Below are 72,089 nucleotides of genomic sequence, written 5' to 3' on the forward strand. Positions count from 1 at the left end.
TGAATGGCCTGATGGAGCTGAAACTATAATATCTGCTGCTGTGAATGCTGCACTTATAAAACTGTAATACCCAACATAGCCTTCTAATTAAAATTCAAAGCTGAATCCAAAACATTTTTGCACAAAGGCCTGTAACAGATGCTGACTGGTGAATCTACTGTAATATCGTCTACAATGTATGGCTCTCAAATATATCATTTCTACAATGATATGATTATACAGAAAGAATGTATCAGATCGGACTGGCCCCTCAGTACCTCACAGACCTCATCCAAATTTACATTCAAGCGCGCTCTGAGGTCTGAGGTCCAGCTCCAGCTCATGGTTCCTAAAGACAAATCACAGATTTGAATTTGTGATCTGTTTGTGATCATCTGATCTGTTTGTGATCATCTGATCTGTTTGTGATCATCTGATATGTTTGTGATCATCTGATATGTTTGTGATCATCTGATTCGTTTGTGATCATCTGATATGTTTGTGATCATCTGATCTGTTTGTGATCATCTGATCTGTTTGTGATCATCTGATCTGTTTGTGATCATCTGATATGTTTGTGATCATCTGATCTGTTTGTGATCATCTGATCTGTTTGTGATCATCTGATCTGTTTGTGATCATCTGATCTGTTTGTGATCATCAGATCTGTTTGTGATCATCAGATCTGTTTGTGATCATCTGATCTGTTTGTGATCATCTGATATGTTTGTGATCAACAGATTTGAATTTGTGATCTGTGTCATTTTATAAACAAGCTTGTTTGTAAAATGTGCTATATAAATAAAGTGAGGAGGTTTGGGATTTCAATTAGTGAACATCTTCAACCTGAACCTGTAGCTGAGCATTTATTGAGCATACATGAAATGATTAGTGGTAGTGTGTGTAGTTTGTCTGGGTGGAACAGTAGACTCAGTCACCAGCAAGGCACATGTGGAAATCCAATCCGAATATGTCACAGTTCCTCCCTTTAGACCTTAACCACACATCCTACGAGCAGTAGTACCTGCAGGGGGCGCTCTGCGGGTGAGGATGTTCCTGTGAGCTCCTCTGTTCTGCAGTCCGTAGGAAAACTGAGGAGGGTCGTTCCAGCCGCGCTCCTGGTTACCTGAAAAGGTTCACCACATCTTTTATTTGAAATTTGTTTGGTTTTACGTTTGACAGAAGTGTTCCAAACAGTCAACTACATTATTGTATTTAATTCAAACACATCTGTTTCCTAAACAAAGCACAGACCTGTTCCTTATGGCATTGAATAAATACTGTATAAGAAGGGCTGTTTAACGATACCAGTGTGGCATCGGAAAAAAGGTTTCTACTGGTACTGAAAAAATACAAGTATCGAAAGCATGTACCAAAAAAATCTGATATCTTTAGATCCATGGTTTGAGGCGGTTGGTCAAACACGAAAGGAAGTGGCTCGGTTGTTTCAGCTCAAATAAATAATACAAGGTTAAAAAAAGAGTATTTTAGGGAACAAGTTAACATCATTGTTTTGTTACGGTGGGGCAAAAAAGTATTTAGTCAGCCACCAATTGTGCAAGTGCACTTAAAATAATGACAGAGGTCTGTAATTTTCATCATAGGTTCACTTCAACTGTGAGAGACAGAATGTGAAAAAGAAATCCAGGAATTCACATTGTAGGATTTTTAAAGAATTTATTTGTAAATTATGGTGGAAAAAAAGTATTTGGTCACTTCAAACAAGGAAGATCTCTGGCTCTCACAGACCTGTAAATTCTTCTTTTTATTTTTTATTGTTATGGTTGAGGGCCACTAGAGGGCGCTGTGACGCTACAGTCAGCTTTAGTCTGCAGAGTAGAGGTGCAATGCTTTAAGATAAGGCCATAAGAAGCTTGGGCGTGTGTCTCAGAAAAAAGGGCAAGTTTAAAAGGTTATCTAAGTGAACTGCAAATTCAAAGCCCTCCCAGGTTTTCTGTTCATAAAGTGACAGCTACTTCAAGTTTATAAGTTGAGAGGTACACAAGTCAAGAACCAGTATATATATTTTAAGTGAATGCTGTATTTTATGAAGCAAAGTTAAAGGCTCCACAAGAAGAAGAGTATGCAGTACTGCAAAGAACTCTTGATGAGAAGAAAAGAAAAGTACAGCACCAGGAAAAGGTTAAAGATCTCAAGGCAGTACAAGCAAGGATGCAAGTGTATGAGTGTTACAGGGCAGCACCAAGTTGATCAATACAGAAGTTAAAGACAACAAGCATGTACGCTTCCCTTCTCTGCTAGAACCAGCTGTAACCCAAGCTACAAGTGATGGTACATCAGATCTTATGAAAGTGCTAGCAAGTACACCAAGTGCAAGCTGCATCCCGGTTCCTGAACCTGCTGTGTTTAGTGGGAATAACACTGATTGACCAAAAGAACATCTCAGAAAAGGAGAAAATATTCTACCTTCGGAGATATGTGAGCGGACAAGCTCCTTGATGGATACTTCCTGCTTGGAACAGAATCTGCATACTTTGCCGCGTGGAAGATTCTCGATGAAAGGTACGGAAACCCATTCACAATCGCAAAAGCTTACAGAGACAAACTACAAGTGTGGCCCAAAATGACTTCTAACGACAGTTTTGAGTTAAAGGAGCTAAATCATGCAAAATCGACTTTTAGCCATGTTGTTTTGCCATTTCCTTATCAGAAACACCCCAGAGTGGTTTTTGGCTTCATTCACGCAGTTCTCAGTAATCCTCCTGAATCCTGCTCTCTGAGGCTCCGCCCTCTGCTGGAAAACCACTGAGTTGTGACACTCTGACGTTTTTTACATCATAGTGTCAAACAGGAAGAGCCCGACGTCTGTAATGTAAAACCTTAGGCCTGATTTTAATTTGTAAAACAGCCTTTTCTTTATTTCTATCGAAAGAAAGAGAGAGAGAGAGAAAAAGGGACTTCCAGCTGCCCCTGCGGAGGTAACAAACGCACCCTCTGAGCAGATGTCATGATCTGCACTGCAAGCTGTGAAGAAGGAGCTCTTTCTAACCTACTCTGGACATGCCTGTGTTTTTTTCTTACTTAACAATAATGTCACGGAGAAAAAAAAACTACGAGGACTTTATTCAACCTTCCTCGCCAGAAGTAGTTTTTTCTCTCCGGGATTCGCCGACTATCAGCAAAATAGTGTTTTTCTGTGACTGTCTCTTGATGGATGTTTGGTGAACCTTCGCCAGAATTAACTGGATTAACTTTTATAACCAACGCGAGTCCCATAAGGTAAACACCCGATGAAGCGTCCAGGACAGAGCGGTGAGTCACTGCAATGAGAACAGAAAGATTCTTTCCAAGTTACCAGACTGACTCACTGCTAGCTGTAACCGCAAGGTCATTGAAATCGAAGAACAAACAATCCAGTTTCCTATCTTCAGTTTGTTGCATTTTTAACAAGAGAAGCCAAGATTGCTTGTAACCCTGTTACGTCACTAACCTGGCTAACTCCAGGCTGCTGTTTGCGCTCGAATTATTTCGAACTGCACAACAGCCTGGGGACCATGGCCAAATCTCCGGTGGATTTGGGAACCAATCACAGAGCGAGGAGGGACGGCAAGACGATGACGCGCTATTCGATATATGGAAGCTTGTAGTTTATTTACGGATAATTAAAAAAAAAGTTTATTTACGGATCCAACATGACAGCAGCAGACACGATGGTATTTTTTGATCAAGCTTTAGACCTTGTTCTAAATAATTTAGCTCAAAAGTTTACAGCGGGTACGTCATACGTCATCTCATACGATGATATGATTGGCTGGGGCTACGTGCAGACGCATGAGACTTCTTTTTTTTTTTTTTTCGTATCGCCCAATAAACGACTATGGACGCTCGTAAACCACACCTCTCCTACGAGAAAATGAATTGGTGGTCCCCAGACTAAATATCACTTGTGATTTTAGTCTGGTGTTAGCCAGGCTATTACGTCACTGCAGTCGCTGATGCAAGGTGATCCTGACAAATCAGAACCCTTCCCTCAAGACATAGATTCAGATCTATTGCCCCATCCTAAGATACCCGTTAGCACAAATAAAACTAATTAAAGAGATACAAGTCTACAAAAGAATGGCCACAAATTCTTTGCACTGACGAGCGACAATGTTTTAAATGAAAAGAAAGAGATGGAAAGCAAGAAAGTTGGAAAGGAGGAAGCAAAGAGAAGACGACAGGAAGAAAGGGAGGCCAAGAAGGAAAACAAAAAATTGGAGAAGAAAAGGTGAATGCATTGCTAAATTGTGCCTAAAATTAAAATCTTAATTTTAATTTTTCCAGTTCCAGAGGAAAATCAATAGCCAGAAAGGGGCTTCAAATACCAGGGCCTTAAAAAATACCCGACCCAAACTGCTACTATATCTGTGGACTGAGATACAAGCCAGAAGACCTAGACAAAGACCCTGGATCATCAGTGGTGCGTTCCTCATTCTCACCCATACCATCCTGAAGATCCATTCTATTGCCCAACTTCCCTATAATGTTTACGAGATGGCCGGCAACTCAAAAATACCAATTTAAAATGTGATGAATTACTATTGTTCCTGTTTGTTTAGTCTTTTCATGTTGATGAATTTCAGATTTCTGTTTTCATTAGGCTAATGAATTTGTAATCAAAAAAATGTCTAGTTCTATTGTATTTCTTTTTTTATTTTAATTTATTGAAGATTTCTATTTAACATGTAAAATGTTACACTCTAATGTTATCAAGTGAAATGGTTTGGTAATGTAAAGGTTTATAGCAGTAACATACACCGGTTTATGTATGGGGAGGCATTATTAGATTTTGCCTCACTGAGAATGGCCCGGGCGTGGTTTCGGTTGTGTTTACAGGTGACAATAAATAACGACAAAATACCCTCAAGGTGTCTTTATCCGACCACTAACCTACACTTGTTTATGTTTGATCGTTTTCACGGTGTGTTTATTAAGATGGAGTCAATACATTCATCAGCAGAGAAAGTCACTTGTGTCTGTTTGTACCTGGAGGAATTATATTAATTCATTAACCAATGAGTGGAGCCAATTGTACGTCTTATCATTTCAGAATAACCTCTTTAAGTTTGGTCAGAAATCGAAAGTAACCCAACTGTTAAATATTGAGCCATGACTCCGTTTGACAGTATTGTTATGACTACACATATTTCCACACTCAAACTTGTTGTTGTGTCGAAGTCGTGTCAGCTCAAACTCACCTGGTTTTATGAACAGATCCTCCTCCGCGTTGGAGCCCATTATTCTGCCCAAAGGTTAACGCTCACAGCCGAGGCTACAAAGGCACTTTACATCCAAATCTAATGTGTGGCTGCTTTTAGGGTGAAAGTAAAAAGCATGAAGACCAGACCGCTGTTTTGGAGAAAGCCACTGTGTTAACCAGGGTTGTCAAAAAAAAGCACAGTTCCGGCTATGTTTCTACAATAAAACCCCGCATAGGTCTGTGTTTTTAATAATTACTTTTCTTTTTTATTTCACTTTGAACTAAAATACGCTAAAACCTGACAGAATGGCCACAGCTGCACTAAACTACACAAGCTAACCGTGTCAGTAAAGGGAAAGCATCGAAATAGCATTATTTACCGTAACGTGGGTTATATTTTGAAAGTGTACTGGCTTCACTTCCGTTTACCGGTCTCATTCAACGCTTCCGGGACACGTGGAGTAGCGTCAGTGCCATAGAAATAAAAAGGAGGAATGTCCGTTCCATTGTCGCAATAGGGACGGCACGCCGCCATCTTGGTCCGGCCCCCACTGGGGGACTTTACACCAGGGTTGGCAGGTCTGGGCAGCAAACCTATAAAACATCTGCACAATGACAATTTTCAACATATATATATATATATATACACGCGCACACTCACACACACACACGCACGCACACGCACCCACACACGCACACACACACACACACATATACAGTACACACACACACACACACACACATATTTAATGTGTATATATATATATATATATATATATATATGTATATGTGTATGTGTATGTGTATGTGTGTATATATATATATATATATATATATATATATATATACATATATATATACATATGTATACATATATAGCAGCTGGCTAGCTCAAGCGGCTGGCTAGCTCAAGTGGTAAGTCACCCGACTTGCACACAGTAAACCCTGGTTCAAATCCCCGTTGGGGCAATGGACCGCCAGTGTCCTTAGGCAAGACCCTTCACACTACTGCCTACTTCATACAATGATGAGAGACAATGAAATGAATGACATGCCGGCTCAGACAAGGTCTGTGTCAGGTGCTGGGGAACCAGAGCACCTCGATGTAAAATGGGCTACTGGGCTACTTGGGCTACTTACAAGGTGGAAATGGGAGAGATGCGAGAACAGGGCTCTGATGGAATGCTACTACTCCAGTAACCCTAGTCAGAGGGGCTACAAGCAGAGGATGTGGGAGAAATGGTTACTTCGAAACCCACAGTCCAAACTCACGGCGAAACAACTAGTAGCTCAGTGTTCCAACATCCACAAACGGCAACTGCTATCACAACTTGAGATTGACGAGGTACAACACCAATGCTCCGGCTATGGGGAGCCAGGACACCAGGTCAGAGGGGAGTTAACACCAGCCCCCCCCCCCCAATGGAGATTGGGTACGAAGCCCCAATAAGCGCAATCACGCTGAACGAGGCAGCGACTGACCTGAAAAATAAGATCATGGTAAAAATGTCCAGCAGGCAACCCCGAAGCCAATTACAGAGGCTAAGAGAAGTACTGTCAGAAAGTCTCCTAGAAGATGTGAATGCAGCTCTGAGAGCAAATCCCACATCAACCATCACTGAAACCAAGCAAGTACACAAAAGGTACAGCCAGACGCCCATACTATTTGAAACTGCCAAACAAAGGCTCTCTTTAAAGAGGTACACGAGAGACAACTAAGCCAGACGAGTAAATCGTCTGTTCGCAACTCAACCAGCGAAAGTGTACGCTCAGTGGCAGGGTAACAATAACAGAGCAGACCCACCAAGGCTGGAAACTGAACAGTACTGGAAAGGCATATGGGAGAAGGAGGCAGCACACAACAGTGATGCACAGTGGCTGGTGGCTCTGAGAGAGGACCACAGCAACCTCCCTGAACAGAATCCAATTACCATCACAGTGGCAGACGTCCAAGAAAGAGCTTCAGGTATGAAAAACTGGACAGCACCAGGCCCTGACATGATACACGCCTACTGGATTAAGAAACTCACGGCTCTCCATGAGCGCTTGGCAGCGCAAATGAACCAGCTGCTGAGGGATGGGAATCACCCTGAATGGTTAACCGGCCAATAACCTGCCTCTCCAAAACGTGGAAGCTCATGTCCGGCACCATAGCGGCTAAGATAAGCAAGCACATGGATCAATACATGAGCACAGCTCAGAAGGGAATCGGTAAAGATACCAGAGGTGCCAAACACCAGCTCCTGGTAGACAGAACAGTCGCTCGAGACTGCAGAACCCCACACACTAACCTGAGCACTGCCTGGATTGATTACAAGAAAGCCTACGACTCAATGCCACATACTTGGATCATTGAATGCCTGGAGCTCTACAACATCAACAGGACTCTAAGAGCCTTCATTGCAAACTCCATGAGGTTGTGGAAAACCACCCTTGAAGCCAATGGCAAGCCACTTGTACAAGTCTCCATCAAATGTGGCATATTCCAAGGAGACGCCCTGTCCCCACTGCTGTTCTGCATAGGTCTGAACCCCCTCAGCCAAATAATCAACAAGACTGGCTATGGATACCGACTCAGGAACGGGGCCACCATCAGTCACCTCCTCTACATGGATGACATCAAGCTGTATGCTAAGAATGAGCGAGACATCGACTCACTGATCCATACCACCCGGATATACAGTGCAGACATTGGGATGTCATTCGGACTAGAGAAGTGTGGTCGGATGGTGACTAAGAGAGGGAAGGTAGTCCACACAGAAGGTCTCACTCCCAGAAGGAACAATAGCAGACATTGAGGACAGTTACAAGTACCTCGGAATCCCACAAGCAAATGGCAACCTCGAAGAGGTGACAAGGAAAGCGGCTACGGCCAAATACCTCCAACGAGTAAGGCAGGTCCTAAGAAGCAGCTCAATGGCAAGAACAAGTCCCGGGCAATAAACAGCTACGCCCTACCAGTAATCAGACACCCTGCAGGAATAATAAGCTGGCCAAAGGATGAGATACAGACCACAGATGTTAAGACGCGAAAGCTCCTAACCATGCACGGAGGGTTCCACCCCAAATCCAGCACTCTGAGACTGTGCAAAGAGGCCAATGAGACAATCCAGCTTTACATAACTGCGGGGTGTAAGATGCTGGCAGGGAAAGCTTACATGGAGCTCCATAACCAAGTGGCTGGTATAGTGTACAGGAACATCTGTGCAGAGTATGGGCTGGAAACCCCAAGGTCAAAGTGGGAAACACCTCCAAAGGTGGTAGAGAATGACCGAGCCAAGATCCTGTGGGACTTCCAGATACAGACGGACAAAATGGTAATGGCGAACCAACCGGACATTGTGGTGGTGGACAAAGAGCAGAGGAAAGCCACTGTGGTCGACATAGCAATACCAAGCGACTTCAACATCAGGAAAAAGGAACACGAGAAACTAGAGAAATACCAGGGGCTCAGAGAAGAGCTGGAGAAAACCTGGAGGGTGAAGGCATCAGTGGTGCCCGTGGTCGTTGGGGCACTCGGGGCAGTGACCCCCAAACTGGAGGAGTGGCTCCAGCAGATCCCAGGAAATACATCAGACATCTCGGTCCAGAAAAGTGCAGTCCTAGGAACTGCAAAGATACTGCGCAGAACCCTCAAGCTCCCAGGCCTCTGGTAGAGGATCCGAGCAGGAGGAAAAAGAGAGACCGCCCGCGGAGGGTGAGGAAGAGTGTTTTATTTATATATATATATCCTATTTATATATATCCTGTTTTCGTGGGTTTTGTATGCTGGAAGCCCAAATTATAAACAATTATAAACAAATAAACAACTAAATACTTGAACTGGTTAACGTTGTGGGCCCTGAATCTATAATGGAAGTTTAACATTACATTTTGAATGGAATTATGGAAAAAAATAAACTTTTTCCATAAAAGTTTATTTTTCTTTCCCATATTGCTTGAAACTTCACTGGCAAGAATGCAACTAGTTCAGAACGCCGCCGCCTGTGCACTTCCGCATTGACTTTAAAATTCTTTTACTTGTTTTTAGATGTCTGCATGGCCTGGCCCCCCAGTACCTGTGTGACCTCCTTGTCCCCTCTCGCTTACTGAGGTCAGCAGATCAGGCTCTACTGGTGGTTCCTAAGCTGGGAGGTCATCGTGCTTTTTCGGTCCTAAACTTTGGAATGAGCTGCCTTTAAATATCAGACTGACTGACTCACTCCCTGTCTTCAAATTCTCTCCTGAAAACATATTTTTTCCGTTGGGCATTTGACCCCTGGGGGGTTGACTCTTTCTGTACTCTGACTTATCTTTACTCATGTAATTGTATTATGTTTTGTGTAAAGCACTTTGGTCAACCATGTTGTTTTTAAAAGCGCTCTATAAATAAAGTTGGATTGGATTGGAAAATGATGATCTGCTTAATAAAGTGGAACATCCTTTTTCAGTAGTTTTTCCCTTAACTGGGCCTCTGAGATTAATGTCAGTGATTCAAAGAGCCCTGAGAAACAATACCATCCATGAGTTTCTTTCAAAAAACGTTTTTTTGAACCTTTTTGACACTGAAATACAATTTGCATAATCATTTGGAACGAAGTGTACAAATAAACAGCTAAATACTGAAAATTGTTTAAGTTGTGGGCCTTGAATCTATAATCTATGGAAGTTTAACATTTTGAAATGAATTATGGAAATAAATAAACTTTTCAATGATTGGGTCTGTATATATATATATATATATATATATATATATATACATTGTTATTATCCATCAAAGCAATAATACTTGGGGGCTCAGGTGATAAACAATATGAAGGAGAAATCGATGGAGTATTTGGATAGTGTTCAAATTCAAATAAAACCCTTTGTCATGTGTTTTTTACAGTGCTGTGGCCCAGGGGGTGGGGCTTTCACATGACATCAGCGGGAGGCGAGAAAGAGAGAGGTGTGTTAGAGCGAGAGCATCATCCTCCTCCTCCTCCTCTCTCTGTCCTCCATCGCTCCATCCACATCCACGGATTAACAACAACAACACGGATTACTACAGACCAGAGCGGGTACAGAGGAGACGAGAGGACACGAGGGGACACGAGGAGACAAGAGGGGACACCAGGGGACACCAGGGGACACGAGGGGACACGAGGAGACACGAGGGGACACGAGGGGACACGAGAGGACACGAGGGGACACGAGGGGACACGAGGGGAGACGAGAGGAGTCGAGAGGAGACGAGGGAAAACAAGAGGACAGAGGAGATAGGAGGCAGCTGAGGACACAGAGGCCGAAGACATGGAGGGACTCCTTGTTCTGCTTTGAATCTCAGCCTCTGATTGGATCCAATCCAGAAAAAGGCTTCAAAGAAAGAGCTTCCATTGGCCTAAAACAATATTTTAAACCCTGAGTCTTGGACTGTCATTGGTCTAGTCAAGACTTCATACTCTGAACTCTGATTGGCAGAGAGAAGAGAAAGTCAGCACTCCTGATTGGTGCGCGGGCCGTTCAGGAGATTGTGATCAGGTGGTTTAAAGTTGAAGAGCTCTTGATTGGTCAGTGGAGACTTTGGGAGCAACTGATTGGTCAGTTGGAGTCACGGGCGCAGCTGATTGGTTGAGGAGCCATGATGGGAAAGGACTACAGTTTGGCCATCATCATCGTGAACTGTGACGGTAAAACTCTCTAATCCCAGCAGATTATTCATGATTCAGACCAATCCATCCCAAGCAGACTTTAAATCAAGCTTTTTAGACGTGACAATGTCCGAGACACAGTTTGATTTGAACTGTATATATATATATATATATATATATATATATATATATATATATATATATATATATATATATATATATATATATATACATATATATGTTGGGGAGAAACGTGGGCTATTTCACTGAAGTGAAAACACAGAGTCCAGTGGCCAATAATAGACCAGAATAAACACTGAAAAATAGCATCATAGCTCCTGCCTCATGACAGCGGCACACAGAACACACACAGAACACTGGCCACAGTCATAGGCAGACCATGTCAAACAGCCCTAAGTTACAGGCCATTTATTTATTTTACACCAAAAGGCCCCAGTCAGATCTCAACTACAATCAAACTCCAGATCCTTTTCTTCTTACTAAATCCACTGGAAATGTGTTCAACGTCTTTGGCTCTTTTTCACTTTGAGGTACCTACTGTATGAACAAGCTCAGGAAGACTTAAGTGCCATAGGACTGTGCTGGCAGCGGTCAGATGATCAATGAAAAGTAAAGTAAGTAAAGTAGCTCCCAAAATAATATTACTTAACAAACAATTCTGCAAGATACATACAACAAAATCATGCCCCTAACAAACAAACAAACACCAGGGAACCTTTCTTGTAGAATATGGAATTGTAAAGTTAGATGTGTCATACATCGCAGCAGTCATGATTAGAAGGTCCTGGATTCAATCCTGGTCGTTCGCAGCCTTTTTGTGGAATTTGCAAGTCGACTTGTTCGATACCAGTGTGTTCAACATTATGCTGCGCTTGTGTGAAATCTATTGCTACTGAGCTTTTTCCGTCGTGATGTGGATATTCGAGCAGTGTTTGGGGACTGTTACGTTGATAGGCCTTGTTGTTTTTCCAATATATTGCAGCATTTTTATTACATTGTTGGTTTTGCAGATGACATTGACATTGGATATGAAAGGTTTTGCCTGTCCTTGGTCGGTTGACTGTTTTCATCTCTTGTAAAGTAGAGTAAAGGAAAGGACAGTAGATTGCGCATTGGCCACCTAGCACAGCGCTGTAGTTAGCTCCGGGTAGGAAAAGCGCTATAGGTCCAATCCATCTCGGAGGATGTCATATTCCAATCTCTGCCTTAGTTTCTCCGTATTAGAAAGACGTACCTTGAAGAGGTAGAGGTCCAGGAGAGCTTCTCTGTGATGTGCACACCCAGGAACTTAGTGCTGGTCACCCTCTCCGCTGCAGCACCGTTGATTGTTTTGTTTTGTTTGTATACTTTATTGTCCCCGCAGGGAAATTTGTCCTCTGCATTTAACCCATCCTTTGATGCCGCTGGGACAACCCGTAAGGAGCAGTGGTTGACGGCAGTGCCGCACCCGGGACCCATCTCCATGATGTGGAGCCAGGCTGGTGGTCAGAATCACCTGACCGGAGGATTCACAATTGTTTGATTGTTAGAGGATCGTGCTGGACCTGCGCTCTTTAAAAGTCCACAACCATCTCTTTTGTCTTCTCCACATCTAGAGAGAGATTGTTCTGTGAGCGCCACATGGTCAGACTGCTCACTCACTCCTGTAGTTTGACTCGTCTCTGTTGCTGATGAAGCCCACCACTGTTGTGTCGTCTGCAAACTTGATGAAGAGGTTTGAGTCGTACTTTGGAGTGCAGTCATGGGTCAGCAGAGTGAACAGGAGCGGGCTCAGCACACAGCCTTGGGGAGCCCCCGTGTTCAGTGTGATGGTTCTGAAGGACATACAGCCTGTGGTCTCCCCATCAGAAAGTGATGTGTTGATCCCCGGGTGGAGCAGTTTGTGTATTCGCTGCTGTGGGATTATAGTGTTGAATGCTGAGCTAAAGTCTAAAAACACATGCTAACGTAGGAGTCCTTTGTTTCCAGGTGAGTGAGGGCTGTGTGAAGCGCAGTGGAGATGACATCTTCAGTTGAGCCATTGGACCGATGAGCAAACTGGTCTGGGTCCAGGGTGGGAGGAGAACAGACTTGATGTGGTCCATGACGAGCCGCATGAAGCTCTTCATAAGAATTGGAGTGAGTGCTGCTGGGCGGTAGTCTTAAAGCAGGAGGGTGGGGACTTCTTTGGCACCAGAATGATGGTCGTTGGTTTGAGGCACGTTGGGACCACAGCTGCTGCAGAGATGAGTTCAAAATGTCTGTGAAGACTTCAGTGAGTTCATCAGCGCAACCTTTCAGCACATGACCAGGTATGTTGTCTGGACCCGGTGCTTTGCGTGCGTTGATCCTGCTCAGAGATCTTCTCACACTCTCTGGAGATAGCTTCAGCACCTGGTCTTCTGGAGGGGGTGTTATCTTTTGTTGAGTGCCTCCAAGCGAGCAAAGAATTCATTTAGAGCGTTCAACAGAGCAGTGTCACTGTCACAGGTTTGTGGAGGAGGTTTATAGTCTGTGATGGTCTTTATTCCCTCCCACAGACTCCGAGTGACTCTGCTGTCTTTGAAGTGTCTTTGTTTTCTTTTTGGAGTACTGCTTCTTGGATTTTTGTACGAACCATGTTGTAGGTTGGATGGTCTTTTTAAAACAATGCCAGGTGGTTCGGAGTGTGTCCATTTGTCCTTGTGTTGTCTTTCCAGCTCGTTCGCTTGGGTCTGATAGTCAAAGTCTGTACTGCAGATCCGACAAATCAGTTTGAATTGTGAAGTAGCAATGCTATTTTTTTTTTAAAGAGCACTGGATGAAAGGAGCGTCCATAAAGAATCGAGTTTATATCAGTACTCTTCCTAAACAAGTTCGAACTATCTTTGTAAATGAGAATGACGAAAGAATTCATTTCATTAGTGTAGTATTCCATGGTGAATTTGAGCTTATAATTGTTTGTGTTTATAAAGTTATGGAACTCCTCCCAGCCATTTCCCCTCTCCTCTGGTGTTCCCTAAGGTTCTGTCCTCGGCCCTGTTGTATTTGTCATCTATCTGCAAATTTCAGTTTAGTATCCACTGTTACGTGAAGAACAACCAGCTCTACCTATCCACCAAACCCATCAATCTCTCCCTCCCTCTTCCCTCTGTGAAGAAATCAAATTCTGGTTCTCCCTCAACTTCCTCAAGCTCAACAATGATAAAACCGAGGTCCATCTTAGCCAAAACTGACCATCACCATCAACATTGACAATTTAACAGTCCTCCCCTCGGGTTAAGAGTCTGGGTGTCATCCTGGCCCATATCTAACCTGGTTTACACCAGACTGCTGTGTGCGCTCGATTCATTTGGAACTGCACAGCAGCCATGGACCATGGCCGAAATTTTTGCATGGATTTGGGAACCAATCACAGAACGAGGAGGGACGGCAAGACGATGACGCGCTATTTTTCGATCAAGCTTCAGGCCGTGTTCTAAATAGTTTAGTTCAAAAGTTTACAGCGGGTGCGTCATACGTCATCGGATACGATGATACGATTGGCTGTGGCCTCGCGCAGACGCATGATAGACATTCGTATTGCCCAATAAACGGCTATGGACGATCGTAAACCACACCTCTCCTACAAGAAAATGAATTGGTGGTCCCCAGACTGGCGTTAGCCAGGCTAGCCCATATCAGCAGTATCACCTGACCTGCATATTTTCATCTCCGGAACATCACCCTCCCTCACCCCAATACAGCTGCCATTTTGGTACACAGTGTTGTTACAGTGTTGTTTGAATACTGTAACTCACTCCTCTAAGGTCTCCCCCGAAAATCATCCACAGGCTTTAGCTCGTCCAAAACTCTACTGCCCGAATAATCACCAGAACTCCTCCCACTCATCACATCACCCCAGTTCTCCAGCAGCTCCACTGGCTCCACATCAAACATTGCATTCTGTAAGATGTTTCTCCTTAAAACCTGGCCCCTCCATATCTCACTGAGATCTTCATGTGCCTACTCCCTCCTCTGCCCCTCAGCTGTCTGTACCTACTGCCCACTTGACCACCATGGGTGCCCAAGCTTTTAGCCGCTCAGCCCCAAATCTCTGGAATGATCTCACTGCCCCTTTCTAAACCTCACCTCAAAACCTTTAAACAGGCCTACTCATTTTAGTGTGCTTTTAAAATGTTCTATTGTGATTTTACCCTGGGTGTTTTGAAAGGCGCCAAAAATAAAATATATTATTATTATTATTAAAAAAACGAACTCTGGCTTGGATCAGTATGAAGTACCTGCTTTGATCAGTCCTGGGCCCTCTTGGTTCCAGGGGCCTGCTGTATTTGAAACAAGCGGACTGTCAGCCCCGTGACACCAATGCCACCTGCCGCCATGTTAGATGTTACTGCAAATATGAACAAAGATCGAACTGAGCTCACAAAGATACTGAGCGTACAAATCAAAAGGGGAATCAGCATTTGATCCCATTCTGTGAGCACAGTTCAGTGACGTGTGGTCAGCGCAGACAAATCCATTTGTAAATGCTTTTTCTCGTCTGGATAAAGAATCTGGTACAAGAACGACACCATTAACCTGTTCATTTGACTTTAAACCACTACCCCCGAAGATACGAGGGGGACATTTCTGTTTTAGGAGAGGTGGGTAAATGTAAAAGTGAAAGCTTTATTGAGTAGACCGACTCTTTATGGATGACATGAAGATTAAATGCTTTAGACGAGTCCATTGACTCTGTGTTTATTGGCCATGTGGGCGTGCAGGCAGGTTACAAGGCCATGTACTTTATGTTGTCTTTTAGTTTAAATTTGCAATATCATGGGAATATGCAGGTGCTCAAAAATAAAAAAGCACAGCATTGCACACTAATAGCCAATGTCAAAAAGTGGATTTATTCAAGATAACAATCAACATCTTCAGATCATTTGTTTTTTTCTTTTTGGAACCACAGTGTACAGGTGCATTAACTTCTGTTATACCATGGTCTGAGTGAATACTGGATTCTGATTGGCTGGTGTATTATTTTGGTATAACCGCACACGTAGTCCGGTAGTTAAATCACTGGGATATCACTCCGCTGTGGCGTCGCCATAGCAACGCATGACACAGCTGAATCAGATAAACGCGTAATTAGTGACTGACAGGAACGTATGAGATGGATTTTGTGTTAATTTCAACGTTTTTGGCCAAAACAAAACGTTTGATAAATGGGAAGTAGAGGAGAGAAAGCAGCTAGGTTAGCTACTGTTAATAACATATGAGCTTTACATTTCTATTGAAAACGGTTAAGGCACTATTCATTATTTTCAGGCGTACATAAAATGATTCCTGCACTTAAAGAGGGGGTATTCTGCTTTTTTCAGTCCCATAGCACCAGTCTATATCACACTACAATGATGACAAACCTTCTGTTGGTCTGTAAATGCAGTAAATTAGAATAACTGCCTTGTATAAAATGTCTCTCTCAAAATGGCTGTAGTGAATGTCTTGAAATAGGCCTCTGTCTCTTTAAGAACCTCTGAGCCTTTAGACACGCCCCCTCCACACGCTGTCTGTGGCATCAGTGGGGAGGGGGTTCTGCTGAGGAGCAGTGGTTGGTTACTCGGCTGGTGACCAAAGCTCGGAGGCGTCTCCAGGAGGTGGGGGCGTTCCTAGGAGGACTCAGGCAAACCTATCCCTAAAATGGCCGCCATCAGAGTTTTTACAGATGACTCAGAAATACGTGAATGTGCCAAGGCAACACTTCAGCCATGTTTTTAATGAGGGAGTGACATAATAACATGATGGAAAGCTTGAAAAAGTCGATTTTGCATAATCTTTGGCTGGATTAGTGAAGTCAAACTTCGTGTAAGTGACTCCACTGGAGCTGCATGTTGCTAGCTAGCTTCAGGTTAAACAGCGTAAAAGTGAAATAACTCCTGCCCACGAGTGCCGCATATCGGTGTTTACTTCCACAGAAAAGTGCCGGGTTAGACCTGTTGTACTGATGTTGTTTCGTTGAGCCTCACAGCAGCGAGAGGCTAACTCTGAGAGCAGCCTTCAGACAGTGTAAGACCGGCTAAAAGCCCACGTAAAATAGTTCCTGTAGTTTGGCATATTTAGTGAGTTTAGCAAATGAAAAAAACATTAGTTGTAAAATGTTACGTTTGTTTGAACTTAAACTGTGAAACTAATATATGATAGACTCATTACATGCAAAGTGAGATCTATATAGCCTTGATGTGTTATCATTTTGATGATTAAAAAAAAAAAAATTAAAAATATCAGAAAATTAGAATATTTTAAAAATGGACTGTCAGCCATAATCATCAAAATTATAACAAAGGCTTGACATGTGTCACTCTACATGTAATGAGTCTATATCATATAGAAATAAATGATATTCTAATTATACGACGAGCATCTGTATTTTATGATGAAAATACCTGCAGTTTTGTTGACTTTAGTTTCGGGGTCAGTTCAACCACTTAAAGACCAGATAAGTGTCACATGATCCTAGTCAGCATCAGACTGTTGCTCAGACCTGGGCAAAGCATGGTCCGGGGGCCAGGTCCGGTCCACCAAGCAATTTAGTCCGGCCTGCTCATTTCTATAAAAGTAGGTCTATTTCTTTTTGTTATTTTCTGTTTCTATTTTCAATCGCGCCCCATTAGGAGCGCTGTGTTGGCGCTGTGAACCATCACCTGCCAGAGCGAGCACAACATGGCTCCGCCTCTGTCAAACGGAGTACGAGGATAAACTACGACAAAAGGAAGCATATGTTGGACAAAATGACAGATGTCACAAAACAGAAGTTTTAACGCTGCACATGGGCACAGCACATCTCTTCAAAGTTTAATGGGCTAAGCAGCGTAGGGACAGCCTTTGTGAATGTGGTTGAAGCGGATGAAATAATGTCTTAATATAGTGCATCGCTTCATTTCCCACAAACTCCTTTGAAGGGACACTGAGGAGCTTCAGTGTGATGTTAAGGTGACTAGGATGAAAAGGTGAATAGCCTAATTAACGATGCACACACGTGCGCCCTTTGTGCATCGTTACTGTCATTTTTAAAGGTGTATTATGCAAAGAGTATTTGACCTTTCAGTGACTGTATGTCTGGTTCGCTTAATGTCTTTGCTTTTCATCCCTCTATGAAGCTCCAGAAATTTTTTTTAGAAAATCTAAAAACAATTTGCCCTGGAGCGTGTTAGATGCCACTGGAAAGAACGTAAAGGTGCCACCGGGTCAGTGAAAGGATTAATAAGCAACTCTTTTTTCACATAAAAAGTTCCATAATGCACCTTTTAACCCTGACTCCCATCCTTATAAAACCTGATGGCACTATAGCCCACAGGAGCACAATCGAAATGAGGATGTGATCATGTTTCCGGAATACAGATCAGGTTTATTTTCAAGATCTTCAGTAGTATTTATACATTCTCATGGCATTCCACTGGGGAATAGATAGGACCATAAGAATTCAAATCCGACTCTTCATAAAGAATAATAATTCATCATTAATGTTGTAGTCTTACACTTTAAATAACAAGAAATGTCCATTGCAGCAAAAAACACCAAAGTTAACAGTATTCATCCACTGTACATTGTATTATTGTGTAAAAGTTGCTCAATTGTCAGGTTAAGCTACTACAACACTAACAGATGTGAGGACAGAGAAGACTGGGCCAGAGAAGACTGGGCCAGAGAAGACTGGGCCAGAGACAGGACGTGAGGACGTGAGGACGCAGAGGAACGGACACTGTGAATTATTAATGATCAGAGGAAAAGCTGATCACACTGAACAGAAGCACGAGACATTTAAGAAGGAAACTGGAGCAGCACCAGCGGATACGCACACATGCACACTGACACATGCACACTGACACATGCACACATGCACACTGACACATGCACACTGACACATGCACACATGCACACTGACACTGACACATACACAGTGACACATACACACTGACACATACACACTGACACATGCACACTGACACATGCACACTGACACATGCACACCGACACATGCGCACCGGCACATGCACACTGACACATGCACATTGACACATGCACACATGCACACTGACACATGCACACTGACACATGCACACCGACACATGCGCACCGGCACATGCACACCGACACATGCACACTGACACATGCACACTGACACATGAACACTGACACATGCGCACCGACACATACACACTGACACATGAACACTGACACATGAACACTGATACATACACACTGACACATGAACACTGACACATGAACACTGACACATGCACACCGACACATGCACACCGACACATGCGCACCGGCACATGCGCACTGACACATGCACACTGACACATGAACACTGACACATGCGCACCGACACATGGGCACCGACACATACACACTGATACATGCACACTGACACATGCACACTGACACATACACACTGACACATACACACTGAGACATACACACTGACACATGCACACTGACACATGCGCACTGACACATGCGCACCGACACATGCGCACCGACACATGGGCACCGACACATACACACTGACACATACACACTGACACATGCACACTGACACATACACACTGACACCTGCACACTGACACATGCACACCGACACATGCACACTGACACATGCACACTGACACATGCGCACTGACACATGCGCACCGACACATGCACACTGACACATGCACACTGACACATGCACACTGACACATGCGCACCGACACATACACACTGACACATGCACACCGACACATGCACACTGACACATACACACTGATACATGCACACTGACACATGCACACTGACACATACACACTGACACATGCACACCGACACATGCACACTGATACATGCACACTGACACATGCACACTGACACATACACACTGACACATGCACACCGACACATGCACACTGATACATGCACACCGACACATGCACACTGACACATACACACTGACACATGCACACTGACACATGAGCACTGACACATGCGCACCGACACATGGGCACCGACACATACACACTGACACATGCACACTGACACATGCACACTGACACATGCACACTGACACATGCACACCGACACATGCACACTGACACATACACACTGATACATGCACACTGACACATGCGCACTGACACATACACACTGACACATGCACAACGACACATGCACACTGACACATACACACTGATACATGCACACTGACACATGCACACTGACACATGCACACTGACACATGCACACCGACACATGCACACTGACACATACACACTGATAGGCAAGGCAAGTTTATTTGTAGAGCACAATTCATACACAAGGCAATTCAAAGTGCTTCACAGTTGAAAACAAATAGAATCAATAAAAACATCAACATAAAATTAATCAATTACAGTAAAAGGCGAGAGTGCAGATAAAATACTTTCAGTCATATGCATCGGTAAAAAGAACTGTTTTCAGTCTGGATTTGAACGTTGTCAGAGTTGAGGCCTGTCTCACATCCTCGTGAAGACTGTTCCAGATTTTAGCTGCATGAAACTGAAACGCAGCCTCACCGTGTTTATTATTGACTCTGGGAACCACCAGGAGACCCCTCCCTGAAGTTCTCAGGGCCCGAGATGGTTCATACGGCTCTAACATGTCAGAGATGTACTTTGGAGCTAAACCATGAAAAGACTTGTAGACAAGCAGAGCTGTTTTAAAGTCTATTCTCTGAGTGACAGGGAGCCAGTGCAGAGACCGGAGCACTGGACTAATATGGTCGTATTTCCTGGTTCTTGTCAGGACTCGAGCAGCAGCGTTCTGGATGTTCTGTAGCTGTCTGACAGCTCGTTTAGAGAGGCCAGTGAGCAGCTGTTACAGTCGTCTAACCTGCTGGAGACAAATGCATGGATAAGTCTCTCTAAGTCCGGTTTTGACACTATTCCTCTGATCTTAGCAATGTTTTTCAGATGGTAAAAAGCTGCTGATGTTATAGCTTTGATGTGGCTGTTTAAGTTCAGGTCTGAGTCCATGATCACTCCTAGATTTCTAACCTGATTTTTTGGTTTTAGAGAGAGAGACTCAAGGTGACTGACAACACTTTGTCTTTGTGCCTGTGGGCCAAAAACAATGATCTCAGTTTTGCATGTGACACATGCACACTGACACATACACACTGACACATGCACACCGACACATGCACACTGATACATGCACACTGACACATGCACACTGACACATACACACTGACACATGCACACCGACACATGCACACTGACACATACACACTGACAAATGCACACTGACACATGAACACTGACACATGCGCACCGACACATGGGCACCGACACATACACACTGACACATGCACACTGACACATGCACACTGACACATGCACACTGACACATGCACACTGCCACATGTACACCGACACATGCACACTGACACATGCGCACACATGCGCACTGACACATGAACACTGACACATGCACACATGCACACTGACACATGCACACTGACACATACACACCGACACATGCACACCGACACATGCACACTGACACATGCACACTGACACATGCGCACCGACACATACACACTGACACATGCACACTGACACATGCACACTGACACATGCACACTGACACATGCACACCGACACATGCACACTGATACATGCACACTGACACATGCACACTGACACATACACACTGACACATGCACACCGACACATGCACACTGATACATGCACACCGACACATGCACACTGACACATACACACTGACACATGCACACTGACACATGAACACTGACACATGCACACTGACACATGCACACCGACACATGCACACTGACACATACACACTGATACATGCACACTGACACATACACACTGACACATGCACGACACATGGGCACCGACACATACACACTGACACATGCACACTGACACATGCACACTGACACATGCACACTGACACATGCACACCGACACATGCACACTGACACATACACACTGATACATGCACACTGACACATACACACTGACACATGCACGACACATGCACACTGACACATACACACTGACACATGCACACTGACACATGCACACTGACACATGCACACTGACACATACACACTGATACATGCACACTGACACATGCACACTGACACATGCACACCGACACATGCACACTGACACATACACACTGATACATGCACACTGACACATGCACACTGACACATGCACACTGACACATGCACACCGACACATGCACACTGACACATACACACTGATACATGCACACTGACACATGCACACTGACACATACACACTGACATATACACACTGACACATACACACTGATACATGCACACTGACACATGCACACTGACACATGCACACCGACACATGCACACTGACACATGCGCACACATGCGCACTGACACATGAACACTGACACATGCACACATGCACACTGACACATGCACACTGACACATGGGCACTGACACATGGGCACTGACACATGGGCACTGACATATGGGCACTGACACATGCGCACTGACACATGGGCACTGACACATGGGCACTGACACATGCGCACTGACACATGCGCACTGACACATGCACACTGACATATGGGCACTGACACATGGGCACTGACACATGCGCACTGACACATGGGCACTGACACATGGGCACTGACACATGCGCACTGACACATGCACACTGACACATGCACACTGACACATACACACATGCACACCGACACATGCACACTGACACATGCACACCGACACATACGCACTGACATATGGGCACTGACACACCGACACATGCGCACCGACACATGGGCACTGACACATGCGCACTGACACATGCACACTGACACATGCACACCGACACATGCACACCGACACATGGGCACTGACACATGCGCACTGACACATGCACACTGACACATGCACACCGACACATGGGCACTGACAGGTGCGCACCGACAAACTCACACTGACACATGCACACCGGCACATGCGCACCGGCACATGCACACTGACACATGCGAACCGACACATGGGCACTGACACGTGCACACCGACAAACTCACACTGACACATGCACACTGACACATGCACATCGGCACATGCGCACCGGCACATGCACACTGACACATGCGCACCAACACATGCGCACCGACACACTCACACTGACACATGCACACTGACAGACGCACACTGACATGCGCACTGACACATGCACACTGACACATGCACACTGACAGACGCACACTGATACATACACACCGACACATGCGCACACATGCGCACCGACACATGCGCACCGAAACATGCGCACCGACACATGCACAGTCAGATGTGCACAGACTCATGTGCACTGACACATGCACACTGACACGTGCACTAACTCATGCGCACTGACGAGAAATTAGTTCTCTGCATTTGACCCATCCTCAGTGTCGCATGGGGCGACCTGTAAGAGCAGTGAGCTGCCAGCATGGGCCGGCGCTCGGGGACCCATCTCCATGATGATGATGATGACACCTGGCTGGTGGATTCACCTATTGCACATGTTTTTTTTATAACCTACCACTAACCTATGCAGACACGGGCAGAACATGCAAACTCCACACAGAAAGGTCCCGTCCAGGTGGGAATCGAACCCGGGACCTTCGACCTGTGAGGCACAAGCACTAACCGCTGCGCCACCGTGCCTAAGAGGAGCACTGACTCATGTGCACTGACACGTGCACAGACTCATGTGCACTGACACGTGCACTGACTCATGTGCACTGACACGTGCACTGACTCATGTGCACTGACACGTGCACAGACTCATGTGCACTGACACGTGCACTGACTCATGTGCACTGACACGTGCACTGACTCATGTGCACTGACACGTGCACAGACTCATGTGCACTGACACATGCACACAGACTCATGTGCACTGACACGTGCACTGACTCATGTGCACTGACACATGCACACAGACTCATGTGCACTGACACGTGCACAGACTCATGTGCACTGACACGTGCACTGACTCATGTGCACTGACACGTGCACTGACTCATGTGCACTGACACGTGCACTGACTCATGTGCACTGACACGTGCACAGACTCATGTGCACTGACACGTGCACAGATTCATGTGCACTGACACATGCACACAGACTCATGTGCACTGACACGTGCACTGACTCATGTGCACTGACACGTGCACAGACTCATGTGCACTGACACGTGCACTGACTCATGTGCACTGACACGTGCACTGACTCATGTGCACTGACACGTGCACAGACTCATGTGCACTGACACGTGCACAGACTCATGTGCACTGACACATGCACACAGACTCATGTGCACTGACACGTGCACAGACTCATGTGCATTGACACGAGCACCGAATCATGTGCACTGACACGTGCACTGACTCATGTGCACTGACACGTGCACTGACTCATGTGCACTGACACGTGCACTGACTCATGTGCACTGACACATGCACACAGACTCATGTGCACTGACACGTGCACAGACTCATGTGCACTGACACGAGCACCGAATCATGTGCACTGACACATGTACGCTGACACATGAGTGCTGACACATGCACACTAACTCACTGACACATGCACACTGGCATACGCACACTGACTAGGGTTGGTCCGATGGACCATTGTGATGGAATTCTTCTACTGAAGAATTTGCTGCGAATAAACATCCATATTTACCCGAGTTTGGCTTGACTTTATTGGAGTGTGATAAACACATTTTTGCTCCAACAGAATACAGCTAAAAGGAGTGAAAAATTATGATTCCAATAACAGGCCTCAGCAAGGCCACACCCCCTTGTATGACGCGTTGTCGTCTGTATCTATCTACAGTACCTGGACTTAAAGTAGCTCGTACGGACTCCACACACTCTGGGAGTTAACTCGAATATTAAGGCTCCAGTCCCGATCAAAAGTTTAAGACCACTTGAAAAATAGCAAAAGAAATCACATTTTGCATGGTTGGATCTCAGTTTCAAGCAGAACTTCAATATGCAACCAGAAGAAATGAGCAAAGCGTTTTATATAAAGCTGGTGGTGCTTTGACTTTCGGAGGTAGTGCTCAGGGTCAGCAGCAACTTTAGAATTTATTCATTTCATTGTAGGTCATTTCATTGTTGCTTTAGTAATGTACCCAAGAACATTATTCTGTTTTTGACGTTGTCCTTGTTGTATTACTCCTTCATTTTTCATTCAAATTGAGTGAAATTTTGTGTTCTAAATAATTTCATATAATTTAGATTATATTCCATTGTAAACAGTCTTTAGAAAAGCACAAAAAGAATGTGCTTTTGAGTTTCTAAGTCTATATAAAGCTATAGCTCAGTGAAGGATTGATAGGTTGATTACAAATGTTTGGTTTATTTGGCTGGGGCAGTACATATTAATGAACACACCACACCGGATTGTAGCCATGGGCTAATCTGCATATTGTACATGTTTTCAGTGTTTACATTATCAAGGTTATCCTCCTGCTGTCAGTAAAACATGGATTGAGTGAGTGACGAGGCCAGAGATGGTGACCTCCATGAGACTTCCTTCTTCACCCTCAGCCTTTTTAGTGAAATTAAAGAGCACATAGTGTCATACTGTCACTCATGGTGCCGCACCTAAAGTTTACCCTAAAGAGAGTAATTCACATTTACACAGAGAAGGCTGGACTCATATAGACACCAAACAGAGTCAATTTAACACTGAGACATTAGAGCAGGAGTGGGCAATTGATTTTCATAAGGGGCCACATGAGAAGCCTGACTTGAGTCAGAGGGCCACACCAACAATAACTTATTCTATACTTAATTGAAGAGATGTGCTCTCCACGTGGCCCGTGTGCAGCGTTAAAACACACGGCGCACGAGGTCCTATGCTTCTGTTTTTGTCCAACATATGCTTCCTTTTGTCAAAGTTTAGCCTCGTACTCCGTTTGATAGAGGCAGAGCCATGTTGTGCTCGCTCTGGCAGGTGATGGTCACGGCGCCAACACAGCGCTCCTAATGGGGCGCGATTGAAAATAGAAACAGAAAATAACAAAAACAAATAGGCCTACTTTTATGGAAAATGAATGGCGAGCTGGACTAAATTGCTTGGCGAGCGGACCCGGTCCCCGAGCCGCACTTTGCCCAGGTCTGCCTTAGAGTATCATCGCACTCTGACTCCCAATCTGCATGAGAACATGACGTGAGTAGAACAGGTTTAGTCCCAGTGTGATCTTGATCTAGGTCTGCAGATTTGACGTGGTGGTAACTGAGGGCCTGTCCTGTATCAGCCCTGTGTGCCTGGAAGAGGCTGTGGTGGAGCTGGGGTCATTCACAGTTATTCATAAAACAGAGACATGATACCTGTGAAACGTGAGAGCGCACACCAGCAGAGGTCACTAAACGTCAATAGAGAAAGATCCATAAATCCATAAACACTGATGGGAGGGCACAGTGACAACAAACCAGGCTTTACTAATATTACTAAGGCAAACTCTTCCAAGCAAATACAATGTCTCGGTCACAGAGTTCCATTTCACAGCACAATGGTTTGGGTAACAGCACCTTTTCTTATGAACTGTACCTTTCTGCAGATAACCTGTGGACAGACCAGAACCTCCAGTCAGACCCAGACCTCCCATCGGGCTGGAGAACCATCACAGACTCCACTGGGACCTACTACTGGCATGTGTCCACAGGGGTCACACAGTGGGAGCGCCCCAGAAACACCGCCAACGGCCCCAAGAAACAGGTAACATGACTCTGTCTGCGAGAGTAACCCGTGCTAACCTGTCGTGTTTATGAGAAGACGCACTGACAAGGCTCGTCCACAAGATGTCAGTGTTCAGACAGATTGGAACAGTATTAATGTTTCACAAGTGTCTCCGCTCTGAGCTCTGCAGCAAATACGTTGTTATTTTAATTCCTCCGTCGTCAGCCCGCCTCTCTGTTCCTCCCCAACAAAAAGATGGAATATGGAAAGATTTTCCCCGACATTCGGAGTCCCTCTGGGGGCCCATCTCCTGTGGGACCCGGGTTTAAATAGTTGTTTGTTGTGTTATTAGGAGCTTTATTTGACAGACTCTGCGTGTGCTCAGTCGGAGCAGCGGTGCAGACTGAAGAGGACGTGCTGGGCCGTTCGGAGCAGAGTGGCTTTACTCGCCCATCACTTCTGTTTGGTCACTTCAAATAGTCGTCTGAGTAAATCACATCAAATAACAATGCAGTGAAAGAAATGCTCTAAACTTAAAGCACTATTTACTCTTGATATTTGGGTCCTTACAGTTAAAGGTGGGTTTGGAACACCTGCTTCTCTCATGCAGTGGTTCCCAAAGTGGGGTTCAGGTTCAAACTGCTATTACATTAAAACATTCAAATACAAACTTTTCTTCATTAAATTGTTTCTTCACTGAAATAAAATGCTAATTATTAACAGATGTTCCTTCTAAATAAGTCATATTTACAAAAGCACTTAAAGCCAAATATGAAAATATGTCCAAACAAACATGACTAAAGCAGATTTGAACGTGTTGCACCTGAAGTGATGCATTTTCCAGAGGGGCTCCTGAGTGGTTGGTGGGGTGCTTTTGGGGGTCGCAACCTGAACAGTTTTGGAACCCCTTCTCTAACTGACTCTAATCTGGTCCTAAAGCACTTTGAGGCAGAAAAGCGATATATATAAGTTGAGACCATTTATTCACTTTATTGCGTAAGTTTCCATGGACGCCGCCATGAATTGTGCCCCGCCCCTTCACTCGTATTAGTTTATATAGGACTGGAGAAGTCAAGAGAAAATCTTCTTTTATTGAATTTTATTTGATTGTGTAGAAATGTCTGTGATGTTATACATAAACGATGTATACACATTTTAAGAAACACATCATGTATCTCACAATATAGATATTTTACTATGAGCTCCATATAATATGCACAAAATGTACAGTGTATGTCTCTAAGTTCACATTCACTTACACCATTCTTCCATTACTTATTGCAATATTTCTTTATCTAATCTATTTCACATTTATGATGACTGTATACAACACTGTCCAGTGGAGCTGCGGGTCATCACAGACCGGCCACTGTTCAAGTCCAGACTGAAGACTCTCTGTAGACAGGCCTTCCACAAAACGTAGTACTTGTGGAAAAAAAACATTACCCTGAATGTTTTTTTCTCTGTGTTTTTATGTAAATTGCTTTGGTCTGCCAAGTGTTGTCGTAAAGTGCTATAGAAATAACCTTTGATTGATATTTATTTTTACAATATTGAATTTGCTTTAGGTTTTATATTGAAAAGTGATGGTTATTTGGATGAATTTATAATGTGTATAGGTTAACATGAAAATAAAACATATACACAAAAGATGCAAAGATAAAACAAAAAATAAGAAAACCATAAGTGATGAAGTGATAAGTTCTCCCCTTAGTGGTTGTTTATGGTTTTATGTCTTACTTTTTCACTGCTTTATCCATTTTTTATACAAGGTTTATCAAGGTTTATTTGTTTAAGCTATGGTTTTCATTTAGATTCATCGACTAAACCTGAGATTTTAGCGGCGGACCTTTCCCCTCGGTCTCCGCTGAACGGGCTTCGCGCTCGACCGGAAGAGTTTTGTCTCATGATGAACACATGAACAAGGCTGTGGGTTTTGTTTCAGGAGGAGACGCAGAGTCCGAGCGACAAACCAGAGGACGACTTTCAGCGGTGAGTCCCCGAGACAGACACACTGTCTGGCATGAAAGCAGAATCAACTTTTACTTTGTTAGGTCAATTAGTCTTACAAAGGCAGAAGTTTACATGCACTAAGGTGGTCATTTACGAACACGGTCGAGGGGTCATTTACTAAGCCAGGAGTTAAATTAGTGTTGCTCCTCAAGTACTATTAGCAACTGTGAGTATTATTAGTATTTACTGAGCGAGTCTGCTGCGGCTCTTATTCCTTAAGGGGCCTTTGAGGGAACCTTTACAAATTATGATAGATTAATGACAGATCTCTACAACCAATAATTATAACTTTAATTTAAAAAAATATATAAATTATAGCAAATAAATACTCCTGGCTTTAAAGAAAAAGCCTATAGATACTGCCTGTGATTTGTGTCTGTTGCCTTCAGTTGTTTAACCGTGTTGGCGCAGGGAACAACAAAAAAAGCTCCACGCCCTCCATGGGGAGTGAGGGTTGGTGCCATGCCAGTCCGACGTCTCATTATTCCGAAAATGTACCATTATTGAGCAGAGGTGCCTGACATTAGTCTGACATCTCTAACCCAGTTGTGTTGTGGACTAGAGCCGAACCTTCAGGTCAGTGGACTCTTGCCTAAACCTCATTTTATTGTTCAAGCCCTGCTCAATGGGACATTTTCAGACTAATGAGACGTCGGAGTAATGGGCCAACTCCGTGAGGGTTGGAAGCACAGGGAGGGCAGGGAGTTCAGCTTCCTGATGGCCTTGTGTATGAAACTGTTCCTCAGACGACTGGACCTGGGCCGTAGATTCCGCAGTCTCCTCCCTGAAGGCGTTACCATGAAGAGACTGTGTGATGGTGCGAAGGGTCCCTGGTGATTCTGGCGGCTTTGCGGGTGAGACGGGTGGAGAACATGTCCTTAATAAAGGGGAGAGGAGCTCCACAGATCTTCTCCGCTGCTCTCACGATGTGCTGGAGTGATGGAGCTGGTCAGGATGCTCTCTATAGTCCCTCTGTAGAAGAACCTCACAGTGATGGAGCTGGTCAGGATGCTCTCTATAGTCCCTCTGTAGAAGAACCTCACAGTGATGGAGCTGGTCAGGATGCTCTCTATAGTCCCTCTGTAGAAGAACCTCACAGTGATGGAGCTGGTCAGGATGCTCTCTATAGTCCCTCTGTAGAAGAACCACACAGTGATGGAGCTGGTCAGGATGCTCTCTATAGTTCCTCTGTAGAAGAACCACACAGTGATGGAGCTGGTCAGGATGCTCTCTATAGTTCCTCTGTAGAAGAACCTCACAGTGATGGAGCTGGTCAGGGTGCTCTCTATAGTCCCTCTGTAGAAGAACCACACAGTGATGGTCAGGATGCTCTCTATAGTCCCACTGTAGAAGAACCACACAGTGATGGAGCTGGTCAGGATGCTCTCTATAGTCCCTCTGTAGAAGAACCACACAGTGATGGAGCTGGTCAGGATGCTCTCTATAGTCCCACTGTAGAAGAACCACACAGTGATGGAGCTGGTCAGGATGCTCTCTATAGTCCCTCTGTAGAAGAACCTCACAGTGATGGAGCTGGTCAGGATGCTCTCTATAGTCCCTCTGTAGAAGTTGCACATAACGGAGGCTGGGACTCTGGCTCTTCTCAACGTGCAGAGAAAATAGAGACATTTCTTGACCTTTTTAGCATAGCTTTTAACTGACTAATCTATTTATTTAGTCCTAATATATAATATTCCTATATATATATATATATATATATATATATGGGAGGTTGTGCCAGGCGTATTGTTTTAAACGTTGTAATCTGTAAAGCACTTTGTAATACCTTTTAGTATGAAAAGCGCTTAATAAATAAAGTTTGATTGATAAAAATAAAAGTTAATTCTGGTTTCATGTCAGACAGTGAGTGTCTTTTTATAAAGTGTACGTAAACATCTGGTTCACAGCTGCCACATCAGTCCATTCATAATACGCTCTGATTACAGATCCTCATGGCACCAAGACTGTCTGCCCCACCATGACCCCGACTCCAAGGTCAGTCCAGTCCTGGTCCAGTCCTGGTTTGGTTCTGGTTTAGTCCTGGTTTAGTCCTGGTTTAGTCCTGGTTTAGTCCTGGTCCAGTCCTGGTCCAGCCCTGGCCGCTGTGTCTTTAATCTCTGTAATCCGGGTTAATCCTGTCCTGGTTTTTCTGCTTTTGTTTCACTTCAGAAACATTTGAAACAAAATAACTGCAAATATGTTTCAAATATATATAGGCTATAAAGTTGTTTTTTTTGTTAAAGTGACAACAAACCCAAAAATAGCAAAGGCAATCACTGTAGCGACTGAAGAGTCACTGTGCAGTTAAACCTGAGCTAAAACTTACATTTTTTATTATTTTTGTTTAAAGTCATTTTCTGGAAATAAGAATTGATTGGATTTTGGATCACTGGAACACTCATGTGCCCCAATGCCATGTCACAGTTCATATGCAGTGACAGTGGGGCTGGTGCCAGTACTTTAACGATACGTGGTTTTCGATACCGATACTACGATAATCTTCCCAATACCCATATTTCTCATCCAGAACCAGAAAACAGAACAACAACAACAACATGTGTGGAAGATCTGCACATTTACAATATGAAGTTCATCTCCAATGTCGAGAATCTGGAGAATGGGGAATAATATTGGGAAAATTGGGGGAAATTATGGCAAAAATGAATAAATTAGGGGAAAACTGGGAAAATGAGAAAACAATTGGGGCAAAATAAGAAAAAAAAATGGGGAAAATGGGGCAGATATTGGGCAAAAAACTAAAAATAGGAAAGACATTGTTTTGGTAAAATTGGGTAAGGCCAGTTTATTCTTTTTTGGTATTGAACCCAGCCCTAAGTTACAGTCAAATGGGTCAAAGCACCTCTTGGAGCAGTAACTGATGATCGACTTTATTCATGGGAAAATACTTTGTTCTTAGTTCAGTTATGTTGAAAGAGCGAGGCTTAGATATAGCAGTTCTCCGTTTATGAATGGTATTTCCTGAACGACACTAAAGTCCCAGCAGCCCCTGCAGTGACTCCGCTGTGGAAAACCCGTGTGTCTGACATGACTCCAGAGCAGCGTTCACTTGTGTGGCCTGCTCTGTTGTTGCACTGATTCTTGTTGGGGGAGTTCTGGGTAAAATTAACAATCAAAAAGATCTGTCTCTCTTCACAATTGAGATCTGGTTCAAATGTTCAGCTCAAAGAGCCTTTCACATTAGAAGGTGGTCCTGGACACCACATCAGCCCCTCCTCACCTGTTGTCCACTGTGTGCTAAAGAACCTTCCTGCTGCTTCACAGTCTATTGGTTTTTGACATTAATGTCTGCTCTGGCATATACAGAACTGAGACATGTTGCATTTTAATCAATTTATCACTTAACTGGGTTGTTTAGTTGAAATTTGTGAAACAGTGAAACCCAGTGTCCTTATTTACTCTTAGTAGAGGAAAGACACAAATTCACGAGAACGAGACAAGATTTGGACATAATTTGTAATGAGTTTAACAGTAATGAAAATCTATTTCAAACCAATATATTGTGTAAACATTGGTGGTTAACTATGAACCAAATATTCCTTTAAGTATCTTGAAGTGGTGGAAAAATCCACAATATTCTACTCACGGTGGCGCATTCCCATCTGGTCCGACTCCCACCTGGACGAGGCCTCTGTGTGGAGTTTGCAGACACATTTCCTCCGGGTCCTCCAGGTTCCCCTTCCACTAAAACATGTTCAATAGGCCAGGATGAATGCTGGCTGCACTCTGACCTGTTGGACTCTGGTTGTAGATCTTCTCAGTGCGGGCGCTGGGCTGGATGCAGGTGCTGGAGGAGGACCTGGGCCCAGGTCGGAGCAGTCTGGCCGTGAGTCACGTAATCCAGCAACTGTCCCACTGTCAGAGCCAAGACCCCAGCAGGACCCAACCCAGGACCTCTGGGAGCTCAGGGAGCGCACAGCAGAACCAGGCCAGAGCGAGGCCCAACTCTCAGGACCAGGATCAGGATCTGGCACAACCTCTGGAGGCCTGTGGAGAGGTGAGTCCGATGTCCTTGTGGAAATATCACACATGTTAGTCTTCTCTGTTTCATGTGGGCCAATTCACATGAAACAAAAACTGTCCCAAAGTTCACAGTCCTCTCTTCCACCTCATGTGAACTATAGGTGTCCAAATTTGGAGACAACATTCAAAACATGCGCGTGATGTTGGTCAGTAGAATGAGAGTAACGTGGCAGCTTCAAATAATGATCCAGGAAACATTTGGTCATTTTCTTTTGGGAAATTTCTTTCAAAAAACTGTTTCTCTCCTGTAGAGTGGTATTGGCACCTGCTCCGACTGAAATAGAACTCTGTAACATGTAATGATAAATAAATATGACTTGAACTCGACCTAAATAGGTGGTTCCTCTGAAGGACACTACTCCCCCTCTCGTCTCTGACCTCCTGGTCTCACATTGTGTTTCTTTCCTCAGGGGCAGGAGATGAAGTTGGTTTTGAAGAAGGACTCTTTAATCCTATTGGACCCTTTGGACCACACCCCCCTGCACTGTCAGCCAATCAGCAACATCCGAGTGTGGGGCGTGGGGTGCAACAACGGCAGGTCAGCCAATCAGCTCAGCCCATCTGTATGTACTATATGTATGAATGTATGAATGTATAAGCTCCGCACGGTTTGAGTAAAGCCTCTGAAGTGCCGGTGTTCTGGTGTGCGCTGGGCTTCACTCTCCCGCAGGGTCTCACCGTAAATTGACTTGGTTTATCTGTAGGCTCTGAATGCTCGGCTGATGTTCTTCACTCTGCTGTATGTCATGTTCAGAAGCTGACTGAGGTCTTCACGCTTTTCCACAGTAGACTGAGTCAATAAAATGTTCCTGTGAGTTTTGTATTTAACGCTATCACTGTCTGTGTCCTGCACGCTGCCTTCACCTGAACCACTCCCCAGGGACAGGTAACTCCGCCCACTTTACACCTGCGCTATCACTTGTAAACACATGCATTTGTGCCATTGTTCTCTCAGATCCCGTCCCCAGTCCCTGTAGGAGAGTGTGGCATGTTGACATGTATCATTTCTATCATTTACTGTATGTGCTTTCTTCATCATAACCCAAGAGCTTTAATAAAACTCGAGATAGGACAGAGCCATTGAAATACGTTGGAACAAATGGCAATTCTGGCAGCCATCTTGTGCCTGGCTCTTCTAACCCAGTGCAATGTAATCAAATTGGTGGACACTACACAGCCAAGGGCACGGTCAAACTGGTCTGACCAAGCATAAGTTTAGGACTGACCTCTGGCCAAAGCACTGAAGCAAGACTAACGTGACGTGAACAGACTCTGGCCTCTGATTGGCCAGGGACAGCCCTCATTATTAACATGCAGGTTATACAGATTTAGAATCTCATCATACTGCTGTTCTAAAAGGGGATGTTGCCGATATTTGCCTTTAGTTTTGTTAGTGCAACTTTAGCTGTGGTCAGCTTAATATTTGCATGTAGCTTACCTTTATAGTCTTTTTTCCTCTAGTATTTGCCTTGGCACCTCTGAATGATTCCATAAGTTCCACCTAACCTGGCTAACGCCAGACTGCTGTGTGCGCTCGAATCATTTGGAACTGCACAGCAGCATGGGGACCTTGGCCGAAATTTTTGCATGGATTTGGGAACCAATCACAGAACGAGGAGGGACGGCAAGATGACGACGAGCTATTCGATACACGGAAGCTTGTAGTTTATTTACGGATTTTAAAATAAATAGTTTAGCTCGAAAGTTTACAGCGGGTACGTCATACGTCATCGGATACGATGATACGATTGGCTGTGGCTAAGTCCCACCAGAAGGAAGCAAAGCTTCTGTGTAGCGTGCACATCCGTAGGGACGCCGCCCACAACAACTGCAGTTGTGTCGTGTACTGGAGACACAAGTGTGTACTGGGTAGAGTCAATTGGTAACAATGTAAGCACATAGGCCGTGGCGTGCGCGGTAGAACAGTGCTCTGTGGAGAAACGCCATTAGCCATGAGCAGATAGTTAGCCGCTTCAGTGCAAATGAAGCAAAGCTATAACTTACTTACCCTTTAGTGATTAGAGAGGGCAGGGCCAGGGCTAAACCAGGACCACATAAGAAACTAGACTTCTTAGGCATATTATTGAAAATCATAACCCAGCAGTGATAGCAAGAAAGGCATCCTTATCTTTAGCGACTGCCCCACGGAGTCTGAGCTTACAACTCCAGCTGCATCCTGAGGAGAATATCAAAGATTGTCTGTGGAAAGGTGACAGTGGCAGAGTGAGCGCTCTCACTGTGTAAAGATCTTTGACGTGTGAAATACTGTTGCTTTGTGAAAAAGTTAAAAAGCAATGGTCCTAAAACAGACCCTTGCGGAACTCCACATATGATAACTCTACAATCGGAGAAATCTATTTTAAATATAGAAATATCTTTATTTTGCCTGGAGGGATGGTGAGATATGTTATTCCAATTATGAGTAAAAAAAGTTTTTTAGCCTTTTATCTGTTGTTATTTCAGCAGGAGATTCAGATAAAGTTGTGTTTTTTGCTGTGTTTGTCAATGAAACTTTCAAAAGACTTAACCTATTATTGTGTGGGATGTGACTGAACAAATGTCTAGAGGTTAGCCTCGTTGGCCAGTCACAAGATGGCCACCATGTTTGCCACGTCAACGCGCGCCATTTCCAATCTAGAGTTTTATTCAATATCTTTGGTCTCCAAACCCAACAAACTCAGGAAATGATTTCTCTCAGACGCCGCTTTTACACATTCAAGTACAATCTGTAAATGTGTCACAGTTCAGTTAAGATTCTGAACCTTTTGAACATCGCCTGAATGCAGCTTATCGCTTAGCAAACGACCAACACATGGAAATTAATCATCCTTTATTAGCTTCAGGCTAATGCTAACGGCCCCTTACAGGTCATAGTTCACCTGTCCACACCTGCGAGAACATCTGTGCTCTCACCTGTCTATGTGTAAGAACACTCTTTGTTTTCTGTTGCCTTCACGGACGTTTGTTGTATTTCTTCATGTTTGTCGTTAGCGCGATGCGTTCAGGAGCTGTAGTAAACACAAACACTCTTTATTTTGTGTTGCGTTCAGGGACTTTGCATTTGTGGCTGGAGACAAAGACAGCTGTATCCTCAAGTGCCACGTTTTCAGGTGTGACGTCCCCGCAAAAACTATCGCTACTGCACTGCACCAGCTCTGCTCCAAGGTACTACTACTACTAGTACTGCTTCTACTACTACTATTACTACTACTACTGCTACTACTGCTATTACTACTACTTTTACTACTACTACTACTACTACTGCTACTACTACTACTGCTACTGCTACTACTACTACTACTACTACTACTACTACTGCTGCTGCTACTACTACTACTACTACTACTGCTACTACTACTACTACTACTACTGCTACTGCTACTGCTACTGCTACTACTGCTACTGCTACTACTACTACTACTACTACTACTACTACTACTACTACTACTACTACTACTACTACTACTGCTACTGCTACTACTACTATTACTACTGCTCCTCCTCTGTGTTGTTTAGATGATGTCAGAGAAAAGCGCCCGCCCCACTCGCTCTCTGACCATGGAGTCCATCTCCCCAGAGGACTTCCCTCGCCAAGGTACAGTCAGGTTAAACATGTCATCTACAGGCAGGGGTCCGTCAGTTGCTCCACGGCAGCCCTGGCTACAGAGTGTGCTGTGAGTGATGAAAGTGATTGACTGTCACTGTATTTCTGCGCTCTGTCATGTACAGTCCTGTTTCTATATTTCCAGTGGAATCAGGCTTAAAGGAATAGGCCACCGTTTTTACATACCGAGATATGTTCTTACCTCACTTTAGCCGAGTTAATAGATCCCCGTCTGGTCTTTGTCCGTGCGCTCTGTCACGCACACGGAGCACATACGCAGCCTCTCCCACATGTCACATAGCTCCAAAAAAGCTCACGATAGAAGCTACCAAGCTCTTCCACGTGTTCCCTATTTAAATAAAGTTACGTGAAGTGTTTTCATGCGAAGTATATTTACACAGAAATGTAACATGTCGATTTTATAAGCAAATAAAAAGGGGGACTATATTGTGAGGCGTAATGATACGAGGAGCAAAACGTCCGCGCAGTAACTCCTAAAGGTTATTGATGGAAGTGAGCGGGGGAAGTCTTTAGGAGTTACTGCACGGACGTTTTGCTCCTCGTATCATTACGCCTCACAATATAGTCCCCCTTTTTATTTGCTTATAAAATTGACATGCTACATTTCTGTGTAAATATACTTTGCATGAAAACACTTCACGTAACTTTATTTAAATAGGGAACACGTGGAAGAGCTTGGTAGCTTCTATCGTGAGCTTTTTTGGAGCTATATGACATGTGGGAGAGGCTGCGTATGTGCTCCGTTTGCGTGACAGAGCGCACGGACAAAGACCAGACGGATATATTAACTCGGCTAAAGTGAGGTAAGAACATATCTCAGTATGTAAAAACGGTGGCCTATTCCTTTAAGGTGAAGTTTTGAAAATAAATGATCTTATTTCTGTTTTACAGTGGAGTGTGTGGAAGCTGTGCAGCAGCAGGTGCAGAAGTTCCAAGTCAAGTACATCGGGAACCTCCCAGTGTCCAGAGCCATGGGTCAGATCAGATGTACATATAATATGTGCTGTATTTAATAACATTTATAAGACATTGGCTACGTTTAGATGGACACCACATATCTGATCATTATCTGATTTCTGTATTTACTCTTAGGATAACATAGAAAGCAGGTTAGGATCTGCACTTGCTGTATGTCGTGGTGATTGCAGTCTGGGGAACTGTGTGCAAACCATGTGTTCAAGGCTTAGAATCCTGTTTTGTGCTCGGTTCAGACCAGGCGCGTCAAATCGTGTTACATGCTTCTAGCTCAGACCTGGGCAAAACGCGGCTCCGTCGCGAACACAGTTGCCCATTTTAAGAGGCTAAACTATGAAAAAAAGAGGCGTATGTGGGGACAGCGATGATGCAGCGAGTGGAGGAGGCCATGCGCCGCAGTCAGGGCGGGGATTCAAGTGACACACACAAATCAAGTTTCAAGTTTCAAGTGTAATGGTTTTGTACAGCCCAATATCACAACAGAAGTGGCCTCACAGCTGCACCAAACATCAAGGGAATAAAACAGAGCAATAAATATGACAATTAAAAGTTCAGGTGAATCCAGGCAAATATAATGTCCAATAGGAGGTAGCGACGAGCGGCGTGGGCGTCCCCCGTCCTTAGACTCTCCAACACGGCGAGGAAAAACTCAAAAACCCAGCGGGAGAAAAGAGAAACCTTGGGGAGAACCACAGAAGGAGAGATCCACTCCCATGGACGGACAGGCTATAGCAGTGTTTTTCAACCTTTTTTGAGCCAAGGCACATTTTTTTCATTAAAAAAATCACGAGGCACACCACCAGCAGACAATATGTCGTTCACATCAAAGTGTCTTGAATAGGAACACCGTATAGTCTCACTAGCCACAATGCCACAGTCACCGCCACCTGCAGCATCCATGCATAACTAACTCTCTTGTTTCAAAGAAATTGGCGACCCAATATGAGTATTTATTACATGGTTACTCCAGACAGCACAGACACTCGAAAACGGTACATTATTTGCGGAAAACAATGAATTTGTTTTCAAAAAACAACTAGGTGAAATTGGATAATTTTCCAAGGCACACCATACAATATCTCACGGCACACTAGTGTGCCACGGCACAGTGGTTGAAAAACACTGGGCTATAGAGACCCAGGGCCGAAGGATCCCTCAGCAGACGGGCCAAGATCACAGACCATCCAGTCCTCAGATTCCAGAATGCAGGTTCCTCCGTTCACCCAGGTTCCTCCGCTCAATCTACACAGGCACTCCCGAGGGGGGGGGACAGGAGACACCATGTGAATAGTGATGAACAGACTACAGATAAATTAAATATTGTATCATGATAAGACAAAGTCTGCAGTAAGAAGAAGAGGATAGCGCACAGTGGACCGTACTTCCCACAGCAGTGTTCCTCCTGAGGCAGCTTTACTTCAGGCTGAGGGTCAGAGCTTTACTTCAGGCTGAGGGTCAGAGCTTTACTTCAGGCTGAGGGTCAGAGCTTTACTTCAGGCTGAGGGTCAGAGCTTTACTTCAGGCTGAGGGTCAGAGCTTTACTTCAGGCTGAGGGTCAGAGCTTTACTTCAGGCTGAGGGTCAGAGCTTTACCAAACTGACCTGATTATAAGCTAATTCGAAGAGGTACGTTTTGAGCCTAGTCTTAAATATAGGGACTGTGTCTGCTTCTTTAACGTCCTACAGTAATTTTGGAGACTCGAGGAATCACTAGTTGCCCTGAGTTTTGAGAGCGGAGAGCTCTGGTTGGCTGATATGGAATGACAGCGTCTTGGAGATAAAGCGGAGCTAAACCCTTTATGGATTTAAATGTGAGGAGCAGGATTTTAAATTTGATTCTAAACTCAACAGGAAGCCAATGGAGAGACTTTAAATCCTGCTCCAAACGTAGTGCCTGTTACAACAATCTGATTATACAGATTAAAATGTGCTTAAGCACCTCTAAAGCGGTCATCATTGAGCGCTCATGGCGTTAGTTTACTGTTGACCATTAAAGTGTGGCGACAGCGCAGTCACCTCACTAAGCAAAGAAGTAACGCAACCTAAGTCCTACAGTAATCCTCATCTTAACATGAGCAGTGGGGGAGCAGTGTGTCTCTTTAGGCGTGTTCTGGTTTGTTTCACATGACAAACCTGTCCATGTAACTGTCTCCTGAGGTTCAGCACCTAAAGTACTGTGATACTGCAGTTCTCTTCATCAATTATGTTTTAATGCAGCAGCCTCATTCTAAAATAGTACACATGTATTACAAGTACAAACTACAGTCATTTCCCGCTTTGTAGTGTCTCTTGACGTCTTAAAGGGACTAGATGCAAGTTGGTCATTTTATACTCACTACTGCCTCCTCAGGTCTTACGCGTAACTGCAGCTTCTATTTTAAGCTCGTGCATGACGGCACTTCAGACCTGCAGTAACACTTTTTGAGTGACAGTGCAGGATTTTAGAGGCAGTTGTGGTGAACAGGTCTGAGCTCATTCTATACATTAGATCTATACAAATCCACACATTGGGATATGCAGGACATGCATCATTATTTTACTGAAAATAAAATGATCATACTTGGGAGGTTCATGGCATAAATAATCTGTGGAATATGAATATCCTGCTCTGTGTGCTTCAGGGATGGAGGTGTTGAACCGGGCGATTGAGAGCCTCATGAACTCCTTTGACCCTGATGAGTGGGAGCCTGCTGTCATCCACGTGTCCCACACCGCCCTCTCGCTGTGGAGGGTAGAGGTACGGCACAGAGCTACTGCCCCAGGAGCAACAGGCTAGGTTATAAATAATGACCCCAAACAGAATGGAAGTCCATGCAGATGTGTGCAGATGTGCTCGTCTGTGGCTGCTGGTTAAGATTCCGTTCCCCTTTCCCCTGAAGGATTGGTCAAATACAGAGGCAGAGCTCCTGAGTCAGAATATGGGTCACACGTGGGCCTAAATAATGAATTTTTGTATGTTAAGTATGTTTTTTATATACAGTACTAGCGAGGCCCGGCCATTTTCATGTTTCTCATAATTGATGCCTTTTCACTAAAACAGTTACTCGGTTCTCACAGTACTCAAGTAGCATCTTCTCCAAGTACTTTTTTACTCATACATAAATGTTCCTCTGGAGTGAGCGGAGCATTCTCTCTCCATGCTGTGGTATTTCATCACAAATCTCCAGAAGAAGACTTTATATCATATAGACTGTGACCTGTCAGTTACAGGCGTAAGGGAGGGCATCTGACTGTTTGTTGTTGCAGGAGGGGGTGGAGCCGCTGTGGGAGTTGCCGGTGCGATCCCTCACGTTCCTGGGCGTGGGACAGGACTCACATACCTTCGCAGTGATCGTAGATCGAGGAACACAACAGTTTCAGTGCCACGTTTTCTACTGCAACCCCCACGCTGGAGACGTGTCTGAGGCCGTCCAGGCCGCCTGCATGGTACTACTACGACTACTACTAATACTACTACACTACTGCTACTGCTACTGCTACTATTACTACTACCACTACCCTGGAGTTTCTACCTCAAAATATTCATATAATATTGAATAATATTTCCCCTTGGTTGCTCTGGTGCACCTGCCCTTTGCATAAACGTATTTCAAAGAAGTCATTTGTGATCTTAATACATCTACTTTATACCCAGTCTGTTTCATTGTCTAAACCCAAACCCTCTACAAGAGCCAGGGAGATGTTGCCTCGGTAGGTGCGTATGACCTACTGCTCACCTGTTACTTCGTGTTTAGCAAAGTAGTCCATAGCTCCGGTTAGGTGCAAAATTCATTGTTTATTTCAGAGCAAATTCCATACGTTCAAAGGTTAAAATTCCATTAAAAACACAAGAACAGCAACACAACTCCGCCAATGCGGGCAAAAACCTGTGTGCCCTTCCGGGTCAACACCTGTCTCCCCATTAGTTGCCCCCAGCCTATATGCACATGGCAACAGCGCCACACAGTGCACACACAGGTAAACAACACAAGCACATACATTCATGAATGCCATATTTGTCTGCTACACCCTCGTTAAACTAAACAGATCATTGTTAAACATTTCTCATTCTGTAAAATGTACTTTATAAAGTAGAGAGTTGACGGGTTTCTCATCAAAGGGGTCATTTATCAAACGCCTGCTCATCAGAGTCATTTAGTTTTCTACTCACACAGCATTGTCTTATTTACATATCAGATTTGAGGCCCCAATAATGTAATACAGGCATGTATATAGCAGGTTTTATTCTTCAGCACCTGCCTTCATAAACGACCCCCTGAATGTGGGAAATACAAAGTCATTGTTACTTTGTCCCATTACTTTTGGTCCATTAAAAACACACTTACACACGCTTGTTATTCCTACAACGTTCATTTTTCAGTTTTGGATGTAAATAGCCTAAAATTAAAGCTGAAACTCTTTTTTGTTTCATTAGAAATCAATTGTATTGGTTTATAGAGCCAAAAGATAAGAATTGAGTCGATGTCCCAATATTTATAGACCTGACTGTAGGTCTTGATTGACTCTGCTCCTCCAGACTTTCTTGGACTGGTCCAGACTGATTTTGAACTAGTTCTGTCTGTGTGGACCAATGACTGCTGGCTGCTCTGCTTTTTGGCAACAACACTAGGGGCCGCATTGGTCCGCCATTGCTGTACCTCCATATAGCTGCTAGTCTCCCATTGGACAGCATTGCACTATAAACTTTCTACAGCTCGATATTCCTCCTGTGATAGCGCTGGGTTAGTTACAATTAAAGGGCCTATATCATGCAAAATCGACTTTTAAGAGCTTTTAGCCATGTTGTTATGCTATTTCCTCATCAAAAACACCCCCTGAACAGACGTCATGTTTGCGCTGCAGCTGAAGATGGAGCTCGTTATAACTGGACACACCTGTTCTTTATTCTTACCTAACGATAATGTCATGGAGAAAAAGAAGCGCGTTTGGCTACTAGGACGAGGAGTTTATTCAACTTTTTTCAAGAAGAGGCCACTTGAAGTTGTTTGTTTCTCCGGGATTCGGCGACTTTCACCAACATATAGTTTTTCTGTGACTGTCTCTGATGGATGTTTGGTGAACCTTCACCAGAATCAAAGTGGATTAACTTTTATAACCAACGCGAGTCCCACAATGTAAACAGCGATGGACCAGAGCGGTGAGTCAGTCCAAACGCGGGTTAGCTTGTGTGTTAGCATATTAGCATGTTTGTTAGCATATTAGCATGTGTGTTAGCCATTTATGAAGCTGTGTTGCAGATGTCAACTCCTTATAACTGCATCGTGAAGTGACTTCACTTATTGCTGTTTATTTATATTACGGTAAAGTTGTATGTGCGGAGAGAGGGGGCGGAGTTAACTGAATCGAAGCGTTGTGTCTTCCGGGTTTGAAAAATACCTCCAGAAAACACTTATATTTATCACAAAAATGAGTGCTCCATAATGGTAGAGGTACAATATATCATATACATGCCTATACTTAACTTTGGAATGGCTAAAATAGCAGGATATAGATCCTTTAAAGAAACCAGGCTGGTTTTTGTAAGAATTTAAAAAAAAATCTTGTATACTAATGAGGGCCAGACTGTGATTGACAGGCCATTAGCATTAGCGCTAATGGTGTAGGTGCGGTTATGACCGAACTATGCGCCCCGCGAGGGCCGAGTCTACAGTGAAGATCCCGCCCTTATGCCCTTTTTAGGAACATGCTCTGTCACAGGAGGGGAGGAGGAGTCTGTGAATCCGCCATGATTTCCCCCTCAAATGGGAGGAGGGAGGAGGAGTTGTCTATTCTTTTGAACAGTCTATGGTTTGGACAGTAGATTTTAGACTGTTTGACTTACATAATCATATTGTTGCTGTATTTCCTGTGAATCCCTGAAAGACATTCAGAGCAAATCTTCAACCAGAATACCCAGAAGAAATGAGTACATATTTGTTTTACAGGTGCAGTACCAGCGCTGCCTGGTGGCACAGACGCCCCGCCTCATGCCCAAAGTCAAGCGTGCCGCCTCAGTCGATGCCACAGCAACGTCTCTGCATCATTTCCATGGTAACAGAGGCTCAGGCTCCGCCCTCAGCAGCAGTGCTAACAACATCAGTGGCACAGGGGTTAGCATTAGCAGCGTCAGAAGAGTTATGGCCTTCTTTGAGACTTTCAGAAGCAAACAAACCGCAACCTCCTAAAGACTGGGACCAGACCAGGACCAGAACAGGACTATACTGGGACCAGACCAGGATTATTCCAGGACCAGACCAGGACCAGAACAGGACTATATCAGGACCAGGCCTATTCCGGGACCCAACCAGGACCAGACTAGGACTATACCGGGACCAGACCAGGACCTGACCAGGACTATACCGGGACCAGACTAGGACTATAACAGGACCCAACCAGGACTGTACTGGGACCAGGATCAGACGAGCACTACGTAGCCTGGGACAGGACCTGGGGCTTCATTTATAAAAGGCTGTATGAGCACCGAGTGTGCCGTGTGGTCCTCTCCACGCTGCACATCTGTGCTTCATAGATCTCACCCGCTGTGGGAATATGCGCATGAGAACCCCCCTCACGGCATGCCATGTGGGGTAGTCTTTGGATTGTCTTCAGATAAATGCGAACAGAAACTCCTGAAAAAGAATTTCCTTGGTGCTGTGGGTTTATCTGTTAAAACCTGCCTCAGAAACCTTGGAGTCACTCTCGTCAGCTGACCAAAGGGCAGGGACATGTTTTCTGATTTGTCCTAATGGGGACACATGAGAAATATCTCATGTTGTCAAAATCAGATCTTGAAATGATCATCCACGCTCGTATTGATTATTACATTTCTTGTGCCCGTCATTTATTCATAAATCCAGGCACAGATGCATCAGGGATCGTCTCTACTTTTAGTTCACAGCGCATGCATGAGTCAACCCCTGTGTGGCTATAAAACAGCATGCGATGATGAACATCATGTCCCCTTCCTGTCAGGGTCATTTCTGTAGGATTTAAAATGAAAGAAAACTGGATCAAACATCAGGCTCAGAGCTGCCGGTGAGATGAGTTTGTTGTTTGGTGTAGAAGGCTTTATGAATGAGGTCCCAGGACTACACCAGGTTTAAATCAGGACTACATGACTAAAGACTGAGCCAGGTATCAACCAGGACTGATGGAAGGGTTAGCGATAGAGGAGGGTCATCGCCTTTTTGGAGACTTTACAGAGCAAACAAGCTACAACCTCCGAAAGAACTTCAGGAAACAATAGGAAATGCGAGCAGTGAAGAGCGGCGCCGCTGGGACTACAACTGTAGAAGAACAATCTACAGCCCCCACAAACCAGAACAAAGTTTTTGAATGTTTTCATTTTGTCCTGAATATAGGCCTTTGAGAGCAAGAGAGTCCTGTGTAAATACACAGCAAAGTCAGTTTAAAGCAGCACCACAGAACATTATACGTCGCACGAGCAAGAGCTGTGTTTGCTTTGGAGACGTTTCAGTCTGAAATGATTCATTCACTTGTTTATTTGAAAACGAAATGTAAAAAAAAAAGGCATCCTGTGAACCCATTGGGTATATGTTTTGCCTTATGTTGACGAAGATGAAATCACACAATACAATATGCATTTAAATCTGTGAACTGTTTATTTCTAGAACTTTGTTATGAATGTGTAAACCCCCGCAGTCTGAAATATAATGTTGACCCTACAACCGCAGCCTGCGGAGACCCTCTCGTAGCAATGAGGAGTTTGTTTCCATTTCAATGTGACGTTTTTCTCAACTGGCACATGGGGTACTCCAGAACAGAAGAGCGACTTGGCTTTTGCATGTCCAACCCAAAACACTCTCATTAAAGTGGATTCAGTAAGTAGTCAAACCCCTACAGTCATCCCTATGTTGATGCATGTTCTAATTTATACTTTTTACCTTAAAATGTCATCCCTCAGTCTTAGAGATAGGTGCAGTCTCTTTTTGTACCAGGGACAACGGACAATTAGACCTAAACAGAGCTTAACCTTCATGAATGCTGAAAAAGAGCACAGCTATGCATGAGGGAGCTCTGCAGTGATCCCGGCCCTGAACACTCTTCTGTTGTTTTCCTTTTTCAAATATTTTCATCAAACCTTACATTTCTGTTGTTAATGTGTTATTGTGGGGCAGTGGTTCTCAAACCAGGGTCCTGGGACCCTTGGAAGTCCCTGAAATTCAGTAGTTTAGTAGCAGTAGTAGTGGTTTAGTAGTTTTCAGTAGCACTTCACAACAAGAAGGTCCCGGACTGGATCCCAGACTGCAGTGAAGTCTCCGTGACTGCGCAGGTTTCCTCTAAACCTAAACTTGGTTGTACACATAGGAGGTCATTTACCAAGCAGTAGCGAGTAAACGTGCAAAAGTGGATCATCAGTCATTTGTGCTTTTTTTTTTCTTCCGCAGCATTCTCTGGTTCACAGATCAGATTTGGAGCACTAATACTGTTACAGGATGCTTCAAATGAGGAATTCGATGCCACATGCCCACAAAATAGCAGTTTTTATTTTTCAGCTTGCACCTGTCTTGATAAATGACCCCATAGTTTTCAGCTCCTCCTGATAGAATCTGTCAGAATGATAATGTTGGGTGGCACTGATTGGGTGTGAAGGACGTTGAGGTCTGTTCGGCTAAAGGTTTGAGAACCTCTGTTATAAAGTAAACCAGTGTAGGTTATTACATCATTTTGTATCACTTCTGATTCATGTATACATTTTTCAACAGAATTATACGGCTACATAGTGAAGTGAAAATGATTGAAAGAGGTCTGAGAACAGACTAAACCCACTGTATTTAGTGTTTGAGCGCATGGTCAGAGAGTTGACTGCTTCAACACGATGCACGAAGCATGCGTTTGTACCATAGACATAATGACATTAATGCCACACTCATGTGAGTTGTTTAATGCAAGTGTCAAATTAAGATGGTCAAAGCTCAATCTTTCAAAACCTGCTGAACAAAAACAGCGTGGTTAAACATGTGATCCTCCCTTCAGTCACAGGAGAAAAGTTTATCTTTAGAAACAAAAGGTTCAGTTGTTTTTGGCCAATGTGAATGCTCCACAGGATTCCATAGGGAGCCTTCTGCTGTCACTCCAAGCCACCAGGCCGTGGTATCGCTGCGATGTCACCAGCCCACGGTGGCCACAAAGAAGTGCTTTCCTCGCCCATTGGTTAGTACAGATGTACAACCTTCTGCTTAAGACAAAAACATATACGGGCTCCTGGACGGAGTTAAACTGGTTCTGCTCTCTTACAGTAGATGGTAAAAGCAAACATTTGTGAAAAACAACAATCAATCGACTGCCACTTTGCCCTGTAAAACCTGTGAAATGTGCTTATTTAAACTCTTCCTGGTGAAGAATTGGGATGCTGGGCACAGAGGGTGCTGTGGGGGTTTGAGCACCGTTTGCCCTGTTCATAAACAGGGGTCAGCCCGACGTGTCAGCCCCACGTGTCAGCCCCACGTGTCAGCGGCAGTAGAAAAGGATTGGCTCTTGACCACGTCGATCATGAGTTGGAGACACAAGCTTGTCCACTTTTTCATTCCGTAAATAATACTATATAAATACGTTGTAAGCTTAAGTCTAGTTCCCTGTTGGCAATTGTCTTTTTACTTGAAACAGTCTGTTTGTGTGAAGTATCCAAGCTGAGGCTAAACCAGGCTGTGTGAGAGGTGACCACACGGGCCACGTGTCTGGACTCGGCATCCAGAGGCAAATACATCAATCTATGATGTTACAAGAATGTATTAAGGGTTTGGATGGCTGTTAGCAGCATCATCATCGGTCACAGTTAGAAAATCTGGCTTCAGGGCCTTTAAATGTTCTGTTATCTGTAAACACAGCTCATCATCAAAGTTCTGCAAAAGAATCCTGTCCAAATGAATGTCCCGATAACAGGATACGCACAAACCAGAGCGAAGTCACGAGGGAAATGTATTCACCGGAGTATTTCAATGTACTGAACTACTCCTGCTTTTGTGAATGTACCTCAGAGCTGACAGGGCGTGAATGTGTGAAACTGCATTTCCCAGAATGCTTTGGGACCAGGCTGCACTGATGATGTCATGTTCTGGAATAACCAAAATTAAAAGGATTATACGAGAAACTCTGCCTTTGTACCTTTGTTTAGTTTAGTATTGGCTAGGGATGGGTACCGGACCCCGCTCTCAGAACGGCCCCGGGGCACACGTGTGCCGGTCCACCTGGACCGATGAACTCTAGCCGTAACGTCTTCTTAACGGGGCCGCTGCATTGCTGTGCTAATCACGCACACTCAAACAAGCACTAAAAAAGGCGAGACAGGTGCGCGCGGGGAAGACAGGCGCTGCAAACCATTCAAACTTGCTTATTCTCAGAACCCAATGAATGAGTTTTGCATGCATTTTTTTCTGCATTTGTGAATCATTCACCACGTGCATTCAGTCTTTGCCGAGGAACCTTTTTGACACAAACATCTCACCGCGTGTTTTCCCCAGATTTAGTCTCACAACACACTAACAACACACTCTCAATAACTTTATCCTGGACCTGTCTGGTGTGTTGTTGGACTTCATGAAGCTTCTGCTCCCCAAGAGTCTCTAACAGACCTGAGACCATCACAGAGCAGCTGTCTTTGAACTGACATTAGATCACACACAGGTAGACTCTATTTAGTCATTGGGTCAACATGTGATCATTCAGCAGTCATCAGGAAACTTCTGAAGGCAATTGTTTGCACTAAAAGGAAAGGGAGGACCGGCACTTTTGTACATCACACTTTTCAGTTTTTTGTTTATGAAAAAAAATCATGTATCCATTTCACTGTGTCACTTAGTGTGTGTCTTCCACATAAAATTTCAATTCAATATATTTATGTTTATGGTGCATAGTATGGAAAAAAGGCAGAAAGTTAAAGGTGGCAGACATCGATGTATGTATGAAAGTCAGAATGGATGAACAGCTTGGAGATAGGGATGTCCTCCAAGGAGCCTGGACACTGGTGGTGGTATGGAGACCCATCAAGAAAGCAGCAGGGAGAAGCCACGGCCAGAAGAGGTGGAGGTGGGTCGCAGCGCAGCTGGGAAGTGAATGATCCATGATTGCCGGAGGCTTAAAGCGGGACCTATGGCGGTGATTATTTAGTTGTTTATTTGTATATAATTTGGGCTTCCAGCTCACAAAACCCATAAAAACAGGATTTCCAAAAATTAGAATACGGTGAAGAAATCACAATTTACTTCTCAGTTTTTGCAGAAAAAAAAATGAAATCAATCAAAATATGGTACTTTCAAAATGATACATCAATCTTCAATACTTTGTAGGGAATCCCTTGATGCAGACATGCAAACACATATATAATGAAAAAGGTGACAGTTCACAGGGCTGTGGTGGAACTCACGGTTTGCAGGCACTTTTTAACAGGACACGTATATTCTATGATTAATGAATCCAAACAATCCACTTTTTAGTAGTGCATATGATGGATAACTATATTAATTCAACACTAAACTTTCATTTTGTTTTAGAACTGTAGTTCTACTAATGGTAGTTTCATCACAGAGTGGGCAAGAGAGAGTAAAGGTTTGTACAAAAATTGGAATTCCAAAGCAGGGTCTGTTGAATTATATTTAAAAAGGACAAAATATTGTTAAATTTTCGATTTTTAAATATAGATTTTAAACTTTTATTGACTATTTATAGAAATATAGCATACACTGCATATGTCACCCTATACCATACCAGATAAAATTGTATTTTTTTTCTGGCTTCAGTGGGCGACTAAAAGCTTACAAATGGTTTGGCAATATTGAATAGTTGTGTCTCTTTGGACACGTTGAGTTTTAGTAAACTTGCCACCGTTAACATCTCTGATCAGCAGAAACCACGTCAGAACCCAATGACCACACGGTCCACCTGGAGAGGTCAGCCCTCTCCTCACTGACCACACGGTCCACCTGGAGAGGTCAGCCCTCTCCTCACTGACCACACGGTCCACCTGGAGAGGTCAGCCCTCTCCTCACTGACCACACGGTCCACCTGGAGAGGTCAGCCCTCTCCTCACTGACCACACGGTCCACCTGGAGAGGTCAGCCCTCTCCTCACTGACCACACGGTCCACCTGGAGAGGTCCACCCTCTCCTCACTGACTGCAACCGCACATCAAACGAGCGCAGAGCGCCCACAGAACCACAGGCATCTGCCCGGTCAATTTAGCCATAGGATTTAGCCTCACAGTAAATGTAGCTATCCGTTAGCTTTATAGGTTAGGTTATAGATGCTCTCACACTTCACGCGGTTATTGTGAAAGCTACAGTCATCACAAAACTTGTAATTTGGAGTAGTTTGGTGCTCAGTCTCATGCACAGTTTCGCGCTCCCGCTAGCTACCAAGTAAAAGCAGAAAAAGTTCACTTGTCGTAATATAAAGTGGTATAACCTTCACCTCAGCGTCAGCGCGATGTCTCGTGCGGTTCATCGCCCTCAGTGGTGCGTCTGTTGGAGCGGGGTTAGTGAGTAGACAAGCTACAGTCAGTCGGTGGATGCGGGCGGCTGTTGTGCTGCCCAGGTGAAGTGAGCGAGCGCGGGCGGGGCATTCATTTTTTTTATTGCAGATCTACACGACTCACGTGAATGGCATTTTCCGAGGTCAAAACGGCAAATTTCGCCAAAAGGCGACAGATTTGCATGTATGTTGATGCTGTGGCACTGAAGCATCAGCCTGTGGCACTGAAGCATCAGCCTGTGGCACTGAGGCATCAGCCTGTGGCACTGAGGCATCAGCCTGTGGCACTGAAGCATCAGCCTGTGGCACTGAGGCATCAGCCTGTGGCACTGAAGCATCAGCCTGTGGCACTGAGGCATCAGGCTGTGGCACTGAAGCATCAGCCTGTGGCACTGAGGCATCAGCCTGTGGCACTGAGGCATCAGGCTGTGGCATTGGGGCATCAGCCTGTGGCACTGAGGCATCAGCCTGTGGCACTGAAGCATCAGCCTGTGGCACTGAGGCATCAGCCTGTGGCATTGAAGCATCAGCCTGTGGCACTGAGGCATCAGCCTGTGGCACTGAGGCATCAGCCTGTGGCATTGAAGCATCAGCCTGTGGCACTGAGGCATCAGCCTGTGGCACTGAGGCATCAGGCTGTGGCATTGAAGCATCAGCCTGTGGCACTGAAGCATCAGGCTGTGGCACTGAGGCATCAGGCTGTGGCACTGAGGCATCAGGCTGTGGCACTGAGGCATCAGGCTGTGGCACTGAAGCATCAGCCTGTGGCACTGAAGCATCAGCCTGTGGCATTGAAGCATCAGCCTGTGGCACTGAAGCATCAGCCTGTGGCACTGAAGCATCAGCCTGTGGCACTGAAGCATCAGCCTGTGGCACTGAAGCATCAGCCTGTGGCACTGAAGCATCAGGCTGTGGCACTGAGGCATCAGGCTGTGGCATTGAAGCATCAGCCTGTGGCACTGAGGCATCAGGCTGTGGCACTGAAGCATCAGCCTGTGGCATTGGGGCATCAGCCTGTGGCACTGAGGCATCAGCCTGTGGCATTGGGGCATCAGCCTGTGGCACTGAGGCATCAGCCTGTGGCACTGAAGCATCAGCCTGTGGCATTGGGGCATCAGCCTGTGGCATTGAAGCATCAGGCTGTGGCACTGAGGCATCAGCCTGTGGCACTGAAGCATCAGCCTGTGGCATTGGGGCATCAGCCTGTGGCATTGAAGCATCAGGCTGTGGCACTGAGGCATCAGCCTGTGGCACTGAAGCATCAGCCTGTGGCACTGAAGCATCAGCCTGTGGCACTGAGGCATCAGCCTGTGGCACTGAAGCATCAGCCTGTGGCATTGGGGCATCAGCCTGTGGCATTGAAGCATCAGGCTGTGGCACTGAGGCATCAGCCTGTGGCACTGAAGCATCAGCCTGTGGCACTGAAGCATCAGCCTGTGGCATTGGGGCATCAGGCTGTGGCATTGCCAGGGAATTATGGAAGCCCAGATTTCCTTGGTGTTTGCTGTCAGCTCTTCTTTGTTTTTGGGTCTGGTGTTCCTCATTTTCTCTTGATAAAACCGCATAGATTCTCAATGGGGTCTAGGTCCAGCGAGTTGGCTGGCCAGTCCAGCACTGTGATGGCATGGGCATCAAACCAGGTGTTGGTGGTTCTGGCGGCATGAGCAGGGCCCAGGGCCTGCTGGAAGATGAAATCTGCATCTCCCTGCAGATCCTCAGCAGAAGGAATCATGAAGTCCTCTAAAACACTCATCTCTTAATCAGGCTGTGGCACTGAGGCATCAGGCTGTGGCACTGAGGCATCAGGCTGTGGCACTGAGGCATCAGGCTGTGGCACTGAGGCATCAGACTGTGGCACTGAGGCATCAGGCTGTGGCATTGAGGCATCAGGCTGTGGCATTGAGGCATCAGGCTGTGGCATTGAGGCATCAGCCTGTGGCATTGAAGCATCAGCCTGTGGCACTGAGGCATCAGACTGTGGCACTGAGGCATCAGGCTGTGGCACTGAGGCATCAGACTGTGGCACTGAGGCATCAGGCTGTGGCATTGAGGCATCAGGCTGTGGCACTGAGGCATCAGTCTGTGGCATTGCCAGGGAATTATGGAAACCCAGATTTCCTTGATGCTTGCTGTCAGCTCTTCTTTGTTTTTGGGTGTGGTGTTCCTCATTTTCTCTTGATAAAACCGCATAGATTCTCAGGGGGGTCTAGGTCCAGCGAGTTGGCTGGCCAGCCCAACACTGTGATGGCATGGGCATCAAACCAGGTGTTGGTGGTTCTGGCGGCATGAGCAGGGCCCAGGGCCTGCTGGAAGATGAAATCTGCATCTCCCTGCAGATCCTCAGCAGAAGGAATCATGAAGTCCTCTAAAACACTCATCTCTTAATCAGGCTGTGGCACTGAGGCATCAGGCTGTGGCACTGAGGCATCAGCCTGTGGCATTGAGGCATCAGGCTGTGGCATTGAGGCATCAGCCTGTGGCATTGGGGCATCAGCCTGTGGCACTGAGGCATCAGCTTGTGGCATTGAGGCATCAGGCTGTGGCACTGAAGCATCAGCCTGTGGCATTGAGGCATCAGGCTGTGGCACTGAAGCATCAGCCTGTGGCATTGAGGCATCAGGCTGTGGCATTGAGGCATCAGGCTGTGGCACTGAGGCATCAGGCTGTGGCACTGAAGCATCTGCCTGTGGCACTGAGGCATCAGGCTGTGGCACTGAGGCATCAGGCTGTGGCATTGAAGCATCAGGCTGTGGCACTGAGGCATCAGCCTGTGGCATTGAGGCATCAGGCTGTGGCATTGAAGCATCAGCCTGTGGCACTGAGGCATCTGCCTGTGGCACTGAAGCATCTGCCTGTGGCATTGAGGCATCAGGCTGTGGCACTGAAGCATCTGCCTGTGGCATTGAAGCATCAGCCTGTGGCACTGAGGCATCTGCCTGTGGCACTGAGGCATCAGGCTGTGGCACTGAGGCATCAGGCTGTGGCACTGAAGCATCAGCCTGTGGCACTGAGGCATCTGCCTGTGGCATTGAAGCATCAGCCTGTGGCACTGAGGCATCTGCCTGTGGCACTGAGGCATCAGGCTGTGGCACTGAGGCATCAGGCTGTGGCACTGAGGCATCAGGCTGTGGCATTGAAGCATCAGCCTGTGGCACTGAGGCATCAGGCTGTGGCATTGAAGCATCAGGCTGTGGCATTGCCAGGGAATTATGGAAGCCCAGATGTCCTTGGTGTTTGCTGTCAGCTCTTCTTTGTTTTTGGGTCTGGTGTTCCTCATTTTCTCTTGATAAAACCGCATAGATTCTCAATGGGGTCTAGGTCCAGCGAGTTGGCTGGCCAGTCCAGCACTGTGATGGCATGGGCATCAAACCAGGTGTTGGTGGTTCTGGCGGCATGAGCAGGGCCCAGGGCCTGCTGGAAGATGAAATCTGCATCTCCCTGCAGATCCTCAGCAGAAGGAATCATGAAGTCCTCTAAAACACTCATCTCTTAATAGTTTTAGGCCTATTTCAAAACTCCCGTTCCTGTCCAAGATCTTTGAGCAGGTGGTCTGTGAACAGCTTACATTCTTCCTGGATCAAAATAACATCCACGAGCCAGGCTTCCGTAAACAACACTCTACGGAAACGGCCTTACTGAAAGTGTCCAGCGACATTATGATGTCTGCTGACTCTGGGAAACACACTGTTCTAGTTCTCTTGGATCTGTCCTCAGCCTTCGACACTGTTGACTATCAGGTTCTCCTGAAAAGACTGAGGGATCAAGTAGGACTGTCGGGGTCAGTTCTACAGTGGTTCTCCTCATATTTATCGGGGCGTAGCTTTAGTGTTACAGCTAACTAAATAATGTCTGAATCTGTGGGTTTGTTGTGTGGAGTGCCTCAAGGGTCCGTTTTAGGTCCCGTCTTATTTTTGTGGTACTTGATCCCTTTGGGAAAGATCATCAAAAGGTTCGGTGATGTTTCTTTCCACCTATTTGCTGACGATATCCAGCTTTACTGTTCCTTTAAACCGTCCGAAATCCAGAAGTTAAACTCACTGCTCCATTGTCTAGTGGAAATAAACAGTGGCTCAGCGATAACTCTTTGCAGCTAAATGCAGGCAAAACGGAAACCCTGGTAATCGCACCTGATGATTCAATTCCAGCGATTAAACAGTTCCTGGGTGACTTAGGCCAGTCTGCGAAACCAAGCCTTCGAAACTTGGGAGTTATTTTTGACAAAGACGTGTCATTAGTGCAGCACTGTAAGCAGTTAACTAGGAACTGCTTCTTTCAGCTGAGGAACATTTCTAAACTTAGGAATATGGTCTCACGTAATGATTTGGAGCTTATCATCCATGCATTTGTGTCTTCACGTTTAGACTATTGTAACGGTTTGTTTTCATGTCTTAACAAGAAGGAGCTTCTCGACTGCAATTAGTGCAAAACTCTGCAGCGAGAATTCTGACCCGCACAAACAGGAGGACCCACATATCCCCTATTTTAAAACAGCTTCATTGGCTGCCAGTGTCCTATAGGATCAAGTTTAAAGTTCTGGTTCTAGCCTTCAGAGCCGTGCATGGTCAGGCTCCTTCCTATATCAGTGCTCTGGTCCAGCCTTACACCCCTGTGAGGCTCTGATCCTTCCAGGCTGTTGCTCCCAGGCTCTTGAATGATCTTCCACCCTCTTTGCGCTCTATTGACGCTGTTGATTCTTTCAAAAGCGAACTTAAGACACATTTATTTGTTAAAGCTTTTAATTAGCTACTTTTGGGCTGCTATGATTTCTGTGTTGTTTTGACCCCTTTTTATATTGTATGTAATTTCTGCTTTTACTGTGTTGTGAAGCACTTTGTGGCCTTTGCCTGTGAAAGGTGCAATATGAATAAAGATTCCTTACTTACTACTCTTCAAACTTGCTTTTAATACTTAGAGCACTGAATTGTGTCTAGGTTGTAATTATTTGGTGCTTTTAAATGTGTTTTATCTTTCTGTGAAGCACTTTGGTCCTCCTGGTGTTGCTGTAAAGTGCTATATAAATAAACTTTGATTGATTGATTGATTCTGGTAGACTGATGCAGTGACCTTGGATTTAAGAAAGCAGAATTTACCAACACCTGCACTGGACATTGCCCCAAATCATGACTGACTGTGGATATTTCACACTGGACCTCAAGCAGCATGGGCTCTGTTCCTCACTCGCCTTCCTCCAAACCCTTGGACCTTGATTCCTGAATGAAAGGCACACTTTACTTTCATGGGAAAAGAGGACCTTGGACCACTGGCCAACAGTCCAGTCCTCCTTCTCCTTGGCCCAGTTGAGACGCTTCCTACGTTGGCTCAGGCTCAGAAGCGGTTTGACCCGAGGAACCCGACAGTTGTAGCCCATCTCCCGGATGTGTCTGAATGTGGTGGTTTTTGAAGCTGTGACTCCGCCTCATTCCACTCTTTCTGGATCTCTGCCAGGTTCATGCATCTTCTCTGTTTGATAATCCGCTGAAGCCCACGGTCAGCTCTTCTGCTGGTGCATCTTCCCCTGCCACATCATGCCCTTCCACTAGACGTTCCATTGATCTGCTTGGACACAGCGCTCTGTGAACAGCCAGCCTCCTGAGCTATGAACGTTGAACGCTCATCCTATGGACGGTCTCAATGATGTTCTTCTGGACAGTTGTCAAGTCTGCAGTCTTCCCCATATAGGTGCCTTCTGCATGACGTCACGCCAACTAAGTGACTCCATCTTGACGGGATACATGCTAATGAACTCCAGATAAACTCACACCAACGTTTCATTTAAAATCTATATTTCAAAACCGCTGAAATGCCTGAAACTTGTTGCACAGTTGGATGCAAATTAGTGGTGTCAGAATTTCTCATGTCTTTACTCTTTTAATGGGGCTCCATTGTACTTTAAAATAGAATAGAAAAAAACTTTATTGTCTACCATGCACAATGATGGCAGAAATGTGGTCTTTTTGGTTGCCATACAGATGTATTTGATACCCATCCTGACTCAGATTATCTGTATGCAGAAAGGCTTTTATATGCTTTCAATGATTTTCCTGTGTATGAAGACGGAAAGTCCATCAAGAAACTATGTACTATGTAAATATCGCCAAACTCGAGTGAAGGTATGTTGCCCGAGAACTTCGCATCAGTAAATAACTCGGCCGGAGGCGTGTATGGCTCTGTAATATCCAACAATGACAGTTTGTTTGCATATCGAAGTGCCGCATTTCCTTGTGAGAGAGTTGTAACAGATGTAGGTGAAAAAACACTGCATAACTGTGTGGAATCGCCATCGTTTTCTGTTGCATTCGCCATTATTGCTTCCCTTCAAAATGTTGCACGCTTGCATGTCTAGGCACGTGACTGGGAGACGCCGATAGATCCTAACTGAGACAATTGAACCAAAGTGAATGACACCTGTGAAAACCTGTGCAGGTGCTTTGACTTTAGTAGATGAGTCGTGTGTCACACTCAGTTTAAAACATTCATGTAAAGTTCGGACTGATTTCTTATGGTATTCTATTTTTTGGAAATCCTGTTTTCATGGGTTTTTGTGAGCTAGAAGCCCAAATTATGTACAAATAAACAACTAAATACTTGGAATGTTTTAAGTTCTGGGCCCTGAATCTATAATCTATGGAAGTTTTGAATGAAATCATGGAAATAAATAAACTTTTCCATGATATTCTAATTTGTTGGAGAGGGTCCGTAGTTACTTCTACCACCAAGTAAAACCTCACTTTGTATTTTTACATTAGTTACATTGTTTTGCTATAATCACAGTCACAGTCACACTTGAATGAGTAAAATCTTTGCTACTCTTCTGGTAACATATCTAGCTCTGCACTGATGACATGTCTACTGTATATATTTCTTGCTGTGTTTATACGTTAAAACTTTTACTATTATTTTTTTCCTTTTTTAAGATAATCCATTACTTTATTATCGTATTGCACCAGATTACAGGTAGTTTGTAATTATTTCCTGTCACCAACACTGGCATTAAAACAATCTGATGCTGGTGACCAATGAAGTCATTTACCTAATGAGCTTATGGTTGGTGTGAATATGAACCAAATACTTTGGGTAACGCACTGAACAGCACACACACAACACATCCAAGTTGTGTGTGTGCACAACTTGGATGTTGTGCACTGCTATCAATTCGATGCATGGATAATCTCACTCTGTTCCACTGCACTCAACATGGATGTGCTGGGAGACAATATCTAGAAAAACTGTATACAAATTCTGTATAATGCAGGGCTGTCTCTGCAGAGCATGGAGAGGCTTGTTGTATGGCCTCTCCATGACATGTTGGTTGAGAGAATTCTAGAAAAAAAGAATTAACCCACGCCATGTAGCTCCCCGTCGTTGCGACCGCCCAGACTCGTGTTCGTCCCCAGCCTCACAATTTACACTGGCCTTATCCCTGCAATAGGGGGCGCTATAGCACGACCATCTCTATTGTCATGGGAATGGATTCATTTTCCTTCAGTTTATAATTGCTAAATTGACTTGCTAATGACTCTATTCTTCCGGACGTGGCGGTCCAATTCAGTGTTTGATTTGTCCTGATGTCCCCTCTCACTGTACCCAACAGTTTTGGTCTACGCTGAAAAACGCACATTTTCTTTTGAATAGGGATCAACTTTGAGGGGGCGCTGTCGAGCCATTCTGTTTGGGCGTGGCCAACTGGTCCATTTCCATCAATTTTCACACCCCCAGCATGAATCTGCCAAACCGGGTGAGATTGCGGCGACGTTTAGTGGGTCAAAAATAATAAGAAAAACAATAGTCCTTTGCCAGGGACTCCGTCCGGCTCGAGCCTAATAATGAAGTGAGTTTCTCCATTGTGACATCTATCTCTAAAGGATTATCTTATCATAACACAAACACTATTGAGCTTTAAAAGGCTGGTCTAGCGTTGCACTGGATCCAATGTGTGTTTTTTCACATTAAAACATCGCCTTCGATTTGAAAAATCAATGTTGTAGGAGTAAGTCTATGTAACGGTGATGGCTTTGGTACTATTACTTTGGTTCAACAATACTGCTTTCATAAACTAATGAACCCGGATGCCTGAATCTGTGAATATGGCACTAACTCTACCTGATGACTACGTGGCTACGCTAACGATTGTGATCAAACATGCCATAAAACATACGTGAGGTTAAAGGCTTTCGGAGGATTACTTTAATAGTATGGAAGCGTATTGGTAGCTTTATTCAATTTGTAATGCAATTGTCAAATGGCTTTACATTATGTTATTTTAGTATGCATTTTAGATTTCTATTTGACATTTGGCCATGCGATCTTTAATTTCACTGTGCAATATGTCTTTGCAATATGTATTATCAACATGCATTTTACATTTTAAAAATGTATTTTACATTAGAAAAAAAGATGTATTTTGCCTTATGTATATGCCTTTTGCCAATAGTAAATGGTAAGTGTAAATGGTTGTTTATTTTACAGTGAATAAAATTGTTTTAAACCTATGACAATACTTCAATAAACTGTGCTTTTGACAGATCAGACAACAGCTAAAATAGTTCATTTCACAGTTAATAATAATAATAATAATAATACATTTTATTTATATTGCACTTTACATTTCAACGAAACCTCAAAGTGCTACAACAGAAGAATAAAATCAGATAAAAACAAAAAGAACATTCACATAGTAAAAACAGAGCAGCAAACAAACAAATTAGTCTGAAAAGGCCTTTATAAATAAATGTGTTTTTAGGCCTTAACCCTCAGGGACTCTGGCAGGGCATTTCAGAGTCTCGGGGCAACTGCCTTAAAGGCCCTGTCGCCCATTGTGGAGAGCCTGGTCCCGGGCTGGTGAAGGGTGTGGGTGGAAGTGGACCGTAGGCGCCTTGTGGTGGTGTGTGGAGGAGCTCAGTGAGGTCTGAGGGCTGTTCCATGGACACACTGGTATGTGAGGAGGCAGATTTTGTAGTGGATTCTGTATTGGATGGGCAGCCAATGAAGGGACCGGAGGACAGGGGTGATGTGGTCATATTTGCGCCTCCTCGTCAGGATCCTGGCTGCACAGTTCTGAATGTGCTGGAGCTTCAGGAGGCTCTTACCAGGGATCCCGACGAGGAGGGCATTGCAGTAATCCAGCCTGGAGGAGACAAAGGCATGGACCAGTTTCTCAGCGTCTGATAAGGAGAGGGAGGGGCGGAGTTTGCCAATGTTTCGTAGGTGATGGAAGGACACTTTGCAGAGGTGGCGGATATGGTTCTTAAATGAAAGATGAGGATCAAATCTGACCCCTAGGTTTGTAACGGAGGAGGAAAGGGGAATGTTATGGCTTGAGACATGAATATTGGATATGGTGGATGACTGGATTTGGTGCCGGGTGCCAATCAGGATGGCTTCAGTTTTGCTGCTATTTAACTGGAGGAAGTTGTTAGTCATCCATGCCTTTATCTCCTCCAGGCAGAGGTGGAGTGCAGACGGTGGGACTAAGGAGGATGTAGAGTCAATTTTCATGTATAGCTGCGTATCATCAGCGTAAAAGTGAAAAGAGACTTGGTGGTTTTTGATGACCTGGCCTAGGGGGAGCATGTAGATAGTAAAAAGGACCGGCCCAAGGACCGATCCTTGAGGGACCCCACAGGTGACTGTGTGGGGCAACGATCTAGCCTCCCCCAGGGCAACATACTCCTCTCTTCCTCCGAGGTATGAGCGGAACCAGTCAAGGGTAGAATCAGTGAGGCCAACAACCGACTGGAGCCGATGGAGCAGGATGTGATGGTCCACGGTGTCAAAAGTGGCCGACAGATCCAGGAGGACCAGGAGGGAGGGTGAGCCCTGATCTGCAGCCATCAGCAAATCATTAGTTACTCTCACCAAGGCAGTCTCTGTGCTGTGTGCTGACCGGAAACCGGATTGGAATTTTTCGTACAGATTATGTGTTTGAAGATGATGATGAAGCTGAGCTGCAACAGCCTTCTCCAGGACCTTGGATAAAAACGGTAGGTTGGATATTGGTCGGTAGTTTGCCAGATTTTCAGGATCTAATGAGGGTTTTTTGCAATTGGGGATGAATGACAGCAGTTTTAAGAGCAGGCGGGACTTCACCAGATGTTAATGAATAATTTATTACAGCAGTAATTAATGGACTGATGGCGGGGATATTGGCTTTTATAAGTGGAGTTGGCAGTGGATCCAGGGAGCATGTAGAGGCCCTCATGTTCATCATGATGCCCTCTACCTCTGTCTGTGTAGTACTGTGAAAACTAAAGAATGTGGACAGTGGCTCCAAAAGCATATTTCCTGGATGAAGGGGGGTCCGATCAGGAAAGGTAGAACGTGTAGTGTCAATCTTGTGGGTAAAAGAGTCCATGAACCTATTACACTGATCCTCAGTGGCATCACTGATTGCATGTGTGTGGGGTTTGATGAGCGAGCTAACTGTGGAAAATAGTTTTTTTGAATTTCCTGAACTACTGGCGATTTTGTGTGAATAGAATTGAGATCGGGCTGTAGCTAGAGCTTTGGAATAGGCTTTTTGATGGTTTCGGTAGGCTTCTTTATGTACTACCAGCCTGCTAGCTCCAGGGCTCGACCAGTCATTTTCATTTTCCTCAGCTCATATGTGAACCATGGGGATGATCTGGGAAAATAAACTGTTCTTGTTTATTTTTAATGGTGCATGGATGTCGAGAATATTATGAAGGCCTGAGTTGTAATGTTGAACAGATGCACTAACTGTTGGAAAACTAGAGTGAGGAGAGTTTTTGAATGTCCTGGTTCATGGAGGCCGAATCTATCGTTTTCAGGTTTCTAAACTGCATTTGACCCTTTGGTCTGGAGCATGGGCATCCTAAGGACAGCTCCATTGAAATGGCCTTATGGTCAGACACGCCTAAATCGTGGACTTGAAGGTTGTATATAGGGGCAGTGTCGGTTATGACCAGATCAAGGGTATGCCCCTTGGTGTGTGTGGGCCCTTCTACAAGCTGTTTAAGATGGAGACAGTCCAGGAGTTTGAGAAACTCAAAAGCCAATGGGTTTGTGGGGGAGTCAACATAAGGACTATTGTTTTTGTTTTTTTGATTTTTTGATTTGAATAGAAGGCATTCAAATGTGGACAAAGCAGGCACAGGGACGGATAGTAGATGGAGGTCTTTTTGGTGTATCACTGCCAAGCCTCCTCCGCGTCCAGTGGTACTAGCCTTTTCCATGTAAGTGTATCCAGGGGGACAAGCCTCATTCAGGGAAAGCTATGACTCTGGTTTATGCCACGGTTCAGTCAAGCACAGTTAAAGCCACACCGCGATTGCAGCTAGTTTCAGTGTTTTTCACAGACACAAACCATTTTTTTCCAGTTTCAACATGAAGCTCTTTGGAAAGAAGCGTTCATCAGACGCCGCGGTCATACAGGAGTTACGCCTTGCGCTCTGTTCGGCCGAACAGCAGGTGAAAAGCGAGCGTCTGGATAAAGCCGCGTTAGCGAAGGCTCTTGACGAGAAAACTCTGTTCTCACAGAGTCTCCAAGATGCGCTGACCGTCAACAATGAGACTCTGATGGCGATTAGAGCCGACGTCCAGGCTCTAAACGCCCAAAACCAGGGGCTGAATGAGGAGAACAACTGGGTTCGAGCCTCCGTATCAGACCGGGACGCTAAAATTCTCCTCCTTCAACAGGAAAACGATAACCAGCCAGAGAGTACGAAGCTGGTTATCGACGCCCTGAAGACAAACCACGGACAGCTCAAAGTAGCAGACGCACGCGTCTTCGTAAGAAGATTAAAGACCTGGAACACCAGGTCGGACAGAAATCGCTTTTGCTACAACGGCAGGACGAGGAGCTGGCGGAGAATCATCTCAAGTTTGAACTGTTCACGCTGCTTGAGATGAACTACGCCGCCCTGAACGAGAACGTCCACCTCAGGACACACGGGCCAACAACTACGTCTCGCAAGACTACAGGAACCGGAGGCAGAACGACCACAGGAACGATTCCGACCATAATATACCCAACGTTCAAGGCCGTTGAAGCCATTGCTCTCACGAGCAATGGCTTCAACGGGAGACGTCAGGAGCGGCAGGGTCAGAGGGGAAACGGTCAATGGGCCTGAGGGGAACATCTCTCTCGCGGTCTGAGGGGAACAGATCTCTCTCTCGAGGTCTGATGGGAACAGATCTCTCTCTCGAGGTCTGAGGGGAACAGATCTCTCTCACGAGGTCTGAGGGGAGCAGATCTCTCTCACGAGGTCTGAGGGGAACAGATCTCACTCTCACGAGGTCTGATGGGAGCAGATCTCTCTCTCACGAGGTCTGATGGGAGCAGATCTCTCTCACGAGGTCTGAGGGGAGCAGATCTCTCTCACGAGGTCTGAGGGGAACAGATCTCTCTCACGAGGTCTGAGGGGAACAGATCTCTCTCTCGAGGTCTGAGGGGAACAGATCTCTCTCACGAGGTCTGAGGGGAACAGATCTCTCTCTCGAGGTCTGATGGGAACAGATCTCTCTCTCGAGGTCTGAGGGGAACAGATCTCTCTCACGAGGTCTGAGGGGAACAGATCTCACTCTTGAGGTCTGAGGGGAACAGATCTCACTCTTAAGGTCTGATGGGAACAGATCTCTCTCACGAGGTCTGAGGGGAACTGATCTCTCTCACGAGGTCTGAGGGGAACAGATCTCTCTCACGAGGTCTGAGGGGAACAGATCTCTCTCACGAGGTCTGAGGGGAACAGATCTCTCTCACGAGGTCTGAGGGGAACAGATCTCTCTCTCGAGGTCTGATGGGAACAGATCTCTCTCTCGAGGTCTGAGGGGAACAGATCTCTCTCACGAGGTCTGAGGGGAACAGATCTCACTCTTGAGGTCTGATGGGAACAGATCTCTCTCTCACGAGGTCTGATGGGAGCAGATCTCTCTCACGAGGTCTGAGGGGAACTGATCTCTCTCACGAGGTCTGAGGGGAACAGATCTCTCTCACGAGGTCTGAGGGGAACAGATCTCTCTCACGAGGTCTGAGGGGAACAGATCTCTCTCAAGAGGTCTGAGGGGAACAGATCTCTCTCTCGAGGTCTGATGGGAACAGATCTCTCTCTCGAGGTCTGAGGGGAACAGATCTCTCTCTCGAGGTCTGAGGGGAACAGATCTCTCTCACGAGGTCTGAGGGGAACAGATCTCTCTCACGAGGTCTGAGGGGACAGATCTCTCTCTCTCGAGGTCTGATGGGAACAGATCTCTCTCTCGAGGTCTGAGGGGAACAGATCTCTCTCTCGAGGTCTGAGGGGAACAGATCTCACTCTTGAGGTCTGAGGGGAACAGATCTCACTCTTGAGGTCTGATGGGAACAGATCTCTCTCACGAGGTCTGAGGGGAACAGATCTCTCTCACGAGGTCTGAGGGGACAGATCTCTCTCTCGAGGTCTGAGGGGAACAGATCTCTCTCACGAGGTCTGAGGGGAACAGATCTCTCTCACGAGGTCTGAGGGGACAGATCTCTCTCTCTCGAGGTCTGATGGGAACAGATCTCACTCTTGAGGTCTGAGGGGAACAGATCTCACTCTTGAGGTCTGATGGGAACAGATCTCACTCTTGAGGTCTGATGGGAACAGATCTCTCTCACGAGGTCTGAGGGGAACAGATCTCTCTCACGAGGTCTGAGGGGAACAGATCTCTCTCACGAGGTCTGAGGGGAACAGATCTCACTCTTGAGGTCTGAGGGGAACAGATCTCACTCTTGAGGTCTGATGGGAACAGATCTCTCTCACGAGGTCTGATGGGAACAGATCTCTCTCTCGAGGTCTGAGGGGAACAGATCTCACTCTTGAGGTCTGATGGGAACAGATCTCACTCTTGAGGTCTGAGGGGAACAGATCTCTCTCACGAGGTCTGAGGGGAACAGATCTCTCTCACGAGTTCTGAGGGGAACAGATCTCTCTCACGAGGTCTGAGGGGAACAGATCTCTCTCTCGAGGTCTGATGGGAACAGATCTCTCTCACGAGGTCTGAGGGGAGCAGATCTCTCTCACGAGGTCTGAGGGGAGCAGATCTCTCTCACGAGGTCTGAGGGGAACAGATCTCTCTCACGAGGTCTGATGGGAGCAGATCTCTCTCAAGAGGTCTGATGGGAACAGATCTCTCTCTCGAGGTCTGATGGGAACAGATCTCTCTCACGAGGTCTGATGGGAACAGATCTCTCTCACGAGGTCTGAGGGGACAGATCTCTCTCTCGAGGTCTGAGGGGAACAGATCTCTCTCACGAGGTCTGAGGGGAGCAGATCTCACTCTTGAGGTCTGATGGGAACAGATCTCTCTCTCGAGGTCTGATGGGAACAGATCTCTCTCTCGAGGTCTGATGGGAACAGATCTCTCTCACGAGGTCTGAGTGGAACAGATCTCTCTCACGAGGTCTGAGGGGAACAGATCTCTCTCTCGAGGTCTGAGGGGAACAGATCTCTCTCTCGAGGTCTGAGGGGAACAGATCTCTCTCGAGGTCTGAGGGGAGCAGATCTCTCTCACGAGGTCTGATGGGAACAGATCTCTCTCTCGAGGTCTGATGGGAACAGATCTCTCTCACGAGGTCTGATGGGAACAGATCTCTCTCACGAGGTCTGAGGGGAACAGATCTCTCTCACGAGGTCTGAGGGGAACAGATCTCTCTCTCGAGGTCTGATGGGAACAGATCTCTCTCTCGAGGTCTGAGGGGAGCAGATCTCACTCTTGAGGTCTGAGGGGAACAGATCTCTCTCACGAGGTCTGATGGGAACAGATCTCACTCTTGAGGTCTGAGGGGAACAGATCTCACTCTTGAGGTCTGAGGAGACAGATCTCTCTCTCGAGGTCTGAGGGGAACAGATCTCTCTCACGAGGTCTGATGGGAACAGATCTCACTCTTGAGGTCTGAGGGGAACAGATCTCTCTCACGAGGTCTGAGGGGAACAGATCTCTCTCACGAGGTCTGAGGGGAACAGATCTCTCTCACGAGGTCTGAGGGGAACAGATCTCTCTCACGAGGTCTGAGGGAACAGATCTCTCTCTTGAGGTCTGAGGGGAACAGATCTCTCTCACGAGGTCTGAGGGAACAGATCTCTCTCACGAGGTCTAAGGGAACAGATCTCTCTCACGAGGTCTGAGGGGAACAGATCTCTCTCACGAGGTCTGAGGGGAACAGATCTCTCTCATGAGGTCTGAGGGGAACAGATCTCTCTCACGAGGTCTGAGGGGAACAGATCTCTCTCACGAGGTCTGAGGGGAACAGATCTCTCTCTCGAGGTCTGAGGGGAACAGATCTCTCTCTCGAGGTCTGAGGGGAACAGATCTCTCTCACGAGGTCTGAGGGGAACAGATCTCTCTCTTGAGGTCTGAGGGGAACAGATCTCTCTCATGAGGTCTGAGGGGAACAGATCTCTCTCTTGAGGTCTGAGGGGAACAGATCTCTCTCACGAGGTCTGAGGGGAACAGATCTCTCTCTTGAGGTCTGAGGGGAACAGATCTCTCTCACGAGGTCTGAGGGGAACAGATCTCTCTCACGAGGTCTGAGGGGAACAGATCTCTCTCACGAGGTCTGAGGGGAACAGATCTCTCTCGAGGTCTGAGGGGAACAGATCTCTCTCACGAGGTCTGAGGGGAACAGATCTCTCTCGAGGTCTGAGGGGAACAGATCTCTCTCGAGGTCTGAGGGGAACAGATCTCTTTCACGAGGTCTGAGGGGAACAGATCTCTTTCACGAGGTCTGAGGGGAGCAGATCTCACTCTTGAGGTCTGAGGAGACAGATCTCTCTCACGAGGTCTGAGGGGAACAGATCTCTCTCACGAGGTCTGAGGGGAGCAGATCTCTCTCACGAGGTCTGAGGGGAACAGATCTCTCTCACGAGGTCTGAGGGAACAGATCTCTCTCATGAGGTCTGAGGGGAACAGATCTCTCTCTCGAGGTCTGAGGGGAACAGATCTCTCTCTTGAGGTCTGAGGGGAACAGATCTCTCTCACGAGGTCTGAGGGAACAGATCTCTCTCTTGAGGTCTGAGGGGAACAGATCTCTCTCACGAGGTCTGAGGGAACAGATCTCTCTCTTGAGGTCTGAGGGGAACAGATCTCTCTCACGAGGTCTAAGGGAACAGATCTCTCTCACGAGGTCTGAGGGGAGCAGATCTCACTCTTGAGGTCTGAGGGGAACAGATCTCTCTCACGAGGTCTGAGGGGAACAGATCTCTCTCTCGAGGTCTGAGGGGAACAGATCTCTCTCATGAGGTCTGAGGGGAACAGATCTCTCTCACGAGGTCTGAGGGGAACAGATCTCTCTCACGAGGTCTGAGGGGAACAGATCTCTCTCACGAGGTCTGAGGGGAACAGATCTCACTCACTAGGTCTGAGGGGAACAGATCTCTCTCACGAGGTCTGAGGGGACAGATCTCACTCTCGAGGTCTGAGGAGACAGATCTCTCTCACGAGGTCTGAGGAGGATAGATCTCTCTCACGAGGTCTGAGGAGGACAGATCTCTCTCACGAGGTCTGAGGGGAACAGATCTCGCTCTCGAGGTCTGAGGGGAACAGATCTCACTCACGAGGTCTGAGGGGAACAGATCTCTCTCACGAGGTCTGAGGGGACAGATCTCACTCTTGAGGTCTGAGGGGAACAGATCTCACTCTCGAGGTCTGAGGGGACAGATCTCTCTCACGAGGTCTGAGGGGACAGATCTCTCTCATGAGGTCTTAGGGGGGACTCTTCTCTCCATTCCTGTCTTCTCTCTCTCTCTTCCTCTTTCTCCCTCTTCCTCCTCTCTCCTACATCCTCTCCTCTCTGTTCTCTCTCATCGCTGATAAATCTTTTTGTCTTTCTCTTTGTTTCAGATGACCGGTTGTCGTATCACAGCCTTCAGCCCTTTCCCCGGAGGAACCGAACTGAAGCTCCAACTTCTGGACGTTCTTCCCCCCCATTATTTACTTTAATAAAAAGTATACAAACAAATATAAGTGTAGGTGTGCTTTCTGATCATATTAGTATCATTTTGCTCAACTGAGGGTTTTGTTTATTTTCTTCATAGCACGTCCTGAAAATGACCTAAATTAGTTACTTTGTCATAAAACACGGTTATATGAAGGTCTGAACTACAAATCCTAGTAGAGACGGATTAGTGAGCATAGTTTCATATGCAGAGCTGCTGTTTGGATGAAAACTGCCTCCCATCCCCATAGATGTTTTGCTTGAGGCTCCAAAGATTCTCAATAGGGTTGAGGTCAGGGGAGGATGGGGTCCACATCATGAGTTTCTCTCCTTGTTGCCCATAGGAGCCAGTGATGCAGACTCTTCTTTTTGTACCATAGAAGACAGTGGTCAGTCAGAGAGAGGTCATTTTCACACTTTCAGGGATCCTAAAGGGGCCGACCAGCTCTCTCCCCATGATTCTGGCCCAAAACATGACTCCGCCCCCTCCTTACTGACGTCACAGCCTTGTTGGGACATGGTGGCCATTCACCAACCATCCACTACTCCATCCATCTGACCATCCAGGGTTACACGGCCTCATCAGTGAACAAGACTGTTTGAAAATGAGTCTCATGTATTTCTGAGCCACTGCAGCCGTTTCTGTTCATGAGCTTCAAATAACAGTTTAGGGGAGGCCCGGATAGAAGGTTTATGCACAACTGCAGCCTCTGGAGGGTCCTACACCTTGATGTTCGGGGGACTCCAGGGGCATAGCAGCTTCACATAATGTCTGCTGCTTTGTAGCTGCTGTTCTATTCATCTGATGTATATATCTGGCTGAAACCGTCCTCATTGTGCCTTTATCTGCACAAACCCGTGTGTGTCTGAATCATCCCTTTCATGAAATATCGAAGCTTTTCATACCTAGACCAAGGCATTCAACTATTTCACGCTTTTCATCAGCAGAGAGATCCTGTTTCTTTTCCTTATTGCTTGAAAATGATGGTCTGCTTAACAATGTGGAACGTCCTTTTTAAGTAGTTTTTCCCTTATCTGGACTTAACCTGAAAACTAATCATCACAGGTCTCTGAGAGATTAATGTCAGTGATTCAAAGAGCCCGAGACACAAAACCATCCATGAGTTTCATTGTAAAACCTCTTTTTTTTTAACCTTTTTTACTATTTGCATAATAATTTGGAATGTGGTGTATGAATTTGTATCACACTATATCTGCTAACTGAAGCATATTTTAAAATTTTACTTTGGGTTGAAGGGCGTTAGGGTTTACTTATCCAAGCACTTATCCAAGTTCCTTTGAGGAGAAATGACAGCTTACAACAGCTCTTGGGAGCTATTGGAACGATCTTGTCTCTTAGGCTTCAGAAGCTAAGAGCGATGCTACATCCATGTTTTTCAGTCTATGATTCAGACAACATGAGTTTTCCTTCTAATCATATAACATGAGCCAGTCCTTTGAATGGCTCTTTTCAATATTTAGTCAGAACAAGTAACTGTGATGTCATGAATGCAGGTGTAACCTACATTTTAAAGTAAACTTGCAGCACCTTTAATACTGGGTGAATTTAAACTAACCCAGAGTGAGTTTTCAAATGAAGTTCAGAAGTCATGTGCATTTCTGGAAAAGTTTTTAGTTGGCCACCTTGGTCTATAGTGAGCTGCACTCTGTTGTTAGTATGAGCTCAGCAGCAAGAACACAGAAAAAACACTTTTCTTCTTCTGTGTTCATGTGTCAAACTTTAAATGCTAAATCTGCTTCCAAAATGCGCATTATTATTAACAAATCAAGAATGACCCGAAGCAAGTGGATAAACTTTTTAGGGTTTTAACTGCAAAATGTGTTTTTCCGTCACTCATGCAATACTTGAAAATACACATTAGAATAAGGTGATGGAATAAAATATGAACAAAAATCCTGCATACCCTCGACTTGTCCTTGTGCTTGATAACTCTTCCCCCTCTCTCTCAGTCAGTGTGATATCTAGGGATGTCCCGATCCGATCACGTGATCGGAAATCGGGCCCGATCACGTGGTTACAGACTCGATCGGAATCGGACAACACCTCCCGATCAGGACTCGGATATTTTTACGTGTCCATTCTCGTTACTTTTGCCTCTGTCACTCCCCTGGCCCAGCGCCTCTGTCACTCCCCTGGCCCAGCGCCTCTGTCACTCCCCTGGCCCAGCGCCTCTGTCACTCACCTGGCCCAGCGCCTCTGTCACTCCCCTGGCCCAGCGCCTCTGTCACTCACCTGGCCCAGCGCCTCTGTCACTCACCTGGCCCAGCGCCTCTGTCACTCACCTGGCCCAGCGCCTCTGTCACTCACCTGGCCCAGCGCCTCTGTCACTCACCTGGCCCAGCGCCTCTGTCACTCACCTGGCCCAGCGCCTCTGTCACTCACTTGGCCCAGCGCCTCTGTCACTCACTCCACCTGCTGCGTCAAACCACTCGCACCATCGCTCAGTCCGTGTCCCCCCTTCGTCTGAGAAATCCCCAAATCCACACAAGTGCCAGCGCAGGAGAACAATAACAACATCTCCGATAACCCGTGCAGAGTTTACTGTAGGCTAAGAGGAGAGAGGAGAGAGAACGGACGGGAAGACAGGACGGAGAGAGAGCGGTAAGAAGTAGCAAATGCTGTTTTTATCGCTATTACCCCGTTACATGTGATTAAACCAGGTCTAGTCAGACCCGCACTGAGCAGAGAAACCCTCCTCACATTTCTGTTGAGATGTTTAAAAGTCTGTGATGGCCCGCTGCGCTCATACGTGCGCAAACGCTGAAAGACGAGGGGAAACTTCGTCTCTCTAACCTGATAACCACTGCCTCCTCTTCCTCTCTTAACCACTGCCTCCTCTTCCTCTCTTAACCACTGCCTCCTCTTCCTCTCTTAACCACCGCCTCCTCTCTTAACCACCGCCTCCTCTCTTAACCACCGCCTCCTCTCTTAACCACTGCCTCCTCTTCCTCTCTTAACCACCGCCTCCTCTCTTAACCACCGCCTCCTCTCTTAACCACTGCCTCCTCTCTTAACCACCGCCTCCTCTCTTAACCACTGCCTCCTCTCTTAACCACTGCCTCCTCTCTTAACCACCGCCTCCTCTCTTAACCACCGCCTCCTCTCTTAACCACCGCCTCCTCTCTTAACCACCGCCTCCTCTCTTAACCACCGCCTCCTCTCTTAACCACCGCCTCCTCTCTTAACCACCGTCTCCTCTCTTAACCACTGCCTCCTCTCTTAACCACTGCCTCCTCTCTTAACCACTGCCTCCTCTCTTAACCACTGCCTCCTCTCTTAACCACCGCCTCCTCTCTTAACCACTGCCTCCTCTCTTAACCACCGCCTCCTCTCTTAACCACTGCCTCCTCTCTTAACCACTGCCTCCTCTTCCTCTCTTAACCACCGCCTCCTCTCTTAACCACTGCCTCCTCTCTTAACCACTGCCTCCTCTTCCTCTCTTAACCACTGCCTCCTCTCTTAACCACTGCCTCCTCTTCCTCTCTTAACCACTGCCTCCTCTCTTAACCACCGCCTCCTCTCTTAACCACTGCCTCCTCTCTTAACCACTGCCTCCTCTCTTAACCACTGCCTCCTCTCTTAACCACTGCCTCCTCTCTTAACCACGGCCTCCTTACTTAACCACCGCCTCCTCTCTTAACCACCGCCTCCTCTCTTAACCACCGCCTCCTCTCTTAACCACTGCCTCCTCTCTTAACCACTGCCTCCTCTCTTAACCACCACCTCCTCTCTTAACCACCGCCTCCTCTCTTAACCACCGCCTCCTCTCTTAACCACTGCCTCCTCTCTTAACCACTGCCTCCTCTCTTAACCACTGCCTCCTCTCTTAACCACTGCCTCCTCTCTTAACCACTGCCTCCTCTCTTAACCACTGCCTCCTCTCTTAACCACCGCCTCCTCTCTTAACCACTGCCTCCTCTCTTAACCACTGCCTCCTCTCTTAACCACCACCTCCTCTCTTAACCACTGCCTCCTCTCTTCACTTATCCCCGCGCTATGTTCAGGAGGTGAATTGAAGCACTTGTTGTCACTCCTGGTTGTCTTAAACCTTTAGTAAAACACACGCACTCTGTACACGCCCACAGTAAGTGACCCACGCTCAAGCCACGGTTAACGGCGCGCGGCCACAGCTCGGTGGAGGGTGCACTGTGCGCGCGGACCTCGACCCCATCCCGGTTTTCAGGCTGGGAAATGTGGTCACCCTATATCTACTTATTAAAGAGACTGTAATCAGGTTAACGTGCCCCACAGCATGATGCTCCCCCCCGTATATTTGACACTGGGGATGGTGCACTCAGGATGATGAGCAGTGTTAGGTTTGCTCCATACATAACGTTTTGCATTTGGGCCAAAAAGTTCAAGTTTTGTCTCATCTGACCAAAGCTCCTTCGTCCACATGGAGCTGTGTCCTCCATATGACTTCTACAAACTTCAAACGGGATTTCTTATGGCCTCCTTTCAATAATGGCTTTCTTCTTCCACTCGTCCATGAAGGCCAGATTTGTGTAGATACGACTTATAGTTGTCCCATGTACAGATTCCCCCAGCTCAGCAGCAGGACTTCACAGCTCCTCCAGAGTTATCTTGGTGAACTTGGTTGTATTTCTGACCAGTGTCCTCCTTGTTCGGTTTGTTAGTTTACGTGAACAGCCGTGTCTTGGTAAGTTGGCAGCGGTGCTTTACTCTTTCCATTTCTGAATGATGGATTGAACAGTTGCTCCGGGAGATGTTTAAATCTTGGGAAATCTTTGTATAACTTAACGCTGCTTTAAACTTCTCCACAGCTTTATCCCTGACCTCTCTGGTGCTCCTTGGCCTTCATGATGTTGTTTAGTGACCAACACACTCCGACCACAGCTCTGAGGGCCTAAAAGAACAGCTGTAATTATACTGAGAGTAGATTACACACAGGTGCCTCTATTTAACCGTTAGGCCAAGGAGTGAACATTCCGGAGTCATTAGGAATGTTATAAAGGCAATTTAATGCACTCAGAAAATGCTGTATGAATACTTATGCAAGCCCCACTTTTCACTTTTCTATTTTTTGAAAAATAACAGAATCATGTATCATTTTGCTTTCACTTCACAGTTGTCTGTTACTTGTGTGTGAACGTTCAGTAAAAAAATCAAAATAAAATCTTTATGTTTAGGGCTGTAAACATGACAAAATGTGCAAAAGCTCAAGGTGTATGAATACTCACGAGAGGCACTGTACATAATAATTTGGAACGCTGTGTTCACTGTGTTTTTCTCAGTATAATGTATAAATCAAGAGCAGAGTTCTCAGCATTGTCAAAAAACGTTTTCTTTTTTTTCTGACAAAAACTTTGTCAGATACCGAGAGGGCACATTAGCGCATTCCAAAAATCCTAAAACTAAGACCCTAGGGAAAAAACTAAAAAAGCAAACAAACATAAAGGCAGTAGCAATACCGTAAATGTAGATTGAGGGAGAAACAAGGGGGCAGGGCGGTCGGCGAGGGCCGATAATCGCCGCTTAC

The 72,089-nt window shown here is 45.6% G+C and overlaps 2 protein-coding genes across 3 annotated transcripts in view; one reads left to right on the forward strand and one right to left on the reverse strand.

Annotated features, from left to right (window-relative positions):
• Positions 1–5,341, reverse strand: part of sra1 (steroid receptor RNA activator 1) — a 12,674-nt gene extending 7,333 nt beyond the window's left edge. The window contains exons 1-2 of the mRNA XM_079566588.1: positions 5,181–5,341; positions 1,004–1,105 (exon numbers count right to left, since the gene is read on the reverse strand). Of these exons, the coding sequence (XP_079422714.1) occupies positions 1,004–1,105; positions 5,181–5,220 (142 nt within the window). The 5' untranslated portion in view covers positions 5,221–5,341. The remainder of the gene's footprint in view (positions 1–1,003; positions 1,106–5,180) is intronic.
• A 4,778-nt stretch (positions 5,342–10,119) lies between these two features.
• apbb3 (amyloid beta (A4) precursor protein-binding, family B, member 3) lies at positions 10,120–43,413 on the forward strand. 2 transcript variants are annotated; one of them, XM_079566340.1, is made up of 12 exons: positions 10,120–10,830; positions 26,422–26,579; positions 28,486–28,532; positions 30,500–30,548; positions 32,323–32,568; positions 33,005–33,132; positions 35,645–35,759; positions 36,111–36,189; positions 37,111–37,194; positions 39,815–39,930; positions 40,440–40,619; positions 43,118–43,413. In XM_079566340.1, the coding sequence occupies exons 1-12, from the start codon at positions 10,782–10,784 to the stop codon at positions 43,355–43,357; spliced, it is 1,491 nt and encodes a 496-aa protein (XP_079422466.1). In that variant the 5' UTR covers positions 10,120–10,781; the 3' UTR covers positions 43,358–43,413. The 2 variants fall into 2 exon arrangements, with proteins under 2 accessions (XP_079422466.1, XP_079422467.1); XM_079566341.1 differs by having other exon boundaries at positions 26,437–26,579.
• The last annotated feature ends 28,676 nt before the right edge of the window (positions 43,414–72,089 follow it).

Source organism: Gobius niger, assembly GCF_951799975.1.
Source record: "Gobius niger genome assembly, chromosome: 11".
Classification (NCBI taxonomy): Eukaryota; Metazoa; Chordata; class Actinopteri; order Gobiiformes; family Gobiidae; genus Gobius; species Gobius niger.

Excerpts from the sequence above, each read along its gene's own strand:
- apbb3 (XM_079566340.1), top strand. The coding sequence starts at position 10,782 with ATGATGGGAAAGGACTACAGTTTGGCCATCATCATCGTGAACTGTGAC. Across the intron at positions 30,549-32,322 it reads ACCATGACCCCGACTCCAAG|ATCTTCTCAGTGCGGGCGCT; the intron begins GTCAGTCCAGTC and ends CTCTGGTTGTAG. Across the intron at positions 32,569-33,004 it reads CTCTGGAGGCCTGTGGAGAG|GGGCAGGAGATGAAGTTGGT; the intron begins GTGAGTCCGATG and ends TTCTTTCCTCAG.